At 39.8% G+C, this 65,547-nt stretch overlaps 3 protein-coding genes across 6 annotated transcripts; 1 reads left to right on the top strand and 2 right to left on the bottom strand.

Annotated features, from left to right (window-relative positions):
* Positions 1-23,765: 23,765 nt before the first annotated feature.
* On the bottom strand, positions 23,766-34,416 carry LOC146571195 (beta-1,3-galactosyl-O-glycosyl-glycoprotein beta-1,6-N-acetylglucosaminyltransferase 4-like). 3 transcript variants are annotated; one of them, XM_085280258.1, is made up of 3 exons: positions 34,315-34,416; positions 29,393-29,461; positions 23,766-27,515 (listed from the first exon to the last, which is right to left on the bottom strand). In XM_085280258.1, exons 1-3 carry the CDS (start codon positions 34,353-34,355, stop codon positions 26,222-26,224), a joined length of 1,404 nt encoding a protein of 467 aa, XP_085136384.1. In that variant the 5' UTR covers positions 34,356-34,416; the 3' UTR covers positions 23,766-26,221. The 3 variants fall into 3 exon arrangements, with proteins under 3 accessions (XP_085136384.1, XP_085136386.1, XP_085136385.1); XM_085280260.1 differs by lacking the exon at positions 34,315-34,416 and adding an exon at positions 29,198-29,279 and having other exon boundaries at positions 29,393-30,434; XM_085280259.1 differs by lacking the exon at positions 34,315-34,416 and adding an exon at positions 29,223-29,279 and having other exon boundaries at positions 29,393-30,433.
* A 157-nt stretch (positions 34,417-34,573) lies between these two features.
* LOC146571194 (3-hydroxy-3-methylglutaryl-coenzyme A reductase-like) lies at positions 34,574-43,719 on the top strand. The gene is made up of 20 exons (XM_085280255.1): positions 34,574-34,676; positions 35,065-35,271; positions 35,675-35,786; positions 36,126-36,213; positions 36,947-37,031; positions 37,147-37,252; positions 37,379-37,485; positions 37,612-37,731; positions 37,845-37,978; positions 38,054-38,343; positions 38,444-38,577; positions 38,686-38,880; positions 39,114-39,272; positions 40,343-40,500; positions 40,577-40,682; positions 40,763-40,933; positions 41,053-41,193; positions 41,344-41,502; positions 41,594-41,742; positions 42,736-43,719. Exons 2-20 carry the CDS (start codon positions 35,107-35,109, stop codon positions 42,770-42,772), a joined length of 2,616 nt encoding a protein of 871 aa, XP_085136381.1. The 5' UTR covers positions 34,574-34,676; positions 35,065-35,106; the 3' UTR covers positions 42,773-43,719.
* Positions 43,720-44,218: 499 nt separating this feature from the next.
* On the bottom strand, positions 44,219-64,437 carry LOC146571193 (ceramide transfer protein-like). Of its 2 annotated transcripts, none has more exons than XM_085280256.1 (18): positions 63,752-64,437; positions 62,082-62,216; positions 55,646-55,762; positions 55,436-55,501; positions 52,581-52,688; positions 52,258-52,396; positions 51,426-51,509; positions 50,776-50,933; positions 50,596-50,688; positions 50,424-50,510; positions 50,219-50,311; positions 49,077-49,172; positions 48,760-48,892; positions 48,149-48,219; positions 47,882-48,010; positions 47,644-47,773; positions 46,397-46,533; positions 44,219-46,284 (listed from the first exon to the last, which is right to left on the bottom strand). In XM_085280256.1, exons 1-17 carry the CDS (start codon positions 63,860-63,862, stop codon positions 46,406-46,408), a joined length of 1,878 nt encoding a protein of 625 aa, XP_085136382.1. In that variant the 5' UTR covers positions 63,863-64,437; the 3' UTR covers positions 44,219-46,284; positions 46,397-46,405. The 2 variants fall into 2 exon arrangements, with proteins under 2 accessions (XP_085136382.1, XP_085136383.1); XM_085280257.1 differs by having other exon boundaries at positions 52,258-52,393.
* Positions 64,438-65,547: the final 1,110 nt, after the last annotated feature.

Here is a 65,547-nt window from a genome sequence, read left to right as displayed (position 1 = left end):
GTGGGTTTGTGAGGGGTTGTTCACTGCTAGCTAGGGGTGCAACGATACTCGTATCGATATTGAACTGTTCGATACAGTGTTTTCGGTTCGGTACGCATATGCATCGAACAATACAAAATTTTAATTTATTTTATCAACTTTTCTTCTGACGATGCTGTCCGTGTTGAGAGCTCAGTGGATCTGCATTCGACTACTCCGCCTAGGCTGCACTGTCGAGCGCAGATCCACTAAGGGCAGCGCAAGCTAGCAAGACAGAAGCTAAGCACGTTGCAACATGGCAAATTGAACCTCCCCCACCCTCATTCAGATCTGGCCTTTGGAACTATTGTGGTCTTCATGTGAAGTATGACCCTGAAGGTAAGCACGTCATGGACTAAAGTAAAACAGTATGTTGGATGTGCCACGCAATGCTCAATTACATGGGTGGAAACTACTGCGTTAGCGTAGTTAGCTCGTTAACGTGTTGACGCCGTCCAGCCCCTCGCACGGGGCGATCCGCGGTAGCTCGTTAACGGAGATTTGCCGTGTTGTGGCGTTAATGTTATTTCAGATTAACGCTGACAGCACTAGTGGGAACACAACGAATATGACTGCACATTTACGCCGACATCATCCTAGTGCAAAGACAAGTGGACGCAGACAAAAACAACAAGCACGCATGCTACAAACTTTACCCGAGTCATTTAGACCGTTAGCACATGATTCTCCTTATGGGGACCTGATAAGTTTAATATGCTTGTGTCGAATTGGACAGTTACACCTCCACTGTCTTGGACTACATCTGTTTCTGTGTGGACAATGTAACAACTTGGAAACGATTCCGTGTGTTCCCTAATAATCCACCCTGGATGACACACGGAGTTCAACAACTTATTCGAACAAGGAACAACGCTTTCAAATCCGGGGACCAGGAGGCATACAGTGCTGCCAGGGCCAACCTGAGAAGAGGCATCAAGACTGCCAAGCAGCAGCACAGGAGGCGTATCGAGGCCAGGTTTGAGAACAACACAAACCCAAGGCAGGTCTGGGAGGGCATCAGGGCTATCACGGACTACAAAAGAAGAACACCATCACCCTCAGCCGACAGTTCTACTCTGGCTAAGGATCTAAATCTCTTTTATGCCCGTTTTGATAGGGAGAACACCGACCCTGTCCTGTCCCCTCTCCCCTCAACCGACCCTGCTCCGGTCCTGAGCACTCATGAGCTGAGGCGTGTGTTCCGGAGCATTAACACCAGGAAGGCGGCCGGGCCGGATGGAGTGCTGGGCCGGGTGCTAAAAGACTGTGCTGCGGACCTGGCGGACGTCTTCACCTCTATATATAACACCTCGTTGTCCTGTTCACTGGTACCATCCTGTTTCAAAGCAGCAACCATCGTTCCCATCCCAAAACAGTCAAATGTCACATGTCTGAACGATTTCAGACCTGTGGCACTCACCCCCATTCCCGCCAAATGCCTGGAGAGACTGGTCATTAAACACATCAGAGCTGCTTTTCCACCATCCCTGGACTCGCACCAGTTTGCATACAGGGAGAACCGGTCAACCGAGGATGCGATCGCCACAGTGCTGCACACATTACTGAAGCACTTGGAACACAGGAACACCTATGCACGGCTCCTCTTTGTAGACTACAGCTCGGCTTTTAATACCATCCGGCCATACAAACTCCGTCCCAAACTCCACCAACTGGGACTTAACTCCTCTCTGTGCAACTGGATTGTGGACTTCCTCACTAACCGTAGACAGAGTGTCAGAGTGGGTAAGAACACCTCTTCCACCCTTGTGGTCAACACCGGTGCCCCTCAGGGGTGTGTTCTGAGCCCTCTGCTATACACTCTCTTCACCCATGACTGTATTTCCTCCTGCGCGTCCAATCTCATTGTTAAGTTTGCAGATGACACTACAGTGCTCGGACTTATATCCAACAATGATGAGACAAACTATAGGACAGAGGTGCAACAACTAGAGTCATGGTGCCACGACAATAACTTGGTCTTAAACACCAAAAAGACCAAGGAGATCATTGTAGATTTCCGGAAGAGGGGTCATAACAACCATCTGCCTCTCTTCATTGGCAGTGAGGCGGTGGAGAGGGTGAGCAGTTTTAAATTCTTGGGGGTAACTGTGACCGAGGACCTGTCCTGGGGCAACCATATCACCTCAGTTGTACGGAAGGCCCAACAGCGCCTCTACTACCTGAGGAGACTGCGGAGCGCACACATTCCCAGATCTCTGATGTTGAACTTCTACAACTGTGCCATCAGCAGCGTTCTGACGTATGGATTTCTAGTGTGGTTCCCCAGCTGCACCAAGGCCGATCAGCAAGCACTCCAGCGGGTGGTGAAAGAAGCTGGCAGAATTATTGGAACAAGTCTGCCAGAGATCAGTAATATCTTCCCCACTCGCTGTCTGAGGAGGGGTGCACAGTATCCTGCGGGACCAACATCACCCTGTGCGCCACCTTTTCCATCTGCTGCCCTCAGGGAGAAGGTACAGGTCTATACAGGCCAGAACATCCAGAATGGCCAACAGCCTGTATCCACAGGCTGTGAGGCTCCTGAACTCTCTGCCCCCCTCTCACGGACAATAACCATATCCAACTTCTTAATAGCAATGAACTGGTCTGCATTGGTGCATCATATCTTTATTCTCTTCCCCCTCCTGCCCCCCCCCCCTCTTTCTTAAATAGATAACTATCATATCTGATATCATATCTCACAGTACAATAATATTGAATGGGTTGCATTGTTGTATTTTGTCATGTTTCTCAGGTCTTTGTCTGAATTTCTACGAACATTATTGCTAAGGATTGTCTTATTGCATTGGAGTCACACTGGGTTAAATATGTACACTTGGGTTTTAAGGGGTATTTATTATTTTCTTCTTTTTTTGGGGTTGTATGGAAGCCCCAAACGCAATTTCATTGTTCTTGACAATGACAATAAATAAATAAATACTAAATACTAAAATGCTGCTGAGAATATAGCCCAGAAGAAGCGTATAGTATAGCTTTTATTTTGGAAAGAGCCATTTCTCTGTAATAAACTCTTTTTTCCAAAGATGAGTGATTTCTCGATCAGATAGATTAATTTTTTTATTACTTTGTTGTTTCAGCAACATTAAATTTAAAAACTGTACTTTTGCGTTAAAATATATATTTATAATTTTAATAAATGGCAAATTAAAAAAGCATGAACATTTTGTGTATCGAAAAAATATCGAACCGTGACACCAAAGTATTGAACCGAACCGAACCGTGAATTTTGTGTATCGTTGCACCCCTACTGCTAGCAGCAGGGACTAAACCACATAACGACTTGTAGTATTGAAAAATAGTCAACATGTAAGTGCTAAAATGTATTACTCCTAATGTTTTTTTTTTTGTTTGTTTTTTTTGTTTTTTTTGCCTGTCCCGTTTGGCTCTTTTGCCATCAGAATTGTTGTCTAAAGGCAAAGAAAGATGCCCAACGGATTTACTTTACCAAATTGACCATCCCAGCCTTGCTGTAATGGTCCATTTGATTCACCTTTTATTGTTTATTTTATTTTCACTTACAGAATACGGGACAGACTTGACTGGGGGAAAGAAGGGGAGAAAGAAAGAGGGAAAGAGAAACAGCTGAGAAGAGGGACGGGGGAGAAGGGCAAAAGACAAAAACCAACAGAATGAGCAGTAAAAAAAAAAAAAAAATGCATATATCAATCACCTGGATCACCTGCTGAGAAAGAAAAAAGAAAACAAGCAGAAGAGAACAAGAGTAATAGAATAAACAACATCACAATGATATATGGGAATATGACAGTAAATACTAAATATTAAACATTATTGTGCAGCACATAAGATCAACAGAACACAGTGTGCTTTGAGGTAGGAGCCAAAAAGGGTGTAGTTTGTGGGTGTGATCACCCGTGTGTACACCTGTCAGCATGGACGCGCTTGTTTGTTTGTTTTTTTAAAAGGTTCCTTCATGTAATGATCTGCTAGAGGGTGTGGGGGGGGGGGGGGCGGGGGGGGGGGGGCACAGCCCCGTCCTCCAGGGCATGAAGCAGGTATGGAGGAGATCAAAACTCCAGACATCCAGAGGCGCCCAGAACACAAGAGACCAAGGAAGACCAACAGAGGGGCAGCCGCGCCACTGTCCCAGAAAGAGCTGAGGAGAGTCCCAGATGAGGGCTCACTCAGCAGCCGCGGAGCAGAAGCCAGGGGGGGTTGCAGTGACACGCCCGTGAGCTCCGCCGGCAGCCAGCCGCGCCTGAGTGACCGAGCCCCAGGCCGAGAGGCCAGGGGCACCCCACCTCCGAAGTGGCCCGAGCGAGCCCCAGGCTCCAGGCCCCGATAAGCGGCCGCCAAGGAGTGAGCCGGTGTGTACCTGGACGCCCACCCCCGGACACAAAGAACCACCAACGCACCGATGTCTGAGGGAGTCCACCACTGGCAGGGGAAGTGCTAATGATGACTTGCACCCTTACTCCAGCAGTGGAGTAAGGGTGCAAGTACCGATGAGGTCCTGCATTAAAATGATCAGCCTCTCCTTCTCTCTCTTTCGCTATGGTCGGCAGCAGATCACATGACATGGACTAGCAGCCAGCACATGACATGGACTAGCAGCCAGCATTGATGGGGGGCAGTCGGCTCGAGTCACTTTGCTGTGCAGAAGTGGATCAGTGAACTCACCACACACTAGGACAGTTTACTGTGTGCGCAACACATTTTTTGTTGCAATTTTCAAGTAGGGTCATGCTTTCAAACTAGCTCCAAGCTATCAAATGACCTTTTTTTAGTTTCAAAGAGACGTGAGGGTACCTCCCAAAGTTTGACCTGCACAGGCCCATCCACTCACTGTCCTCTTCAGGTCATGCTGTTACCACCTTTGCTGCAGAAGCACTAAAATGTATAATCCAGGAAGGGATGGGTGCTGTTCATTGTTTTTAAATTCCTTAACAAATGATGTGGCTTGTTGTGTGAATAACTGCACTAACAGTTTGTGCTGTGACAGTAACATTTTATTTTATTTTACAGTGGTCCCTCACTATAATGCGGTTCACCTTTCGCGGCCTTGCTGATTCCCAGATATTTTTTTTGTGCAATTTTGCAGGCTTTTTTTTCTTTTCTTTTTTCTTACAGCATTTTGTGTTCTGCGTCCTGATCGGCTGTAGACCATTGTCAATCAGTCTCCTCCGTGCCGTGTCTCCTGTACAGTACAGAATGCATTCAGCTTGTCAAATTTACATAAATCTTCGATCGCTAGCAGCGCAACTCTGAAGTGCTGGACCGTATGGTTGTAGGTTTTCTCCCCAACAAACACAACAATGTTGACGAAATGTTTTGCACCGTCAAAGCCGCCTGCGATAGCACCCAAAAGGCGGAGGAAGATGCTAACCATCGCACAAAAAGTTGGACTTCTGGACATGCTAAAGGAAGGTAGAAGTTACCATATTTTTCGGATAATAAGGCTAATTAAGCAAAACAAAACAGTCAGATAAGTCAAACTTTACTCAACTCATTCTTCTTGCTTCCTCTACTTCCATACTATTAATTCATTAATGTTGAATTCTTTCGCAACTTTTCTATTCCCGTGTTTTGGACCTGTAAACAGGGTTTGATCTTGAACTTTGAGAGTGTTTAAACAAGAGAGAAAAATGTGAAAATGTTCATGCCTGTCTGAGAAAAGTGTATAAAGTGTGTAGTGAGGGGCTTTACAGTCTTAAAACATCAATAATAATTGTAAAAAATGAAGTTGGCTACTTCGCAGATTTCACCTATTGCAGGTTATTTTTAGAACGTAACTCCCACGATAAACGAGGGACCGCTGTATAATGTTTGTGTGTTGATGCATCTTGCTAATCAATCTATTGGTCTCATCTAAATATGAACTCTTTTGGCAATAATAAACAAATAAATAAATAAATAACTACACAATGAAAGAAAGGGATGCTGGTAGCTGAAATCTTGAACTTGAGGATCCAAATTAGTAGTCCACAAACCAATGAATGACATCGCGTGTGTCATGTCCATCTTTTATATACAGTCTATAAACTGGAAAAACAAAGCAGTTAAAGACTACGGTGACTGTGGTGACAATACTCTGTGGATTTGCTATTGAGACCCTGCACATTGCAAATAGTGATTTGAGTTCCTGCTATTATAAAACAAATATTGGTTACTGTAGTGCAGTCATTTAACTTGCAATAACACACTTGAGTTAAATTGACTGACAAAAAACTAAAATGCACCATGAACAGCAAGATGAAGAAAGCATAAATCAAATTCTTTTCTCCATCCCCTTAAAACTGGCTCTGGAGTCAAGATTTGTCTAAAGCCCTCAGGCACAAACCCAACACCAGAAATCCCCTTCTTGTATGAAACTGACTTCAGACCAGTGCCCCTTGGCAGCCTTGTCCCTCTCCAGGTCCCTTGAACCCCCCCCCTCCCCCCACCCCCCAACCTCCTCATCCCCTTATCCCCCTCTTTATCCTCTCCTCTCTCTCTGTGGGGCCAGGTGGACAGACGGTGGCCAGGTCTGCAGTAATTTTCCCCCTGACTGGTTTTAATGTAAAGGGTAATGTGAGAGGAGACAGGCAGACACTGTGTGTGTGTGTGTGTGTGTGTGTGTGTGTGTGTGTGTGTGTGTGTGTGTGTGTGTGTGTGTGTGTGTGTGTGTGAGAGATTCTTATATATGTTATATATGTTAACACACTTTCTCACACACTTGCGCACACACAGAGGTGGATGTGGTCCTCAGCATCTACCAGTCCATTACCAAAAAGCTCTACATCCTCTTTATTTATTTCTTCCTTGCCCCCTTTGTTTACTCTCTGGAGTATTTTCCTCAATTCAGGTTTTTATCACTCCAACTTCTCCAGCAGAGCAAGATACACACTCTCTTTTAGACCCTCACACACACACATAGGAGAGAAAAATTCTGGCAATGTATTGGTAGTTGCCCAAAACAAGTCAGGTCTCTGTGTATATGCATACACCTGCAAACATGTATATGCACAAATAGAATAGCACAAATGGCACACATATGCACAGAAACTTGTACCAAGGCCTAAACACCTCTGGTAACCTTCACCTTCCTTTCACCCAGTAGCATCTGGTTATCATTCTCTCTCTCTCTCTCTCTCTCTCTCTCTCTCGCTCTCTCTCTCTCTCTCTCACACACACACACACACACACACACACACACACACACACACACACACACACACACACACACACACACACACACACACACTCTCTCTCTCTCTTTAAGGTGCACATTCACAATTGTGCAGCCTCTGGATCATGCACACACATATATGAGAATGCATACACACACACACACACACACACACGCAACAATCCCATTAACATCAGTACGTTTGTAATGGATGTGTTTGCAGTGCTGCTGTGGGAGAGAGGAGAGACCTGAAGTAGCTGTTATAAATCACTCGCTTGTTCCCCCCTCCCCCTATCACGTACAAACATGCACACACACACACACACACACACACACACACACACACACACACACACACACACACACACACAGAGAAGAGTCCTCTATGGCATCACTACATGGGGCTCCCATTCACTAACTCTGCAGCAAACACACTCTCACATACATATGTGCATAGCCGTTCCCCCCTTCTCCTTTCTATCCTTACCGCCCGGGGTGGGGAAATCCTATTACCCTATGAAGAGGAGGAACACATCATTAATTACATTCACATGCTTTTTTACACACACAAACATGTATGTATGCCAGATTTCCTTGCAGCACAGGCTTCGTCACTTAGATCACAGCTACTCGCGCTGCCACCAAACTCAAAAAATAAGCTGTATCATGCAGCTATATTTTGTAAATTTATCTGCCAACTGCTCTTGACAAGTGACATTAAAGCTGAGCCACTTTATCTGATGGTGTGTACGCACGCACGCACGCACGCACGCACGCACGCACGCACACACACACACACACACACACACACACACAAACACACACATTCAAACATAGGGCCCCTGCCTTCACAAGAGGAATATGTCATGACGTGGAAAACCAAAGTTACGATAGCTGAGAGAGATTTCAGGGAACATGGACAGGCAGATCAGGGACTGTCAGAGTGTCTTCCCCAGATTTATTCAGAGCCTCAGCAGCCTTTTCAAGGTTTGCAGGATAGATGGGTGCCATAAAGTGATACATGCTCACTATAACATGAGTAGAAGAGGAGGAAGCCATGCACAGCTAGGGTGTCAGGGCTGTACAAGCCAAACTAGAACTAGAACTTGACTTTAATCGGGTTTATCTTGAACAATAACTGTTAATATTTGAGTTTTGGTCTCTGCCATAAACCATAGCTACATTTAAAGAACAAATTAGAGCAAAGGATGGAGTCCTGAAAAGAATTTTTAAAAACATAATTACTTAAATTTGGCACAGAAGTTCACAAACACAATTTCACAGCATATATGTCATATGTGAAGATGATAGATGGATAGAGTCACTCACTTCCTGATACATAACGAAATAATACCATGGGATACTTATAACTGAGAAAAATCTCTTTAAAAATATAATACGAATATAAAGGTCTGGCCACCCTGTTAAAAAGGAAGTTAGGAATATGTGTTTGAAACATACTACATTCATAGGTGTAGTAAGATAACTCTATAAGATAAGATAAAATAACTCTTTATTGTCATTGCACAGTCATACATATACAGTACAGTACAATAGTTCAATGAAATTGGAAAACTGTCCCACGTCAGCACTACGTACAACACAACACGACACGGCACATCACAACACAACAAATAAAATTAAGAATAAGTGTATGTGTATTGCACATTGTTATTATTGCACCTTGTTATAAATATAAATATTATTATTGTTATGGTTGTCCCCCCCCACCACCAAAAAAAAAGTCCAGGAGGTAGCCAATCAGGTCAGTCTTTTACTCTTCAGCAATAACATGTCGGTTTTCACTTCTCATCATTGTTATCATTTTGTTCACATTTAACGTTTTGAGATTTTAAACTTGGAAACGGGCCCGTTTTTGTCTGAAATAAGAAAAAACGGAGAGCAAGGCCTACAGTATGTGCAGAGCCTCTTCCTCTATCACACAACCACAGCACCACCAAGTGGATCCAGACTGCCACTGCAAAGACGCAGATCACGGCTGACCCCATAGTTTTTGTGTTAGAGCAGGATAACTGAAGAAGATGCAGATTTGAATAGAAAAACACAGAGAAGCACAGGCACTGCCTGTATAATGACTTTGCAAGTCAAATATAACGGAAGCACTTCTTGTATCCAGCAGAGCCAAATAAAGTGGTAAGAATGCACGTATTTTGTCATCAAGGTCAGGAAATTTTTAGAAAAGAAAAAAAGAGATTAAAAAAAAAGAAGAAGCTTTTTAAAAAAAACAAAACAAACAAACTCTGTGATGAGCAGAGACCTTGGTGTTCTTTCTTTGTAGTTAAATTTTTGTACAAGCAGAACATTGCCTCATTTTTCTTTTCAGTCTTTTCTGCTCTTTGTGCATATCATAAACAGCTAAATTCAGCAGATCTTCTAAATTTAATTTAAAAGATAATTTATTTAGCCTCCAGCTCTATGTCACAAACTCTGCCATATTTTCACATAAATTTAGGTAAGGAGTAAAATGTAAAATGCTATTTAATTTCTATCATATACTCAATCAGTTGTAATAATTTCACAAAGAAAATTATTAAGTGACACATTACCATCACTGAATATAAGAGTTCAACATTCAGGGAAAGATACATATTTGCTTCGTAGCAGAACACAGACCCAAATCTCAGGTAAATTTGCAGCTTAGGCCAATAGATGTGAGATCCAACACAATGTGCACTTCATGGGATGTAAGATCTCCAAGCTCTCTAGTCAAAAATAGCACTAACAAACAACTCTGTTTTTTAGTGATAAATGTTATATGTCATGTTACATGTTACATGTTAGTGCTATACAATATTATTTACTATATACCATGATTTATTCTAGGTTTACTGAAAGGAGGTTTCATTGCACAGCCTAATGAAATCACTGCATATACACACTGACTGCCACCACACTGTTACTCCCTGTAAATTTTTCAATTTCTCAAAAGATACAAATCTTTTTTTTTTTTATAAATGCAATGTTTTAAAAAAGTTGATTATACTTTCTAAACTTTACATTTTTCCAAAATACAGTCAGTTCAGTTTAGTTTTTCATATCTCAGCTTAGAGACGGAAAGCAAAGAGAAAACTCTTACATAGGCAAATACACTCACTGGCCACTTCATTAGATACTGCCTTGGTTCAGGCCCTTAGTTAATCATCAAACAAGCTGTTTTACCTCCCTTCATTATGTAGTCATGGTTTATATGAGCAGACATTGCTGTAACAAAATGTAAACACTCTCTGGAAAATTTATTGGGTACAATTGTTCAGCTGGTTGTTAATAATTTAATCAGTTACATGGCCGCACCTCAGTGCATTTATGTTTACAGACGTGGTCAAGGTGACCAGCTGAAGTTTACACCTCCAGCAGAATCAGGCTCAGTGAGGGGTGACCATATGCCATGACCAGTTGGGGTGAAAGGAGGAAGACAGGATAAAAACACATTGTGGAAGAGAACCATAAATTAATAATGACTAATAATCAAATACAAAGAGGTGTATACACACATAGTGAGTGAAAAAAGATGAAAAATTGAACAACAGAAATAAAATAAAAAAATTTAAAAAGTGAAGTGGTCTGATTAGTCTTGATTTGTGTCTGAATTTAAAGTAAACAATATAAAAACATGGATCCATCCCACCTTGTATCAGTAGATGCTGGTTCATGCTGGTGTCGGTGGTGTAATGATGTAGGGGATGTTTTCATGGCACAGTATCAACTCTTTAAAATCAATATGAACAGTAGATAAATGCCACAGCCTACCTGAGTATTGCTGTTGGCCATGTCCATCCCTTTACAACCACCCATCTCCCATCTTTAGTGTATCAATCAGAAGCTAAAATCATCACAAACCCATTTCTTTAACATGACATTGAATTCATTGCACTCAAATGACCTCCACAGTCATCAGATCTCAATGCAAATGAGCATCTCTGGGATGTGGTGGAACAGGATCACAAATATGTGCAGCCAGCAAATCTGCAGCAACTGTGTGACTCTGTCATGTCAACATGGACCCAAATTTCTCAGGAGCATTACCAGTACCTTGTTGAATCTGTGCCATGAAGAAACTAAAAACTGCTCTAAAGTTAAAGTCTTTGACTTGAAAACTTTTACAAGGGTACATTCACATTTGAATTTACATTGTGTGTAAAGGTAATACAAGCACTCTAAGACAAAAAGCACGGCCTCAAGTAAATAGCAATGTCATGTTTTAAGGTAATGCTGGTCATTTAATCAGTATCTTTGCTTAAGAGACTGGAGTGGCTAAACAATGGGGACGATAAACATTAACACGCAGTACTTTAGTGTCGAAAGAGTGATTACTGAAACGGTTTACTGTGAACATTTATAAGGTTTTCTGTGTTCTGTATGAACATTATGCAACCTGGAACGTGTTCATTCGAAATGTTTCCTTATTATGGTATTTCTGTATTACATAGTTGTAACTGTAATGCTGTATATTATGTGAATAATAAAACATAAAATAAAATATTCCAAAAGATCTTTAATCTTGTTTACCAGAGCAAATTAGGATATACATAACAATTCTTAACTCCAATGTCTTGAACATATTAGGAAATTTAAGAAGCAATAATTAATCAGGCCTCTACGTGTAAATGAAGTGATATAACACATAAAAGAAAGATCAAAGCATACAGTGGGGCAAAAAAGTATTTAGTCAGCCACCGATTGTGCAAGTTCCCCCACCTAAAATGATGACAGAGGTCAGTAATTTGCACCAGAGGTACACTTCAACTGTGAGAGACAGAATGTGAAAAAAAAAAATCCATGAATCCACATGGTAGGATTTGTAAAGAATTTATTCGTAAATCAGGGTGGAAAATAAGTATTTGGTCAATAACAAAAATACAACTCAATACTTTGTAACATAACCTTTGTTGGCAATAACAGAGGTCAAACGTTTACTATAGGTCTTTACCAGGTTTGCACACACAGTAGCTGGTATTTTGGCCCATTCCTCCATGCAGATCTTCTCGAGAGCAGTGATGTTTTGGGGCTGTCGCCGAGCAACACGGACTTTCAACTCCCGCCACAGATTTTCTATGGGGTTGAGGTCTGGAGACTGGCTAGGCCACTCCAGGACTTTCAAATGCTTCTTACGGAGCCACTCCTTTGTTGCCCGGGCGGTGTGTTTTGGATCATTGTCATGTTGGAAGACCCAGCCTCGTTTCATCTTCAAAGTTCTCACTGATGGAAGGAGGTTTTGGCTCAAAATCTCACGATACATGGCCCCATTCATTCTGTCCTTAACACGGATCAGTCGTCCTGTCCCCTTGGCAGAAAAACAGCCCCATAGCATGATGTTTCCACCCCCATGCTTCACAGTAGGTATGGTGTTCTTGGGATGCAACTCAGTATTCTTCTTCCTCCAAACACGACGAGTTGAGTTTATACCAAAAAGTTCTACTTTGGTTTCATCTGACCACATGACATTCTCCCAATCCTCTGCTGTATCATCCATGTGCTCTCTGGCAAACTTCAGACGGGCCTGGACATGCACTGGCTTCAGCAGCGGAACACGTCTGGCACTGCGGGATTTGATTCCCTGCCGTTGTAGTGTGTTACTGATGGTGACCTTTGTTACTTTGGTCCCAGCTCTCTGCAGGTCATTCACCAGGTCCCCCCGTGTGGTTCTGGGATCTTTGCTCACCGTTCTCATGATCATTTTGACCCCACGGGATGAGATCTTGCGTGGAGCCCCAGATCGAGGGAGATTATCAGTGGTCTTGTATGTCTTCCATTTTCTGATGATTGCTCCCACAGTTGATTTTTTCACACCAAGCTGCTTGCCTATTGTAGATTCACTCTTCCCAGTCTGGTGCAGGTCTACAATACTTTTCCTGGTGTCCTTCGAAAGCTCTTTGGTCTTGGCCATGGCGGAGTTTGGAGTCTGACTGTTTGAGGCTGTGGACAGGTGTCTTTTATACAGATGATGAGTTCAAACAGGTGCCATTCATACAGGTAACAAGTGGGGGACAGAAAAGCTTCTTACAGAAGACATTACAGGTCTGTGAGAGCCAGAGATTTTCCTTGTTTGAGGTGACCAAATACTTATTTTCCACCCTAATTTACGAATAAATTCTTTACAAATCCTACCATGTGAATTCATGGATTTTTTTTTCCACATTCTGTCTCTCACAGTTGAAGTGTACCTCTGGTGCAAATTACTGACCTCTGTCATCATTTTAAGTGGGGGAACTTGCACAATCGGTGGCTGACTAAATACTTTTTTGCCCCACTGTACTTGCCCAAAGTGCTGACTTTAAGTAATTGAAGCAGTCAAATGAAATAGTCTTAATTGGTTTCTCTCTATATCAAGCTCATTTTTATTTAAATATTAAGTATTTGAATAAATATAGATTTGATTTTATATATTTTTGTTTCATTTTACTCAAAATTGCTTCATGTTCATGATGGTGAGAACTATTTGTTTAGTGCAAGCACAAGGCGAAATGTGTGAAAAGGGGAAATGGGAGGAGCTGGTGTTTGTTTCCTTTCCTATTTTTGATTCTGGCGAGCTCATAAAGTCTGCTACCTGGTTCTGCTTTCTCTTAGCTCATGCTGTTGGTCCATACAACTGTAGCTACTAATTGTTTCTTCATGGGAACCTGGTACATTAATTTTAAGATACCAGTCATTGTTGCTACACAACAGCTAACAAGTGATGCAAGAATAACCGGTATTTCAGAAATTTCAGAAAATCAGAAACATACAAAAGTATGTCAGGAGTGCTTCCCTGTGGAGGTTTAGTCCCCTTCACCTTAAAGTTGACATGTGATCACTGTGAGACACCATTTATTCAAATGTTGCTTCTGCTCTAACACACTTTCACTTTGCTACATCCTATTCTGACACCAATTGCTACAGCCTTTCAATTTTTGAACATTTTACTGTAAAATCTTTTCTCAAAGCCCAAATGTGACTCAAATATAATAAAATAAAAATACCAGATTCACTGATTCTCTAGAATCTAAAATGCTTTTGGAGTCCAACATTTCTGACCCTGAAAATCTTCAAGGACTCTTCGGAAAAACTTTTTTTCTTTATTTTGTTTTTACATTTTGGAATTTACTTTTTAATGCAGGAATCAAACGTAGAGCATATAAACTAAACTGATGAATTGGAGAAACAGCGCTCATATTCTATTTCATATCATTCACGCGCCACAATCCAAACTTCTAACAGTGAATCCCAAACCTATGAAACACCATTGGATTATTTAATGTCCTTGCAATTACAATAAGAACAAGCATGCATCTCTAGATGTCAGCAACATGACAAAGTAGACAGATGTGATCAGAAAGGAAAAAAGTGAAAAGAAATTATTGGAATATTTAGAACTACGTGACTGTTCGGTTTGTTCTCTACACATGTCTCACAGGAATACCATATCTTTTAATAGTGAGCAGCTAACATTACAAAACCATGTTTCAAAGTTTGTTAAAAGGGAGGAAAAACAAATTCAAAACTCTGTTTTTTTCCTTTCCCTTTAAGCAAGAATTGAAACTCTTGAGCTCTAGAGACTGATGTCTTGAATAACAGAAATAGAAAGCTTAACAGAAAAAGGAATCTCCTGGTGTGAGTAACAAGATCATTGGCATTTTGTTTGACTAAAATAATTAATTAACTACATTCTACGCAATCTACCACATTCTAAAACATAAGACATTATAAATTGCTCTTATAATGTCAATTAGTGCACTGACCACTGTTTAGATAACTGATCCTAGTGGGACTAGTCTGAGCCAGATGTGTTGAAATGAGTTTCCAAATATGCACAGTTTATTCTTTTGCTACTCCTGAACTAGCTTATCAAACATGTGGGTGGTGGGTCTATAAAGACACATTAAAGCCACTCTACACGTTTCTTTTTTAGGAGGTGAGATAACTAAAGCCTATCAACACAAACAGCAAAATCTCACAACTAAAGCCAAGATAAATAGTTTTAAAGTGCTATAATGAATATGTAAGGCACTATTTAAGGCCTCAAAGTTTAATCTAACAAACTACAACTGAAAAAAAGTCTGCTCTTTGCTGGAATAAATGATTCAAATACAAAGGCATGTCACATTAAGGGACCAGTGAAACCAAACTGAAACTCACTGTGAGTGTAATTTTGAGTCAAAACATGATTTAATATGAGCACTGGTCTACTGTAGAATTTGTTTTAAAAGTTAAAATAGATTCAAAGAACTCATGAAATGAAGTCGGTAGTGTGAGAGTGGGCTTCAATACGGTAATGTCTCTTGTGCTGTTCTGTCAATACCAAACTTTACCAATAAGTTATCTATGTTAACCAGAAACTTCAGGCTCCTCCCAATGTTCTTTTTTAGACCGTTTTCTTTAGCTCATTACGATGTCAGAAAGAGGAAGTATTCTTAATATAGTAATGCCTGGCACACAGTTATGGCTGTTAGCCCAGAAGCCCCACCTTCCTGCTGCATAAAGCTTCTACTTTGCTCACCAAGGCCCAGTAAGAGACAAAAACTGTTTCACAATCGTTCAAAACTTAAGTTCAAGAATAAATAAGTGGAGCTGGAAATGTGCAGAATAGGTACCCTTTCAACACTGGTGAGCCTTTTTTTTTTAAAAGTTTATTATCATTTTGTGCTTTTAGACCAGCAACGTCTAAGGCTAAAGTTAATACTTACAGATGTGTATAAGTAAAAACAGTGTGAAAATGATTTCAAATAAATTCATAGGGGGTTCAAAACCATAAAATGAACAACGAGAAATACCTTAAATACTCAGTGGATCAAATCTCCTCTAAATAATGAGGCAGTCTGCAACATCGGCTGCAGACTCACCCACCCCCACTGCTGCTGTTCCACCTCTGACACCTCAGACACTTCACACCTCCTCTATTCACCCTGCTCACTCCCCCCCACCCCCAACAACAGCATCCAATACACACTCAACACAAGGCTCCAGCCTGTCTCTCTCAACCACCCAGGTTAGGAGGGAACTGAGGAGGATTAATGGCAAGAAGGCAGCATCAGCTCGAGGGTCGTCAGGTCCTGCGCGGACCAACTGTGTGGGGTGATGGAGCACCTCTTCAACCTGAGCCTGAGGTTGGGAAGAGTCCCACAGCTCTGGAAAACCTCCTGTGTTGTACCAGTGCCAAAGACTTCACGCCCCAAGGACCTCAACAGCTACAGGCCGGTGGCTCTGACATCCCACCTGATGAAGACCCTGGAGCGGTTGGTCCTGGCTCAGCTTCGGCGCCTAATAAGCTCATCACTGGACCCACTTCAGTTTGCCTACCAGCCTGGCATTGGCGCGGATGATGCCGTCATTCACCTCCTACATCGTTCCCTCGCTCACCTGGAGACCGCTGGAAGCACTGTGAGAATCATGTTCTTTGATTTCTCCAGTGCCTTCAACACTATTCTTCCCTCGGTTCTAAAGGACAAGCTGGTGAACTCTGGAGTGGACCATCACCTCACTACCTGGATCCTGAACTACCTCACCGACCGACCACAGTATGTGAGGACTCAGGGCTGTGTGTCGGACAGGGTCGTCTGCAGTACGGGGGCCCCACAGGGAACGGTTCTGGCTCCGTTCCTCTTCACCATCTACACTGCAGACTTCTCCCACAATTCCACCCAGTGCTTCCTGCAGAAGTTCTCTGATGACTCTGCAATAGTCGGCCTCATCACTGATGGGGACGACAAGGAGTACAGAGGACTGACTCAAGACTTTGTGGACTGGTGCCAGCTGAACTACCTCCAGATCAACGCCAGTAAAACCAAGGAGCTGGTGGTAGACTTCCGCAGGCACAAGCATTCTCCACTGCAACCACTGAACATCCAGGGTATGGACATTGAGGCTGTGGACAGCTACAGGTACCTTGGTGTTCATCTGAACAACAGACTGGACTGGACTCATAACTCAGACGCCCTCTACAGGAAAGGGCAGAGCAGACTGTACCTGCTGCAGAGACTCAGGTCGTTTGGGGTGGAGGGCCCACTCCTGAAGACCTTCTATGACTCTGTGGTGGCTTCTGCTATCTTTTATGGTGTGGTCTGCTGGGGCGGCAGCATCTCTGCTGGGGACAGGAAGAGACTGAACAGGGTGATCCGAAGGGCCAGCTCTGTTCTAGGATGCCCTCTGGACCCAGTGGAGGTGGTGAGTGACAGGAGAATGGCGGCTAAGCTGTCATCCCTGTTGGACAACGTCTCCCACCCCATGCAGCAGACTTTGACAGCACTGAGCAGCTCCTTCAGTGGGAGACTGCGGCACCCACGGTGTGGGACGGAGAGATTTCGCAGGTCTTTCCTCCCCACTGCTGTCAGACTCCACAACAAAGACTTTAACTGAACAAACACACACATCCACACATGTGCAATAACACTAAGTGCAATAATCTTTTCTGGCATTGTTGTATTTTTACTCAGTTGTATATAGCATTCGTATTCTATTTTTATCTTATTGTATATTTTTATTCTATTTTATTCTACTGTATATAGTATATTATTTTATTCTATTCTGTACAGCTGTGTACTGTATTTATTCTTATTGTATTCTAATTTTTGCGTCATAACTTTTGCACTGTCCACTTCCTGCTGTGACAAAACAAATTTCCCACGTGTGGGACTAATAAAGGTTATCTTATCTTATCTTATCTTAATCCCCCACCTGTTCCCTGTGTAAGGTGATTCTCATGCTTCCTTTAGGGAAGTGCAGCTCTTAGAGCGATGCCTGTGACCAACCTAGCGTGTAGGCAGATGTCTTCTCTGGCTGTATGCCTGGTCAGGTCCTGTAGGCATTAAAGCAAGAAGCAGATGACAAAGGACACCTCAGTGAAGAGTCAACAACTCTGTCCTTAATGAGGACATAATAATGAAGTAATGCTTATATGTTTAGTCATCCTTGTGATGAAGAGTGGATAATAAATAAATAATAATAGTAATACATTTTCTTGGGCAAGGGAAGGAAACTAAAACAGCTTGTTTCAGACAAAGTATGACATGGCAGGCTGCACCAAAGACCAGTACGTGAAATAAACAAGGATTATTTTAACTGTTAATCGTGTAAAGCTACTCTAGTAAAATCCAGTAATATAAACACTGAGCTGGCAATTACGATGATAAGCTGAGGAATAAGTGATGCCAGTCAATGTTCATTTGCAAAAGCCTCATTGCTGTTTGATACTGGGCAGGTGTTGTACTGGGGGGGTTTACAAAGATTTAGTCAGTGAAAACAGCCTTCTGCATCTCATGTGAGTGAACCAAAAAAGTACATTTGCAGCCGTTATGACAAAAACAATAAGCTTAAATGTTCCGCACTACTGAGAAGTGCAGAGTAGAGATAATTCTCAGTGAGTTTGCCTCTTATTATGATACTTTTCACTTTAATGTGGTATTTTTGTCCTCCTCCACAATGATATAAAGATTTTTGCTGCAAAACAATCAAACTTTCAAAACAAAAATTAATTTACCTACGTTTTGAAAATAGTACTTTTTTTTCTGTGACAAATAACCTTTTAATTGCAATTAAAGTCAACTTACTGACCTCTTAAATAGCCCCTTAATGAACTCTACTAGAAACCTTCTGTCTAAAATAGGCTTGTAATGTACTCTGACATCTACTTTGCTTCACAAGGCTGCTCTACAAATGCTTTTACACAACCACACCTTGAGTAACTGCTTTTGTAGATCGCATGAGCAAATATTTTCCACTAATAGATTCGAGAGTTTCACTTAACGAAAGAGTTTTGCTCACCTCGTGAACTTTTAATGCAGCCTTGTGTAAACTGGAGTCAAAACCTCAAAGCAGAAACATATTTAACAAAAGGTTCATCAGAATACTTGATTAGGAAATTATGTATGTTATATGTTTACTTGTTTTATTAGTTTTATTATTATTAAGTTGAGAACATTACAACCCTATTTAAATAAGAAAAGAAAACTAAACAAAAAGAAAACCCCAAAAGGAATCCATTCAAGCATCAGTCCATCCATTCATCCATCCATGACCACATTAGGGTCACCAGTTAATGCACAGGGAGAGCATGTGTGCATGTGTCCACAATAAAAAATTGTAGCCTGGATGTGAACCCAGGACTTTCTTGTTTACAGTGATGGTGGGATGCAGCCAATGTCAAATTCAGATTTGATTATCTCCTCAATCCTATAATCACACCTTCTATGATGAGTCTGGTACTGATAGCACCGACTGCACTGACTGGATGTTGTAGGGTTGTCCTGACTGACCTGTCTCTGCAATGTTGCCTGGACATCTGGGCGGTGCCTTGGGTGTGGAGAAGGTGTACTGCAACCATAGGTGTATCACACTTCTCAGCCTGGGACAATCTACACTTCGGTACTAGTGATGTGAGTCCATCTGTTAGTTAAACCTTCACTTTAAGAGGAACAATGCAGTTTTTGACCTGGCCATGGAACAATGGGCCACGGCTTTATCCTCTCAAAGATGTTCAAGGGTGTAGGGGGGTTTGCCCAACCTGTAAAAAAGTCTACATATGTTTTGTGGACTTGGAGAAGTAGTTTTACCGGGTTCATGTGGGTATACTGTGGAGGTTAGACTTGTTTTCCAGTTAATGCTAGACTCCACCAGGGCTGCCCTTGGTCACTGACTCTGTTCATAGGTTTTGTGAACAGAATATCTAGATGTAGCCAGATGTAACCAGGTGGAGGGTCTCCACTTTAGTGGCTACAGGATTTTACCTTTGCTTTTTGCAGATTATGTTGTTCTGTTTGGTTCTTCAAGTGGTGTGTGCGTGTGCAATTAAGGTTCAAATCTAAAGGTTCAAATCTAAGATCTACCCTTCTCCTGGGATCAGACATTCCATAAATCAAGTTCACTTGCTCTCAAACCAACTTTAATGGTTGACCGACTAACTGAACTGACTGGCATGAATAACTTCATTTCCTGGAACACTATACAGCAAAGCCTTGTTCAACTCTTCTGTACTGGTGCTCCAGTCAGTGACCTAGAATGCCTAAAAGGACTGTTGGCCTATCCTAATCCTCAGGGCCCTGTTGTTTAAAAGGTGTAATGCAGATAAAAATCATCTGCTTTCGGTTTTTCCTTGGTTTTCAATGGCTCACATAATCCGGCTTACTTTTGTCCTCATTATTCAAAAAAAAAAAAAAAAAGGAAAAAAGAAAAAAAAGAAGTCTAAAATACTGAAACATTTTTTCAAATATTACAGAGAACAGTTAGAACAGTAATCACACAGTACTTTTAAGTGTGTTTATTTCAAGTGTTACAAAGAAGAGCTCTGGTGGTAACTTTCTGTGTAACATTCAGTCCACTGACTAAACAACTAATAAATATAAACAATATGGCATATGAAGGTGTTCTTTAAAAAATAAGTTACACAATTTCAAAGACTATGTTGTCACAGATGTCAGGCAGGACTCTAACACAAATCCAGGGGCAGGTCCAGGACACTCCTCTTCACACAGTCTGTGACTCAGTCACACTCACTCAGTGTCTAAGGGTCAGTACAGAGAATAGAAACGTTCATTAGGAAAACCAGGAAACATAATGAGATACGATATGATTCACAAAGCGAGTTGGCGCTACACTAACCAAGGTGAGTACAACAACCCAGCAAAAACCAGCACTCCAGTGTGGCCTTAAATAATGGCAGGAGCAATCATGAATGATGAGCAGCAGGTGAGTGATGATGAGCAGGTGTGGAGATCGAAGCGGGGACCAGGAACCGGACGCCAGCCTGACACCATGTAACATAATCATCATCATTATCTGTCTTTGACAAAGACTTCTTTAAGCCTTATTTGATACCTTCTGATGCAGTAGATGCTGGTTCTACTAGAGCTGATCCACTGTCCACAACAAGAACAAGTGTGTCCTCTTCATTAGAAAGAACTGGATCAGTTTTCTCTACATTTGTGGGCTCAGCATCCCTTACAGTACTTTGAATCCCATGCAAAGTTTGTCAGTTTGCACTTCCAATAATATTAAGGACCATATCTCTGTAGTCTGTGCTCTGGTAAGATTTGTCACCAGTTTGAGTGTTTTTGGCTTCAGCATGGTCCCTTCTTGACTTGGCCTTCTTCCATCTGAATTTAACTAACTCTGCTGTCCTCCTAACACCCCAGCCCATTGTGACTCAGTCCTACAAATACATCATAATGGTTCCTGACACCCACCAGCAGTGCCAATGCTGAATTTATAGGACCAACTTGATTAGTTGAACAAAACACTTAAGAGTAATTTTGAACAGCTGCATCTCCCTAGTCAGAGGGATTGCAGGAGGATTTTCTGGGTCCTCATAAGGCTCAGGTGCATCATAAACATTATCACAGAGGGGAACATTATGTCTTGTGACAATGCTGTGAAGCACATTACAGGCAAGTATTATTTGGCATTGTAGCCTGTGGCTCCACTAGCAAGTAGCTGAGCAAGCAAAGGGCCTTTTCCAGAGAAATAGGACATGAAAGATTTGCCCTTGTTCCCACATGTCCTAACATAGTGAACGAATCCATCTGTCCATTTATGCTCTTCCAGGGCAGCTTCCACCACAGAAAAACACAGACTTCCCTTTCCCCAATCACCTGCTTTAGTGTATCTGAGGGAACACCAAGGCGTTCTCATTCCAGCCTTAAGAAATATAATCTCTCCAAATTGTCTTGGGTCAGAGCCATTCATAAATGATTGAACTCTTCATCCTATCTCTAAGGGAGAGGCCAGACACTCTTCATAGAAACCTCTTGTTTTCTGAAAATAAATAAATACATTTCTGTTTTAAAACAGAAAGAGTGTTCTGTGTACTATTTTCAAATCATTGGAATCTCTTTTAACGTTTTTAACTTCATTGTTTTTGCATTTTGTAATGCTATTTCATCAAAATACCTCAGCGAATCTGAGAAGTAAAACTTCTTCTTCTTCGAGGCTGAACTGTGAGGCTTGTTAAGAAATGATTCACTGAGGCTTAAAAGTTATTTCCATTAGAAGACTTCACCCCCTTGAACAGGGGCCAAGGGGTTTCTTTGGCTGACTTAACAGTGTACCTAATAAGACCAAGATGCATCACCACTGCACAAACAAAACCTCTTTTATATTTTAGAATCTGAATTAAGCTGACCTCATCTGTCATACCATGTGTGCTCTTCATGATGTGCAAAATAAACATTAGTATAACTTTTATGCTCAAAACAGAGCAACGCAGCCCTGGTAGAAATCAGACACCTCTCAGACATGTGGTAAGTGAGGGGCTACAATTTCATGTGCTATTTGAGGGTTTTACTGTGACCTTTTCCTGAACACTACCACTGCCTCTGTGTGCAAAAGCCTTAGCAGCTTGAATTGAGTTAAGTTCTTCTGGGAATAAGGGATGAGTCAAAGAAACTACACTTTCTAACACATAACTCATGTTTAAAAAGCAAAGAGGGAAAAGAACTAATACTCTAAAGAAAAAAGTATGTGTAGAGAACAATGACTGCTTTGTTTAAAAAGAAATTAAGAAAAACTAAGAAAAAAAGAAAAAGTACTGAAAAGTAATTGTGGGTTAAAAGGAAATGATTTCAAAGGAACTGCAGACCAGGAACTGCAGACCAGAAACATTAACACTTTTCTTACAGGAAACTAAAATTGGCACTTCACTTGTCAGCATTCGGAGTCTGAGCCCATGTAATATAGTTACTGGGAAAGTTAAAATGAGCAGTGTGCAAGTCATACAAACCTTTAACCAGAAATATGGAGAAAATTGTGACATTTCTGGGAAATACTGTTTCTGAGTTTTTATGCACTACTAGGCTATGCACTAGGAATTAGTAGTAGAGGGCTGAAGTAGTTACATGAGATGTGCCAGGTTAAGTACATTATCTCAGCAAAGCACTATGGGGATCAAATCCTCAGATGTCAGTGGGAGTGAAATATTATTACAGCTTATACAAAGGGAAGATTGTGAAAACTGTACATTTTGTCAGAGACATTCTTTCAATAGACACTCTGCATACCTTAAGATGAGTCATATTATGCACGAACTTTCTGTTTGGTAAGTATCGTTTCTGCATAATGCTCAAACAGGTTACAAGTACTGGTTTACTGGTTTACAGCTTACACAGCAGCACTGACAGCCAATCAGCATCTATAAATTGTCATTTGAAATATGTTCATAACACAGTCTGACCACAAAAAAAGAAAAGAGTAAGTGACTGTTAGACCTTTATCTAGAGTGATTAGATTAGCACATTAGAACAAACAATAACAAAAAGCTTGTCCATTAGTCTTTTACGGACTCCTTTCATCTGTGTGTTTCTGGTTGGTTTGCATCGTATTAACTGCTGTTGCCAGTCTGCACAATTTTTTTGTAACTGGCATTCCTCAGCAGTATATAAGGATTTTCTCCCAGTTACCTGCTGTCAGAAACCTGTAAGATATCATGGGTTAATGCCGAAACAAGTCAGTTTCCACAGTAACATGAGGGTTGTTTTGGTGTTGTTGCTGATTGTGTCAGTGATAGATTTGCAGAAAAAAAACAAGCTTCTACTTGTCCTTACATGTGTAGTGTTCTCATACGGGTCATTTTATTCATATGCAAAACTGGAACATCCCATAAAGTCTATGATTTACTGTAATTGAATAAGCTTTCATGACTCCATCTGTGACATGCTCAATGTTCTGTAAATAAATGATGTCGTTAAAGATGAGCAAACATAGATTAGATGTCAGATTGTTTCAAAACATCAACACAAATCCAGCACAATTGCTTCAGACTTTCCATTGTTTCAGAAAGCCCTAGTTTGCCCATCTCAATTTGCAGGTAACTCAAGTCCAGCCAAGGCACTGAATCAACTCTGAGCACAAACAGGAGAACAAGGTCAGGTAACGAAGGCACTCATAAGTTGAGAACCTGATTACCACCACAAGGGTGAAGATGAGCTGGCAAGGAGTAAGGTTTCTGCTGACCCTTTTACTCCCATAAGTGATGTGATAATGGTAAGCAGGCTGGCTGAAAGTGGGTCAGCGCAATGCACCAGCGCCTGCCCAACTCCACCTAAGAATCGAAAGAACAAGAAAGAGAGACAGTGGATGCAAAAGAGAGCAGTCCTGCGAGAACCATGACAATCTGCTCTTCTCCTGTTTATGTTCTCAAGGATGAAATCTCGACAATAGGAGCCTCGTAGCTCAGTGCTAATTATAATTGTAAACAACCATGGTTGATTTATGTGAACCACATTTTTTTCAAGTTATTGTTTTGCTCAGAGTTGTGGTAGCTGCAATATGTTCCTATGTTTATCCACTGCTGACATTTGTAAACATGTAAATAGAGCTCAGATAACAATAGAGATCCTCTTGAGATAGCCTCTTTTTTTTTTTACTTTCTTGTGTGCATATCGATTCATGTTGCAGTAATGCTTTAAAATGAATAACCATTTAAGGTATTTCAGTACACAATCCCAATTGTAGCAGAACTTTTTTTTGCAGTGTTCATTTCCTGTCTATCGTAAAACTCAAAACATCTGTGTGAAAGCAGTAAAGAAAAAAGAAAAGTATAAACTGTAATTAAAAGAGGCCACCCTTTATTTAGAGTCTTTTGACTATTGTGGTTTTTGTTTTTGCTGTTTTTTGTTTTGTTTTGTTTTTTTTCCCCAACCAGGCATAACTTTTGGGGTGGATCTGAATGAGAAACCAAGCAACGATCCATGCTCAGTAGTACTAGCTATAAATAACAGAGTACGCCCATTCTGAATCATGTTGTCATTTTTCACTTTATTTGAGGACCATAATTTGTAAAATGAACACCTTGTTGTGTTCAACTCAATTCAAGCATCAAAGACTAGAAAATCACAAGGAACTATTTAAGGACATGTTTAAAGCAGGTCACTTGATAATACCATATCAGATGAACATCGGGCTTATTTCCCCATCAACAGGCACATACTGCATTTGTTTCCTCCATGACCTTTACTTTTATAACCTAACAAGTTCTGTTAATCTTTTATATACAGTCTAACACTGAGAGGCTGTTTATTTTTCCAATTTACGTTATAGTTTGATGCAAACCTGCATTACATATATAGTTGGAATCAACCCTTACTAAAGCAGCTTGTATCCATCAACCAGTTGGATTGTTGCAAACAAATTAGCTCTCGATTAATTTGTGAGGAATAGATGACATAGAATAGATGACCTCTCCTCTGTTTTACACAGTATTCTGTGTAAAAACCAATCCAGTGTGTTCCATTGCATTTCATGGAAAAAGGGGCTGTCCAGATAGCATGCTGTGTGTTGAGGAAATAATATTTTGTTATTATAGTTTGCAAGAGCACCATCAGAATGATCCGAAAACTGAATCTGTAGTAAAACTTTAACACATGTATCAGAGGAAAAGGAAATCCGTCAGAAACAGGCAAGAGCATGTTAGCTTTTAAAATGTAACCAGTCATTATTGTATAATTACCTCTCATTACAGTTTCATTCAACCAATTAACAAAAACAAATATTATCCCTGTTTTCCCCATTCACAATGAGAAGCAGACGACTGTTTCTGCTAAGACATGTTCCTCGTGGGTGTGTTTTTTGTAAACTGGACTTTTCTGTGAAGACAGAAATCTAAGAAATAAATCTCTTAAAAACTGAATACATAAAAAAATACATAAAATTTATAGAGCACTTTGAGTACTCCGGGAGAGTAGAAAAGCGCTATATAAGAATCAGTCCATTTACCATTTACCATAAAACCAACATTATCTTTGTAGATAAACAAGTGACTCAAGTGAGACAGAAACACCCTGAGAAAAGAACGGAGCTCGGCAGCTTTCCTTAAACAAACGACGTTGCAACATATTAGAGCTGTAAACACCATTTTCATATCTCAACGCTGCATTTTGTCTTTCCCACTTAAACTTTTGTTTCTAAAAGACCAGAAAACAGTGATTAGTCCCCTTCGCTATTACTTATAGCTCATTATAATTAATCAATTATGTTGATTTGTAACTTCAAAGATAATGATGTATAAGAAATAGCAGTCAAATTTGAAAAATCACTGAAAGAACATAATATTTGTTCCTGATCCATTTTAGCCATCGTTTAACCTTTACGACAAGTCAGTGATACTGATTGAAATAACTTCTGCTTTTCCTTCAGCTTCTCCTCAAGGCACTGAATGAGTACAGGGTCCACTTTGGGGTCAAACTTATTGGCAAACCAGTGGCCATAGTTCAGCAACCAACGCATTTCCGCAGCACCAAATATACAAACGCTGCGAACGTGTGTCCCTGTGCACGGTGGGTACAGCTGCTCCTCCAGGTACTGCCACTTCACCAGCCTGGTTTTGCTCATCAGGTCTGTGATATCAGGCTTGGATCTAGCCACCTCTCCAGGGACACCTGGCAGTCGCACAAGTGTTGCCCAGAAGTGTTCATCTGGGGAGTAGGTGTCCTCTGACCAGGACAAAAAATCTTTCACTACACCTGAGGCATTCATATGCTCAATGAACTTCCGGGAAAGCACAAAGTAGGCATTTCCAGAGAACACCTCAATATTGTGTGGTGGTGGGTTCTTTACATACTCTGTTTTCACTGGCAGTTTTTGATATTCAAAGCTGGCATCTTTCAGCTCATAGTGAAAGGTGAACCGTTGTTTCTTAGCTGGTGTGGGTCGGCTCGTCTCTAGCATGTTTCTGCCATTCAGTTGCTTTAGTTCTGACACTAGCTCCACGTTGGACTTGAGAGGGAAGTCTTGGCCACAGAGGTTGATGACATACTTCCACTTGACTTCTGAACCCAAAAGGTCAGACAGACAGTTGAGATCAGCCTTTAATCGGCTAATGCTTGCATAATATACTGATTCTTTCTTGCTGGTAATGAAGACATTGGGCAGACACTGGGCCAAACCCCCCATAGCTGATATGAACTGAGCAGAGGACTTTTGATCATAGTGGATACAGTAGATATTACTGGGTGAGTACAGTGCATTGATGAGTCTCTCTACCATCCAGGCAGATTTATGCACAACCAAAGAATAAGCAATAGGAAAGTCTTGCTCCTCTTCTGTGGCACACACATTATCATAACCCCTGTACTTTCTGAATAAAGTACAGTTAGAGGTAAGATAAGCTAGACTTTCATCTTTAATCTCCACAACGTCTTTCTTTTTGATCAGCAGAGATTTCCCCACCTCCACTGGGTCCATGTCATAAATAGCAGAGCAATCAATATTGTACTTGGGAATTATCTGCATGTCCGTACCAATATGTGAAGGTTCAGTGATGTAGCTGTGCTTGACACAGACCAATAGCAGGATGGATATAGTCAGCAATGACAGGAGGGAAGGAAGGAACTGCTTTCGTCTTAGTCGCAGCGATAAACATCGCATGGTCATTCTGTAGTGAGAGAAAACACAACATGAAGGAACATAAACCCAACTGATAATGTTATTCTTCAGAAATACCTAACCACCTTAAAAAAATGTTCAGTTTCTTTTAGAATAGGGTTACTCCATATTTGTTTATTTTGCAATAACTTTAGCACATCCAGTGAAGCCTTGCAAAGACAAACAGATTCAATAGAAGCTTCTACCCACAGTCTGTCAAACGTACCCTACCTACACCCTGATTGAAGGTTAACTGTGCTGCTAACACTCAAGGACACTCGCACTATATTTATAAACTGTATTTATTACAGTATAACATACATAAACACACACACGTACGTACGTACGTATGTACGTATGTACGTACGTATGTGTGTGTGTGTGTGTGTATACAACTTGTGCATATCCTTTTTGTGTACATTCTCTGTGCTCTCCATTCTGCCAATGGAGAGATGACAACTGTGTTTCATTGTTCTGGTAACAGTGACAATAAAAATCTTTTCTTATCTTATCTTGTGTTACCTTCATAGAAATGTGACAAGTGTCCAAAAGAAAGAAAGTGTCACTTCGTAACGCCAATTGCACAAGATTTGATACATGAGTTTGTGAGACTTCATCACTTTTTCCCTAACAAAACTGATTTTAATTTATTTTTAAGCAATAAATAGATGTGGCAAAAATTATACAAATGCATACATATATATGTAAATTTACATTCAATTGATTTTTTTTAATGGTGGGAAGGTTCAATAAATTCTCTGGTTTTAAAAAAATAAAATAAATATTCTATCAAGAATTATTTACTTAAGAATTTCTGAGGAAACACAGAATCAGATTTCACCAACTCCTAAGTACGCTTGTAATATAGTGTATTATCTTACTTTTTTTCATTGATTGTACTTATTTGTGTTTTTGTATTTCCTTCATATATCTGTACCTGAGCTGAGGTGACGCAAAAATTTCCCCGTTGTGGGATTAATAAAGTCTTATCTTATCTTATCTTAATACTTACAGTTTCTACAGTACAAAGGTAACATTTTGCATTTCTTTATTGTATATGCGGACGTTATTATTCACGAAATAAAACAGAAAACAGGGTCTTATTCAGATCTGACATATATGATTTTTTTTCTTTATATAATGAGAAGTATACAACACACAGAGAGACATCTAATTGCTATTAAAAATACCTTTACGTTTGGAAATTTAGTTTTACAGATTTCACATGGATATAGTTGCCTCATTGTCATTTGCTTTAAAAATTCATAGGCCTAGTTTTAAAAAACAAAACAAAAAAACCCCAACATCTCCCGATTCAAAACAGGAGATATTCGTCTGAAATTTATAAGTGTGCCCTTAAAAAGAGTGACCAAAACACAAAGGTGACGTGAATATACACTAGAAAAGAAGTTAAAATGAGTTATCCAATTCAGAGTGGACGATAATAAATAAATAAATAAATAAATAAGATCAAAACAGCTTATTCAAAACTTCTAAACGTGCGATCTGTTTATTGTTGTTTGAAGACTATCATTGCAAATACCTTCAATAAAAACAACGGAACACCACAGAATATATAGCTTATATGATCTCATCTCTTTAAGCAGACAGAAAGAGACAGAAGTGAAATTGGGAGGCAGTTGCCATCTATGATATAGCAAACGGGAGAGCTAATTTAGATGTGATGGATACCTTCCATACTGTGAAAAGCCCTCACCTTGCTCTTCACGCTGGTGCCGGTCTCCCCAAAAGACCTGGCAAGCAGTTTTTAAACCTGAAAGTTGTCAAAACGTGGGTTCAATGCAAATGTTCCGTCTTCGCTGCTTCGACAGTAAAACTTCGACTCACAAAAGTGAAGAATGAAAAAAAGGAAGAATGAAAACTTACCTGTCAGAAAAAAGAGTGGGCATTCGTCTTCCCTGCCCTTCCACTTTTCCCACACTGCTGTCGCGACATCTGTGGACAACGCAAACTTGAATGTCTGATTATACGTTGTTAATCAGCGGAAACCGTGTTCAGAAGAAGCGCGACAAGCTGTCATAACCGCGCTGAGCTGAGGACCACAGGACAGAGAAATAACCCGGAAAAGAGGGAGGGGTTCAGGAAACTAATTACAGCTCAAGTAAAAAAAAAAAAAAACCGAAAGAAAGAAACGAACTGAAAAGCAAGAAAAAGCAGAAAGACGTGTTTTGTGTGTAATCATTGGTTTGTCTCTGTAGTAGGTAAAAAAACAAAACTTTTTTTAAGAGGGGGGAAGGAGCAAATAAAAAATGGTTTCCCCTGCAAATGCGCTTTACTGAAACGACTGCTTCCTGAACAAACCTGGTTAAAATAGTTTGAATTAAAACCCCGTGTCTGGAGTCATCTGAACTCACTAAGGGAAGGGTGAGAAGGAAGAGAGCTGTACCAATCGTGGGAGCTCTCAAGACTTAAAACTTGGAGGTGGTGTGTGAGAAAACTCAACAGTGAGGTCATTTCTATGTTTTTGGGGGGTGGGGGGGTGGAGAAAGAATAAAAAAAAAATCAATCTACGACGGTCGTTCAGTGACTTGGCTTTGTTCTGAAATAACACAATCCTGATTATCTCTTTATGACAGAAAAGCAAACTAATTCTTCAAAAGAATTCTAAGATACTGGCTTAAACGCATTTAAACTATAATCAACCTATTAAAACACACGTGAAAATTCTATATGCTACCTACACGAGTGACTAATATGAGCCAGGTTGGAATGTAGATTGGTGATTTTGCTGGGTCATAAATGTCAACTCAAAGTCATGCAGATTGGTTATTATTATCAGTAATGCCATGAAAGTCATACTTAAATACACCATGCAAAACAAAAGTCCAGGCATTTGTTGAAAAAAAAAAAAAAAGCATAGCGTGCAGGTGTGCAGGCATATTGGTCTGAGGTGTGTCTTTTGTTTCTTCTCTCTTCAAGTTGGTTTTATGAAGCTAACCTAAAAAAACAAAAACACAAAGAAACTGAAAGAGACACCGGAAACCACTTTCGTTTTTTTGTTTTTTTTTAGTTTTACATGTGACACAACTAACAGAGAGCCATTAAACCCAGTCACATGCTTTATTATACTTTAGAAACAAATATTGAAAATGAAATGCAATGCAAATGCTGTTTTTAAACCAATGAATCTATTTATAAATGAAAGAAAAATTACTTTCAAAAATTAAAAGAAGAATTAAAACCCCCACCGGGATCTGCTCACGCTCTCACCCACTCTCTGTGTGTCTTCCGAGAATAAGCCTCGCTTCACTGAGCATGTGCGAGAGGAAAACAAATACTTTTTCCATTTATTACAGTCATCACCAAACAGTGGTTGCTTAACACTACCACGATATTTTCATATAAGAAAAGCTCATAAAAGTTCTCATAAGAGTTTGACACTGTTTGTTGGAAATATGAAATTTCCACATCCAACAAGATGAAAGGACAATCATTTTTTAACTATCTTACAGTCTTTTCTGCTCAGAAATGTTCTTTAAATACAATAAAGGTGAAAGGGAATTACGCCTAGCTGGTTTATATGATTATAATGTTGTGGCTGTGAATATGTTGTAAGATTACAGGGAGTGCAGAATTATTAGGTAAATGAGTATTTTGTCCACATCATCCTCTTCATGCATGTTGTCTTACTCCAAGCTGTATAGGCTCGAAAGCCTACTACCAATTAAGCATATTAGGTGATGTGCATCTCTGTAATGAGAAGGGGTGTGGTCTAATGACATCAACACCCTATATCAGGTGTGCATAATTATTAGGCAACGTCCTTTCCTTTGGCAAAATGGGTCAAAAGAAGGACTTGACAGGCTCAGAAAAGTCAAAAATAGTGAGATATCTTGCAGAGGGATGCAGCAGTCTCAAAATTGCAAAGCTTCTGAAGCGTGATCATCGAACAATCAAGCATTTCATTCAAAATAGTCAAAAGGGTCGCAAGAAGTGTGTGGAAAAACCAAGGCGCAAAATAACTGCCCATGAACTGAGAAAAGTCAAGCGTGCAGCCGCTGAGGATGGAGTCAAGCTCAACTCCCAGTCCTACTGCCAGTTTCTGGAAGACACCTTCTTCAAGCAGTGGTACAGGAAGAAGTCTGCATCCTTCAAGAAAAACATGATTTTCATGCAGGACAATGCTCCATCACACGCGTCCAAGTACTCCACAGCGTGGCTGGCAAGAAAGGGTATAAAAGAAGAAAAACTAATGACAGGGCCTCCTGGTTCACCTGATCTGAACCCCATTGAGAACCTGTGGTCCATCATCAAATGTGAGATTTACAAGGAGGGAAAACAGTACACCTCTCTGAACAGTGTCTGGGAGGCTGTGGTTGCTGCTGCACGCAATGTTGATGGTGAACAGATCAAAACACTGACAGAATCCATGGATGGCAGGCTTTTGAGTGTCCTTGCAAAGAAAGGTGGCTATATTGGTCGCTGATTTGTTTTTGTTTTGTTTTTGAATGTCAGAAATGTATATTTGTGAATGTGGAGATGTTATATTGGTGTCACTGGTAAAAATAAATAATTGAAATGGGTATATATTTGTTTTTTGTTAAGTTGCCTAATAATTATGCACAGTAATAGTCACCTGCACACACAGATATCCCCCTAAAATAGCTAAAACTAAAAACAAACTAAAAACTACTTCCAAAAACATTCAGCTTTGATATTAATGAGTTTTTTGGGTTCATTGAGAACATGGTTGTTGTTCAATAATAAAATTATTCCTCAAAAATACAACTTGCCTAATAATTCTGCACTCCCTGTATACTGGATGCAAATTAATAATGAGACCTTTGGATGGAAAATATTCCTGCTAGTGTTGTATATAAGAAGAAAAGTCAGATTAGGAGCCATAACAGGAGCTGGAGGGTTGGGCCAACAAAAAAAAAAGAAAAAAAGAAAAAGAAAAAAATGCTGTTAGACTGCTGTAAACCTATCCAAGAGCCACCTTCTGCACACTGTGAAAGGACACTCTGTCTCTGCCAAGTTCCCAGCCTGGCTCCAGGTTTTCATACATAAGCACAGCTTTATGTAGGAGTGACCACTATGTGAGCACAATATAAACACAAATATTTCAGGTCTTGAAGCTTGATTCAAGCAGCTAGATCAAGGGCCTTATTCACAAAATATCCTTGGACTAAAAGTCGATTATGACAGATTCAGTAAGTAGGTAAGTAATTACGTAAGGAGTAATTTGATCAAAAAATGTTGAGGCAGTCTTTGTAGGCAAATGAAGGCAATGAATGAGAAAAAAAAACTCGTATTAGACAACTCAGCATCTAGCTACAGCTCTGTGAAAAAGTATTTACCTCCTTCCTGATTCCATAGCTTTGTTTTTTCATAAATGTTCGCACTCAAACCAAATTTAATATTATACAGACATAATCCAAGTAAATACAAAATGCAGTTTTTAAAATTAAATGGAGCAGTGTGGTTATTAGCACTGTTGCCTCACAGCAAGAAGGTTCTGAGTTCAATTCCACCACCTGGTTGGGGCCTTTCTGTGTGGAGTTTGCATGTTCTCTCTGTGTAAGAGTGGGTTCTCTCTGGGCACTCCAGCTCCCACACATGTCCAAAGCCATGCAGTAGTGGGGTTAGGTTAATTGGTAATTCTAATTGGTAACTCATGAATGTGAGTGCGAATGGTTGTCTGTCTCTATGTGTTAGATGTGCAACAGACTGGTGATATGGTGGCTGGGATGGGTGATCCTGACAAAGATAAGTGGAAAAGAATGAATGGATGATATTTTTTTAAATTATGATTTCATTTATTAAGGCAGAAATGCTACCCAAATGTCCTCTCTTTGGATGTTATCAGATGTTATCTGTCCATTCAATGGATGCTTGGAAAGACAGAAGAACCCAGAAAAACATTTAAAGAACTGCAGGCTACTCTCACGTATGGTCAGTGTTCATGATTCAACAATAAGACAGACACTGATCAAAAATGGCATCCATGGGAAAGTTCCAAGGAAAGTACCACTGCTGACTAAAAATAACACAAAGATTAGTCTCGCATTTACAAAAAAATGTCTTGATGATCCCCAAGACTTTTGGGAAAATATTCTGTGGACGGATGAGAAAAAGTGGTTTTTGAAAGGATGAGAAGTTTTTGAAAGGTTTGAGTCCCGTTACATCTGGGGTAAAACTAACACAGCATTTCAGAAAAAGATCATCATATCAACAGTCAAACATGGTGGTGGTAGTGTGATGGTCTGGGCATCATTTGCTGCTTAAGGACCTGGGTGAATTGATGGAACCATGAATTCTGCTCTTTACCAGAAACTGCAAAAGGAGAATGTCCAGCCATCAGTTTCTACCTTAAAGCTGAAGCACACTTGGGTTATGCAGCAGGACAAAGATCCAAAATACCGCAGTAATAAATAAATAAATAAATAAATAGAATGAAGGTTTTAAAGTGACCTAAAGAAAGTCTGGACTCAAAAACGAATGGAAATCTTTGGTGTGACATTAAACAGGTTATTTAAGCTCCAAACCCTTTAATGTAGGTGAATTTAAACAATTATACAGACCAGTGGGCTAAGATTCTTCCACATTGCCATTGTCATTGTTATCACCCAGTTATTGGGTTTAGGAAGCTTTTTTTTTTTTTTTACATGGGGCCAGGTAAGTTTGAATAACCCTTTTCCCATAAATAAATGAAATCATAATTTAAAAACTGCATTTTTGGTTACTTAGATTATCTTTGTCTAATATTTATTTGATTACTAAGAAATCAGGAAGCGGACAAATACTTTTTTTTAAAAAAATCTCGCTGGGCAAAAGTAGGCCACTACCTTCGTCTTTGAATGAAAAAAAGCAGAGACGTGATCCACATGAACAGCGCTGATAAAAGCCACAGATGCAGACAACGACCACTGATTATTCTTGAGGGCTTGTTTGTGTTAAATAAAATAAGATACACTGTACTACTAAACTACTAAACGGTATAACGGCAACAGCCTCTATTAACTCAGCAGGAGCTTGGAGCCGGAAGCAGGGTTCATACGTCAGGACTTCACAAGCGGATTGACGTCAGTATTTCCGGATCGCCATATTAGTTTCATTACATCAGATCAGGCAATGTAGCAGGCTAAGCGATTTGTGGGAAGGGCACTGTCGCTATGGAAAGGACTCTCTGACCACGAAGAAACTCTTTGTATGTTTACAGGTTTCCGTATAATGCAGAGTAGTACTTAAAATGTAATGAGCCAGGGGGATTAAGTTATTTTGGTGACAGGCTGTAAAATTAGTCAGCGTAGCTAATGTTGACCGATGTTACGGTAACTAGCATTAGCTAAGCTGCGCTAATATAGCCTCAGTGTGTTAACATCTAGGTAATGCTAACCAGGAGTAATGATACCTTTGTGAATCCTATTGTTTAAATCCTTTTGACAGCACTGCGGCGACCGAGTGTGTATATTAAACTTGACGATCGTCTTTCACTATATTTCGCCATCATCACACAAGCTGCATTTTGATTTTAAAGTCGTACAGAAGTCAGACTTGCTAACTACCAGTGACTGGACAATGTTCTTGTAACGCAGGTGATTCTGGGATCTTGTGTAGTAGGAAGATATCCTGAGACCATGTTGGCACGTCTATTTAGACTTCATGGGTTGCTGGTGGCCTCGCACCCATGGGAGGTAATCGTGGGGACCCTGGCTTTGACAGTATGCTTCGTGTCTATGAACAGCCTGGCAACAAGCAACCAGATGTGCAAGTGGAACCAATGCCCCAAAGTTGAGGAGGAGGTGAGGCTGGTGTGGCACTCTCTAAGAAATGTTGTCGGAGTTTTGTAAAATGGTAAATGGCCTGTATTTGTATAGCGCTTTTACTTACTCCCTATGGACCCCAAAGAACTTTACACTACATTCAGTCATTCACCCATTCACACACATTCACACACATGTGCAAGCTACATTGTAGCCACAGCTGCCTTGGGGCGCACTGACAGAGGCGAGGCTGCTGGACACTGGGGCCACCGGGCCCTCTGACCACCACCAGTAGGCAACGGGTGAAGTGTCTTGCCCAACGACACAACGTCCGAGCCGGGGCTCGAACCAGCAACCTTCCAATTACAAGACCAACTGCCAACTCTTGAGCCACGATCGCCCCTGAGGGTCTACACTAATGTCTGTTTTTTTTTTCTTGCAGAAAATCCAGAGCAGTGATGCAGTTATTCTGACAGTCACTCGGTGCATGGCCATTATTTATATTTATTTCCAGTTCAAGAATCTCAGACAGCTTGGATCCAAATATATTCTAGGTCAGTATCATGAGATGTTTGTTGGGTTTTTTTCCCCCAGTTTTGGACAGTAGTAAACACTTCTTCTCACATCATACAGATTTGTTTTGGCTGTATAATCACCACTCATTAGTGGCCACAGTTTTTCTTTTACTACTTTCCAGCTTCAGCTGTTTGAATTGCCATAAAATGTTGTCAGTGGATTTAATATAGAACATGATTTTAATGTATTACATTTTTAACCCCAAACTACTTGGGTTGGTTTGTTTCTTTGCTTTTCATTTAGACTGAAAAACAAATGACTGGCTAGCAAATTTATCATAAAAATACACCAACATTCCATTTCTCCTCCGTCTCCAGGTATTGCTGGATTATTTACAGTATTTTCCAGCTTTGTCTTCAGTACAGTCGTCATCCATTTCTTTGGGAAGGAGCTGACAGGTCTGAAGTAAGTGTTTCCAATGGACTCACATATACGCTAGGAGAGTGGTTCTTAAAGTGGTCTGTGACATATTGAGAGTGTACATAGGCAGTGGATTATTTTAGCAATTAAGTATTCTATTAAATTATTATTCTGTTGATTAACATAGTTAATCCAGTAAGAAACACCTTTGTGTTATTAATGAGCAATAATAAATATAAGTAAGAAAATAAGTAAGGATAAGGATATACATGTTGTCCCTGTTCGAGGTTATGCAAAGAGTTTCAGTTAGACTGATGTTACATTACACTGTACTTCCTCCTCAGAAGAGGCTGATCTTACAGAGCTTTAACTTGCTGCCAGCTTACTTTGTTGTCAAAAGTTATTACTTTTTCTGTGTTGACTATAGGGGAGGCCTTCTTTCTGCAAATGATTGTTAGTGAGAGGGTTTTTTTAAAATCACTAATCCATGTTAAAACTAGTTGCGTAGCTAACACAGTTGGTAGTAGCAGGATAAGAGGCAGCTAATGTGCTAGTGAGATCAGGTAGACAAAATAGTTAACATTTACCAGCAGGGTGATGTACACATTGTTTCACAATTTTAGGGCAATACATTTGAAGCTCTGCAGCTCCTTTGCATTAGAGACAAGGATTTAATTCAGCTGTAAGATTAAGTTCACTGATCTGTAATTGTAAGATGACACTGAAGGAAAGTATTCCAGGTCACTCCCTGGCTGACACTTGTCTGCTCTCCCTGCAGTGAAGCGCTGCCCTTTTTCCTCCTGCTTATTGACCTGTCTAGAGCCTGTGCGTTGGCTAAATTTGCCCTCAGCTCAAACTCTCAGGTAATTTCGCACATATTTGGTCTTACCATATGTATGAAATGTGGCTTTATTCATATGGGGGACATAAGTGTAAAGCATCCTTAACTAACGAATTGGTCTTGTGTGTTGGGAATAGGAGGAGGTGAGGGAGAACATTTCTCACGGCATGGCCATCCTGGGCCCAACATTCACCCTGGATGCTGTGGTTGAGTGTCTGGTTATAGGAATCGGAACCATGTCTGGTAAGGATTACTGCTGTTTCTCCACCTATAAGCATCATCAGTGATGCTCTGTGTGTTAGAAATATTGTGGTTATGCTTGATCGAGTAGAAAAGCAGAAGTCAGCTGTGTTTCTTCCTTTTTTCTAGGTGTGCCTCAGTTGGAGATCATGTGTTGTTTTGGCTGCATGTCTGTTCTGGCCAATTACTTTGTCTTCATGACGTTCTTCCCTGCCTGTGTCTCTCTGGTGCTGGAGGTGAGATGTGCATGCAACAATTTGGAGAAATAAACACAGATAAGATAAGGAAACAAGTTGCTAGAGTTTAACTGTGATATTTTTTTTTTATTAATATTTTTTGTGGTCCTGCATATTTGTGTGTAGCTGTCAAGGGAGAGTCGTGAGGGGCGCCCCATCTGGCAGCTGAGCCACTTCTCCCGTGTGCTAGCTGAGGAAGAGGATAACAAGCCCAATCCTGTGACTCAAAGGGTTAAAATCATAATGGTGAGTTCCCATCATCTATGGTGGGGATGTTTATTTAGATTAGTCTTCAACATTGTGTATTATAAAGCATTTTTAGGTCTGAACGATGATGCCTGTGTGATGTTGTCTTTCAGTCTCTGGGATTGGCTTTGGTTCATGCTCACACTCGACTGACAGCTGAACATTCAGGTCAAAACCGCACAGTGGAAGGGCCTGTAGCAAAGAGACTGGACTCTCCTAGCACCATATTGCCTCTTAAGCTCACCAGGTAAACCATGGAATATTGCAATGTTTGTATTATTGATTCCTGCGTCCACTGATATATGACTTTTTCTCTCTCCAGTATCGACCTGGAACAGGTGATAACCCTCGGTCTTGCTCTGATTCTGGCCGTAAAGTATGTATTTTTTGAGCAAGCAGAGACAGAGTCCTCGCTTTCACTCAAGGGTACCATTATAAGCTCCACTCCCAGTCCGAAGCCCTGGGTGACAGAGGACTGCTGCATGAGGTCCCTCCCAGCCCTGAAACCCCAGAAGACATCTAATAGTGTTTTGGCAACCATCCCTACCTCTTTAGCAGCTGCTTCAGACGTGAAACTTTCCTCTGAAGCTGACATATCATTTAGAGAAGAGGGTGAGACTCGTAGCGGGTGCTTCTAGCTTTGATAACGCGTGTACCCAGTGATGAAGATGATCTAACTGCTGTGTTTTTTCATGTGATTCCTCTGCTGCAGATGTGATTCAGAATGCATTTTGTGGTACATCTTCTGGGGATTCTCTTGCTCAGACACAATGTGCTCCTCCAAGTGTTTGTACGTCGGAGCCCCGAAGTCTGGAGGAATGTATGGCCATCCTCTCAGATTCTCAGGTAAGTTGTCAGGTTATACTGGAAGCACAATACAAAGCTAGATATATGATGTTCTGTGTTCCTCAGATTCTTCAAAAATATCACTGTTTTGCCCACGATTCTTTCCAGAGAGGTGCCCATTTGCTGAGTGATGCAGAGGTGATGAATCTTGTAACCCTGCGCAAGATTATGAATTATAAACTTGAAGGTGTCCTTGAGACTCCAGAGAGGGGCGTGGCCATCAGGAGAGAACTGTTATCATCCAAACTTCCTGTTCCCACTGCCTTGGCTTCTCTACCTTACAAAGACTACAACTACTCACAGGTACTGACAGTCCTTTTAAAGTGTAGTCCTGTTTATTCTTGGGAAAAATGTTTATCTTCAGTTGTCAGTTTTAAATCATATATATATATATATATATATATATATATATATATATATATATATATATATATATATAATTTTTTTTTTTTTTTTTAAATCAAATGTTTTTATGTTCATTTTTTCCTTTACTCTGTTCTTAGTTGTGCTTAGTTTGTGTTGTCTTTGCCTTTTAGGTGATGGGTACTTGCTGTGAGAATGTCATTGGCTACATGCCAGTGCCAGTGGGAGTGGCTGGCCCTCTTCTGTTGGACAAGAAGGAGTTTTATGTTCCTTTGGCCACCACAGAAGGCTGCCTGGTAGCCAGCGCCAACCGAGGATGCAGGGCACTTTTTGTAAGTGTGTCTCGTGTGGAGCCCTGAGGGAAGAGTAACTATCTTTTCAGTAGATGCAAATAAATAAATCTACAGGGTTTGTAGATTCATGGAAAAACTGACAAGTCATAGAATTTGGCAATGGCAGTCAAGAAAGATTAATAATATAGAAGGTTATGTGGTTCAGTTAGCATGGACTTAAAAAACTCTATATGTAGTAAATAATATTTCAGTTTTTGGGCGGAGGAAACATCACTGACCAGAAAGTCATGTGTAAATTTGTGGCGTGCCAGGAATATAATGTCTGATGTCTGGCCACTTGTGAATAAGTCACAAGTCTTGATAAGCCAAAGTGCGAGGGCCTTTAATCTGCGTTCTGTCTAATGACCAGCAGGTGGCAGTGAATCTGATTGTCTAGTTGATCTGTGACCTCAGTAAAGACTTTCCTGAGGAGTTATTAGCTTCAGTTGCAGGTTTCCATTGCAGTCAAAAAAAAAAGAGATTAAAGCAGTTTATAGGTTGTGGTGTGGCTCTCTTCTGACTGAGTCATTTCAAAACATCAAGGCAGCAATTGTGAAAGCACTCAGCATAAAACTAGATTTTTGATATCAGTGTGGCTATCGTCCATCCTCTATAAATGGTCTCAGCTGATAAGGTGAGTAATTAATTGCTAGGCTTGGGAGTTCAGTTGATGTTGTTTTTACTTAGCGAATCCGTGCATGTGAGTCATTGTGGCAAAACCCTGGAGAGGTGTTGTGCACTTTGCCCTTAATTATTGGGTCTGTGTGATGTCACTACAATGCTCAAGAAAGATGGTTATTTTAAAAACTAACCTAAATCTAAAAACATAAAGTGTGGTTTGGGTAAAAAACCCCAAACAATTTATGAACCAAAACTAAAATGGTATGGCTCATTGGCAGGTAGTGAAACTGATTTGGACTTTTATCACCCTCCTATATGCAGCCAGTTTTAGAGGATGTAAGGTCATAAAAAAGGTCATCCTCACGGCGATGGAAAATTATTGTATCTAACTCTGGCTGCTGTTATTTCTGTGTGTGCTCCCTGCTGACAGTGTTTTCTTTCCTGTCCAGCTGAGTGGGGGTTGCATCAGCCGGATTCTAGCTGACAGCATGACCAGGGGTCCTCTGGTCAGGCTGCCCTCAGCGTGCCGGGCTGCAGAGGTCAAAGTCTGGCTTGAGACCTCGGACGGATTTAGCATGATTAAAGAGGCGTTTGATGAGACCAGCAGGTCAGTGGAAGAGCTATGACTGATTGATGACTGTGTTTTTGGTACACAGATGATAACTAGTGAGTACTCTTTGTAGGTTTGCTCGTCTGGAGAAATTGTTGGTGGGCATAGCTGGCAGAAACCTATACATTCGCTTCCAGTCTCAAACAGGCGATGCCATGGGTATGAACATGCTCTCGAAGGTATGAGAAGTCTTCTGTAATTCGGTCTTGTTATTTAAATGTTGACTTCAGTGCTGAGTGCTTTCTGTCTTTTTCTTCAGGGCACTGAGCATGCTCTGCATGTACTCCAGCAGCAGCATCCAGACGTAGAGGTGCTTTCGCTCAGTGGCAACTTTTGCACAGACAAGAAGCCTGCCGCAATCAACTGGATTCTGGGCCGAGGCAAGTCTGCTGTATGCGAGGCCACCATTCCTGCTAAAGTTGTGAGAGAGGTAAAAACAATTCAAAGCTGGATCCTGACAGAAATCTAATGACAGCGGCCACAGTTTCTTCCCCTCCAGTTTTTCTGTTTTTCTGCAGTTTGTAAAATCACCCTTTAATGTTTCCCCAGGTGCTGAAGAGCAGCACAGCTGCTCTGGTGGACCTGAACATAAACAAGAACTTGGTGGGGTCAGCCATGGCTGGCAGTATAGGTGGCTTCAATGCTCATGCTGCCAACATTGTCGCTGCTATCTACATTGCCTGTGGACAAGTAATAGAACCTTAAATTAACACAAAAAAATAAAATAAATACATTTAAAAAAAGGTTTAAATAGTGAAACATTATGTCTGTGGCATGGTATATGATCCAACAAAAAGACATATTATTAAAGAACAAGTATTTGTTTGTGTTGCGGTTAAGGACCCAGCTCAGACAGTGGGAAGCTCTAACTGCATTACTCAGATGGAGGCTGTCGGTCCAGGTGGGGAGGACCTGTACATCAGTTGCACTATGCCTTCTATAGAGCTCGGCACTGTGGGAGGAGGCACCAACCTGTCGCCACAGCAGGCCTGTCTGCAGGTAGTCTCAACTACATGTAACATAGCTGCCATTTGTTGATGCGTTTTTAGGATATTTTTTCCCCTCTAACACCAAACCTCTGTACCTGCAGATGCTTGGTGTTAGCAATCCCAACCAGCCAGGTGACAATGCCCGTCAGCTGGCCCGTGTAGTCTGTGCCACTGTTCTGGCAGGAGAGCTCTCCCTGATGGCTGCTCTCGCTGCTGGACACCTAGTCAAGAGCCACATGACCCACAACAGGTGAGATGTCTCATTCTTTTGGGTTTTTTACAGCAATGCCTGGTCAGATTTGAGAATTTGTGCCGTTTTATTTTCATGTCGTGTGTTTTTTAGGAAAATGAGTTGACATGTCTGTTCTAAGAAGCAAGCGTACCATAACCAGCATCTCCTTTCATTATATGGCTTTACTTACCCTGACTGACAGAGAGCAAAGCATTCACACGAAGGTGGTTAACCACAATCCAATTAGTCAAACCAGAGTTTCCCAATACAGCTGTGTGAATGTTATTGTGAAAGGTGTGTTGCTGTCAGCATCTGACCAATCAAAAACGTGGACAGGCTGCCCGTGTAAAGTCAACGGACTCGTCACTGTCAGAGCTTCATAGTGAAGACTGAGTGATCACAATTGTGTATTCGGCTAAATGAATACGTTGTGTAGTTTTTACAATTAGCCCTCCAGGATAAGTTATCAAAGAAATTCAGTTTACTTATTAGAAGGATATATTTTTGCCTCAAAAGGATTACAAAGGCCTCACAAATGTGTGCTCCAATCCACAAAGAAATACGAAGCAATTTGACCACAAGTAAAACTTTTTTTTTTTTTTTTTAACAAATGCATCCAAACCTGGAAAAAAGGTGATTGTTTACTACACACACTTAAATTTAACATCACAAATCAGGCAATTTTTTTTTTCAAAAACCTTTTTGTGCATTTAAATGTCTAAAACTACATGTAACATCCCTCTCACTTACAAAACCTTACAAAATCACCTGATATACACAGATCACATGACATGCCACATGAGGTTTTGTCATATCTTTAAAGTCTCTTGTTTTCAAATGTAAAATCCAGAGTCTCTACATTTTGTTCCTAAAAAATGTTTTGAAGTCTGGTTTTTCCAAAGTGCATCCAAAATAGCCCATACTTATGTATCACCGTTTAAGTTTTCCTTTGTTGATATCTGTTAGTGTTTTATTGTGTCCACTTTGAAATTCTCTTTTTTTGTCTCTTAGATCGAAAACAAACCTGTGTTCAGAGAATACGGCGTGACACTAACATCGATGGGCCGTCGTGATGCGGTTCTAAAAGCGAACCTGTGGACATCCAGATATCAGAGTGTTAATGAACAGAGCCAACATGTGCTTGCTTTGTTTTATTACCTCACTGGTTTGTGTGAGCTGAGGCCTTAAGTTTTGGTTGTTAATTTGTGCCATTTTTCTGCATCTGAACTTTGTAATATTGTTTGAGAACCTGTTAATTCTGCTACTGATCTTTGAGAGAAGTGCAAGAGACTGATGGTGTTTAGACAAGTAAAATCCATCGTGCTGCACAAGTTACAAGAGTCGTGTGCCTCTGATGGGTCGCAAAGGATGGAAGGGATGTCCGAATGGCCTTTACATGAGCTGAATGAAATGAGATCCTCATGCAGTCATCATCATCGTTTTTATTTTTATTTTTTGGGACAAATGGATCTTTGCATTTATCAAAAGCTTGCTTGAGAGAGTGTAGTGGGCAGCTTGTGCTCAGGTTCTGAAAGTCAACTTTATGTGCAAATGTGTTTTTACCAGTGTTGTAGGCACCACTACGTAGATATGCTCATCCCTCCCTGAGTGAAGGTGCTACTGTATACTGTGTATACTGTAGATTGCCCGTGGGTGTTGGAATTCTCGCTTCAATGAATGAAGCTGTTGCCAGCAGAAGGATGTGTTTTCAGATTCTGATCAACTACTTCTACAAGTTTTTGAGGAAAATTGGAAGCCATAATAATTAAACCTTTACGGTACACTGTCATCTGTGGAACTGAAGGACTGGGTATAAATTATCACTGACTGCAGGTCCTGCTCATTTTCAGAAAGCAGTGACACTCAGAAGTGCCCTTACATACAGTATGTTTTAGAAATTGAGCCTTGCGCTGCACACTTTAGAATAACCAATTATGATAAAAGTAAACTTAACTGTCTTATTTAAAAAAATAAATGACAAGTTTTTGTTGACAATACCGTGTTTGTCTTTCTTTAACATTAACAAGACTGGAATCAACACTTGGGGCCTTTTCCAGTTAGCAGATGAACAAACTGAGTCAAATACAGGCTTAAGAGAGAGACGAGGCACTTAAAGAAGCCTGACATGAAATCTATTCTTACACAGTAAAGAAGACTGCATTAGACTTCCAGGAGAAAAGAAAAAGCTTTTTAAAAACCTAATATGGGGGTAAAGCTAAGTTATTTTAATAACTGGTGATTCTATTCATTTCAAATGAATAAACTATGTGCAAAGTAATTTTATGTTCAAATGGGCAGTTTGTTTTTTTAAATGCAGTGGATGCCCTTCATCATACAACCCCGAAGGGATTTAGTGTCTCCTCCAAGAATCAAATCAGGACTCTTTCACTTGTTAGGCAAATGTGTAACCCACTACATTATGGAGCCAACAGAATTATGTTATACACATACAAAATACAAAAAATGGCAACAAATGACCCCAAACAATACAAACTGGAGGATAAACTTATTTATTCCACTTTAAAAACAGGGCAGAGCCATGTTATCACAGTACATTTATAAGTTGATCCCACAGCATAAGTATAAACAGATTTACAAAAAAAAAAAAAAAAAATCAAATTACATTCGGATTTGACAAACCTGTATTACAAATGCCTGTTTTAGGTGAATGAGCTTCAGCATGGTGTTGTTACTCTTAGCTGCGTGGCTGAGCATCATTTTATATCGCCAACATTTTTCAGCAAAGAGCTTGAAAAAAATTAAATGCTTTTGAGTGAAGCCTGAAACAGCTACAAATCTGCCAATGACACCACCCCAGAAAAACAAAGAAAAAAAAAAACACTATGCTCTCAACAGGTGAAAATGCAACTTAAAAAAAAAAAAAAAGTACCCTGGCAACAATACTGATATCTTAAATTTGAAGCTTGTAGGGAAAAGAAATCTTTATCCATCCTGTGTGCTTGACAAAAAGAACTTGGCTTTTAACATTTACATTTTTACATTTACTTAAATGTTTAGCAGTGTATTGCATGAAAACTGTTCCTAGAAAAAAACAAAAAACAAAACAGGGATGCACTTCTTGTGAACCAAAAACAATATGGCCAACAGCAATGGTTGGTGCCAGCAGTTTGTCTTTTTGGTTATTTATTCCCCTTCTGCCCAGGGAAACAAACAATTATAAAAAGAACCGACCCATTTTAAAGTCATGGATCTCTTCATCACACCGCGTTATATAACGGGAAAATATCGGCAAATGACGTCACTATATCAGCCAACAAGGCCAATATCAGGAGGTACCGATATTTTGGTGCGTCACTAATAAGAAAAACTTTACTTAAGCTAAGCAGAGTCTTACTTAACTCTATAGACTTAACAGTCCTGTACATGTACAATCGACATCTTCAGACAGAAAATACATGATACAAAGACATTTTAACCGATTAATTTTGTAACAAATCCCAGAAATACTGACAGAAAAGTTGATGGCTTCTAGTAAAATTAATCCAAATTTGATTCAGAAATCTTCAGAATACTTGTGAAAACATCCTGCCAGCCTTCTGTAACATATCACATGGTTCATTCAAGCTTTAATTAAACATTAACAAGGGGAGCATAGCCATGAGGCACTTCACTAGTGATTTCAAAGGGTGCACTAAGAGCACCCTCTTTATCCAAGTCTGGATCTACAGTTTGCTGGAAAACTAAGGCATTTGGGCTCAAGTAAAAAAAAAAAAAAAAAAGCTTTGCAGATCTTCAGCAAAAATGCTAATGTCACTAATTACAATTCATGAAACACTTGAAATATGTTCAAAGACACTCCAACATATTAACAGTGATGTAACTATAAAGCCATACAGGTAACGTACATGATGTCCTGTCCCTCCTTCAGAACCAAAAAGAGGCGTCTTCATCAGAGAGCACAAGTCAGATCAAGTTTTAATGTCATAGGGGTCATGTGTGAATGACAGCCCTCTGGACCTCTGTAACCTTTAGAAAAGATTACAGTTGGCTCAAATCATTCATGTTGTTTTACTAGGAAATGTGAGCAGCTTAAAGGAAAGCTGTAAATGTACGAGTTAGGTATTTGAAAAAATAAACATCAAACCAGAGCTGAATATTTAATTTCAATTATCTAACATTTCTGTTTATTTTTACAACCTTACAGAACATAGATTTATATCATTTGTTCTCTCTAAACAGAGACAACCTGATAGCGTTAAAGATAGCATTAAGTGCTGCTGCAGGGACAAGAACTAACTGCCTCACAGCTGGCCGGGTATCTCTCAAGAGAGACATTTGGAAATCCTTTCTGGGTTACAATCGTTTAAGTCTGAATGACTGCAGGCCATCATTTTCTAAATGAAGTCCCATTTCAGAGATTATATTATTTGAGGTCAACATATTTTTATTTGAATTCAGAAATCAGGAAGGGTGGGAGCCCTTTAACCCCTTTTTGAGGGGAACTTTAATAAATTCTGTTGAGGACAACAGAGCAGCTGACAATTTGCTTACAGTGTGTGCTTAAAGCTTCAGGTGAAGTTCTGGCCTTGCGTTTCAACACTGAAAAAAATGGAGATGCTTTGTGTTGATTTGTTGCATTTGTATTCAACAAGTATTCAGTGGTAAAAAACACACACACAAAACATTGGAACACTTGTGTGTGATGTCTTGCCTGTGTGCTTCAGAATAAGATGGGTTTGCCAGCAGTTTTTTCCTGGACGTAAGAGGTGAAGCGTTTGAGGAACTTGGGGTACTCCCTCTTAGCCACGGCCCTGAGCACAGAGGCAGGAGCCCAGCCTCCTGGATTCACTGCACACAGACGACATAAAGATTATTTCCAGCTTCAAGCATACAGTAAAGAAAGAGCACTGAATCATGGTTAACCCCATTTTCATACATTAAACATTGATATAACCTACCATAATTAGTAAACATATGTAGGTAGCTTTCAATTTAAAGTCACTACGTTTGCATGGCTCTTTGTTTGGGCCCGCTGGCAGAAAGTCTACTTAATGCTAAAGAGGGAAAAACCTGAGCCCCAGCAGTAAGATGTTGGCATAAAAATCTGGCACATGAGATGTTAAAAAATGAAAAAGGCAGATTGTTGCTCCTCCCTTAGCCACAACTCTGTTCCTGTTAAAAAAAGGAGTTCTTCCTTTCTGCTATTGCCAAGTGCTCAGCCATGTCCAGAGGCTGTAAAGTAAATGAACAAACTAACAATTTTAAATAGAGCCCGACCTATATGGGATTTTTAATGCAAATACTATATATTTTTTTCTTTCAAACAAACCAAACATAAAGCGATTTCCCTCACTTTTACTATGTGCACTTACTGGACTTATTATTTTACTGTACAAGTCATGGATAACTTGTTTACACCACGCCCTTCTCTACTCAGATCTGATGATTGTTGTGTTTTGTAGCATTCTAAGCATGTATTGCCAAAAAGGGAAGACACTTTGAAGAGTGATTCTTTCATCTCTTTACTTTTTAAATTTCCATTTATTGGCTGTTTTAAATGAAGGTACCAATCACTTATTTTGGTTAAACTCAAATTCTAACTCAAATGGTGATTTTAAATGTTTGGATGAAAATGCAAAATTCATGGACACCAGATTCATAAAAATGAGACTGTTCATGCCTTTATAAGTGAGCAAACTTAAAGATTTAGCAGGGGATCAAATAATTAAACTGTATCTAATGAAGTTAAAGTTTCTGGAGATAACACCACTGAAAAGGACTGAACAATCTCTCGCGGCAGCGATGCGCAACCACAAACCAGTCTCCCCCTAATGATTGAATTGTGTTAAAAAATAATAACCAAAAAGACAGAAAGACAACAACAACAGTAACCCACTAAACAACCTAAACAGCACCCTGACTGCTAACATCAGCTGTGGCTAAAACAGTGACACACACCATTGGCGACATAGGTGATTTTGCAAAGGATGTTGTCCCTGCTGATCTCTTTATCTCCGTCTGGTGGACTGACGAGTGTCTGGCAGATCATGGCAATGTTGATTTTGGCACGCACACACCTGCTGGTTGGCTGTGGAAAGCGATAGGATAGAGAATGAACAAATGTGTCAGCATTACACATTTATTTTTTTAAAAAGAAGAAGCTCTGTGTCAGATTTCAGGAGGCTTGACTGCTCACCAGTGCATTTTCATGATCCACAGAGAAATTACAGACCAGCCAGGTGTCTGGATCATTCTCATTGCTGGCCATAATTTTCCTCATGGCAGAAAGGTATAACACATCCCTCTGAGAGGCAGGCCACACCCGCTGCAACACAAATTCTTTCTTGTTGTTTCAGATGTGATAAGAATGATTCATGCTCTAATCAATGGTGAGGTATTTAAGTAGCTTAAAACAGTGTACTTCACTGCATACAGTGTTTGATACTCAGCTTGTAGCTCTCACCTTGTGTGTTTGATATACAATAACTGCATTTTCCGACAGCGTCTCCACAACATTAAAGTTTTCAATGGTAGCTAAAGGAAGCAAAAAAGAAAATAAAATAAAATAGCAGTATTACATCAAACCCATTAAATATAACATTTATAAGAGGGTTTATTATACTCGTTTCCACCTCCACAGTCTACTGGACTAGTGTTGCACAATTCAGTTTAAAATAAGGATTATTTATCTCATACTGAGCTCTGGCGCAGCCCTCAAGTTCAGCCTCAATCTCAAACAAATCATTTTCTCTCCCCCTTCCCTTTCAACCAGCTTTCTTTTGATTGGCTGCTTCTTGTAAACTGGGATCCTCTTTTCCTTGTAATATGGCGGTGTTTGTCACTGCTGATAGTGTAATGCTTCTGATACACCCACCAAATAAGAAAACACAGACCACTTAAGCACACATATCTCATATCCACTCTCTTTGTAATCACAGATCAAAGAGTATATAAAAAAATAAATAAATATGAAAGTGAACATTTAGAGTTCACTTTCATATTTACAACACACCACTACAACAGCAACAATTGTCTGAAATTAGACTTGAATTGATTTTAAGTTCACAGACTTACTCTCCCAGTCACTGCGGTAGGCAGTGTCCCAAAAGTAGTGGCACACCTCATGACCAGTCACCCCCTTTACTGAATGAGTGGCCTTCAGCGGATCCAGTACAATCCCATTTTCTTCTACCTCTCTCCTGTATACCTGGATACATAAGGCACATTTATGTGTAATCACTTTTTCTTATATAACGAGGCTTAAACACATGTCATCCAATAAACTGGTTTAGATAAATGTTACGTTAAGAACAAATTCAGTTTACAATAACCTTTTCAAAATAAGTTAACGCGCATGCGAGCACCATTTTACATTCAGATCTTCCTCATACCTTCATTTCACCTTCTTCAACGACCAGCTGCCAGTTGGCGTCTCCACCAACATCCTGCAAGGAGTAGGTCATGTGACTCTGCACCATCTCCTCCACCTACAACACAAAGCCAGGAGCGAAAAGAAAAGATGATACTGATCAGTTTGAAAAGATTGAGAGTAAATATATGGCTAATAAAAACCGAATGTGGACAAAAACTTAAAACCATGTCTTAAAAGACAAAATATTAACTTCCTACTTTTAGAACATTTATCAACATTGGAAATAATTCATTATCATTAATATGAATAGAAACTGATTACAGCTGTACAGTGCCTTCCTTCAGTCTGCAAAAACATCGACTGACTTGGGTATTGTTCAGGAAGGAGTAGCTTTTTTTTAACAATATGTGAGGGGCTACCACAACAAGTTCACCAATTAATATTAAAGGTCACTCTCAGATTCTGCCCACCATGATTTTCTTCCAATAGGAAGGGACCCAACCTCTAGAAATGCTATGTAACATTCACTAAATGTGCTCTGGTTCTCAAAAAGGTTCCAGAACAGCACCCTGTTAGTGGAAATGAAGAAAAGTGTCCTGAAACCACAAAACTGCCTTATTGATGATCGATGTTTGTAACAGGAAAACCCACACAGCCCATTTACCAGTTTCCATCCGTTCTTAAGAGGATGATTAGTTGATTTGCCTGCTGCACTAAAGAGCACAGGCTTGTTTTTCCTTTGTGTCATTTCTCTAGTAGTAATGCTGGATTGCCTACATCTACAAATCAGGCACACCTTAGCAAAATGAAGGAAATTAAATTGAAAAGTCAAACGAGAAATGTGAACAAAAATTAATCGAACCTCTAAATGCTAAAGATGATAGGATCTGGAACATTAAAGTTTTTTTTAAATTCACAGAATTTCTTTCACAAAACATTAAGAGCCCATTTGCGCTTTCTCTGCGTACTACCAAGTCTTACATTGGACACAAATAAAAATCAGAGCTAGCATTTCATGCTGCTAGTAAATCCTCAGTAAATGCAAATGCCTGTTCAAGAAGTGGGCATCTATATTTACTGAGGATTCGACAATCTATCATGGCAAACAATGAGTCCACAGATGATGACAAGTAATAACATCTGAGTGAAGGGTTTAACAACCTTGTTGGAGAATCTGTGTGTGCCGGAGCTTGAATAGGCATCTCCAAGAGAAACGGCGTCAGATCTCTGTATTCTTGTCTTCTCAGTTTGAGACTAAACACAAACAGAAACAGGTGTTTTTAAATCACAGACCTGACAGTGTTTAAGTGTATAATTAGTGTATCTAAATAGTTGATGGTAAACTGTACTCTGATATTTAGATTACCTGTTCTTCTATTTTGTCCTGTCTGTCAAGAGCAGCTTCCACTGCATCAAAAAATTCATCCTCATTGATGAGGCTGTTTGGACCTTCCTGCCAGTAGAATGAGAACATTAACTGAAAGGCTCTCCTATAAGCCATTATTAATATTGTACTGCGAATGAAATTTACACATTACCTCATAATCTGGACCTCCAAAGTGAGACTTTTTCTTCAACTCATTGAGGGCTGATTTGTAGCTTTCCTCTATTCTTCTTCTCTTTTCCATCTCCTACACACAGAAAATAAGCCTAAATTTGAAGAAGCAAGAATTGTAGATGAAACTCATCTGGACACTGTTGAGCCAGAGATTACAAACCTTATCCAGTCTCTTTTGCCAGCTGTCCTCTCTCTTCACCATCAGGTCGATGCAGTGGGACAGAGTGGCTAAGATTCCAGCTGTTGTAGCCTTGAATGTAATGGCCTCTCCCTTAAAATCTATGCCATTGATTCCTTTGGGATTCAAGGACTGGAGCGCTGCAAATCAGAGGAGCAGAGGAAGTACAGTAAATGCTATGAAAAATAAACATAATTTTTAAGGCTTTATCGCTTTGCCCCTTAAAAAGTTGAGTGTAAATGTAACTATTTTGCAAGCTTTAGACTTCCTAAAGCCTCTTCTTACTAGAGGTTTCACAATACATGGGCTCAATTAAAGCAGAGATGACCATACTAAAGCTTTCCTTTCTCAGTGACATCATACAGATCTGAAAGTAGAAACTTACAACTCACAACCTGCAGCATGCTGGCTATTGGTCTCTGGCTGCTATTACCCTTTCTCAGAGCTTTCTTATATGCAAGTTAACAGCTTTTGGTACAAGTTATTTTTTAATATTTTAACAAATAACTTTGATAGCTCTAAATGACATGTGATATCACAACCTGATATTAGGTATTTTTTCAGTGATCTAGACAGAAATACATTTAAAAACAAGTTCACAGGCTCTCTGAAAGAGTGCCCGCAATACTCACATTTTTCTTTGCTGCCATTATTGTTGTGCAGAAACTCTCCATCTGTGCGGGTGTTGGGAAAGTCATCCTCATCATCTTCCACAACTGGGGAAAAAACATAAGAAAGGTTCAGGGAAACACAAGAAAACCAAACAGATTTGTGTTGCTACAGGCAAGTCTTTTCTTTCAGGACCCTGTGAGGGCTACAGAACAGGAAAGCACCTAGTGGCCCATTTGCAACTTAAGCTGCAGCACAGATAAAATCAGACTGACAGATCGCTGCTGTGCTGCACAACATGACAATGGTCCGGTTTCATCTTCAGAATGAAAACAGGGTGAGAGAGGCAAAGAGGCGCAGAGAGGGAGGTGAGGAGAACAAAAGCAGAGCTTTATTCACTGCGGTCAACGACAGTGCCCAGTGCAGGCTGCCGTGAACAAATGTTCAGCCAGCCAAGACAGTATGAGGGGTGGGTGAGTCACACCACATAAACACATTCCTTACCAGACCCAGCCCAAGTTTCTCCTAAGCAAATATTTATCATCAGTTCTAGGTAAAATATGAATGCTAAAGTTTGGGTAAAATGAAGGGAATACATTCAAGGGAAAAAAAAAAACTGAAATCCTCATTTTTGAGAAGCTGAAAACGAAAATGTTTGTTTTGGGTTTTTTTTGCCTGAAATGATCAACTATTTAAATCCAGCTACATAAAAAGAAAGTTGATTTAAAAAGTTTAAAACGCTCTGACCAAGTGGATTTTTTTTTCTCTTTCAAATGTTAAAAAGACAAAATATATATCCAAACTGGATCACCAAAACAATGGTTTTGTAGGTGTGTGGGTGGCTGTGGTTCTTACTTTTATCCCTCTGCAGTTCATCCTTTGACACAGCATCTGCACAGCTATCAAAGTATTTCTGGAGTGTGTCCACCTGCCTGCACAAGATATCTCTGAACGTCTCCATCTCGGCCAGCTTCTCTCTCAGGCTGTGACCCTTCTGAAGAAACAACAGATTTAGCTATAAACCTTAGTTTACATTATCAACATGCAACCAGACAAAAATGATCAGCCTGTGCATCTACAACTAACCAAACATCACAAATAGAGCCCTCATGTGTACAGATCCAAGACTGTACCCACTGACTTCCTCAGCTCGAGTAAACAGTACCAGGAAAACTCACCTTGAAGGAAGATGTGGAGGTGGCAGAGTAGCCACTGGTGGCTGAGGTGAGAGACAGCATGGAGCCATGTCTCCGCAGACTGGACTCAGAGCCATAACCAGAATCAGCCTGCAAAAATAAATACAGCAAACTGTAAACAATTTAGTTTGTTACAACACCTTTGAAAATGGATTGTAATTATTTAATAGGAGAGCTGTAAAGCAAAGCAACTATATTCCAGGAGGACAAAAAAAAAAAAAAAAAAGGCCGAAAACAAACAAACAAATACATCAGACACATACAGAAAACAACAGTTAATTATAAAAGACTAAAAAAAATCTGTAAAAATAAATAAATAAACTATATTGTACTAATGTGGTGTTTTCAGTGGGAGAAACGTTTCATGACTCATCTGTTTCTGTTTAGTCTCAAGTCATCCAAGTGACTTCTTCAACAACATGTTTCTCCCACTGAAAATACTACGTCCAGATGAACAGAATCAACTTTTTAGGATATGAGCATAAAGCTTGGGAATTATGTGTAAATACACTGATCAGTTTGACACTTAAGCCATGTTTAATATGAGCATATTGCAACACTAATAGGTCCCCTTTAAGCAAAATCAGAGACACTAACCAAGTTCTTTATAAAAACAAATATGTATCTTTTTAGCTTTTTCCTTATAAAGCATTCAGATGTAGTCACCATTAGTCCTACTATTCTATGACAACAATTTTAATAAAAATTAAAATTAAAATTGTTGTCAATTTTTTAATAAAAATTGTTGTCATCCTTTGAAAAACAACATACAGTAAGTAAACACTGAAATTCTTTTCACATTACATTCAAGCAGGTACAACAATTTTTCAGACACCGTGACAACAGCAGCACGTGACAAGGTTTTAGTGACCATGACAGCACAACTGAAATATCAGCTGGTTTCCTGTAAGCCAGGCTGGTTCAATTTGCCTCTCACATAATAGACTGGCCCTCAAAATAGACAGTAATGACAACACAGAGAAAAGGTTCAGCTGCACTGACGAGAAACAAGAGCTGCAGTACCTGTCCCTTTAAAAGATAGTTTCAAGTTGAGCCAGCAGAGGGCATGAAACGTAAACGCACATGACAGGCACAAGAGCTTGGGGTTACTGTCGGTCAGTGACCAGAAGTAGCTCTGCCTGTGTTCAGATGGATTTCTGTCACTGCTGCTTGCCCTTTAGCCAACATTCTGCTGCCCCACTGACTTAACCAGTACAAATGGCCCTTGCTAAATGTTTATATAAAGACATTTTAACCTGTTTGATGACAAAAAAGTAACTATCCAAGCAAGTAGAGGGTTTCTATCCATGGCAGGATAAAAATCTGAAAATACAAATTAACACAGTATAAAGTATCAGATGTTGGATGCCTTGTCAATAAGACCCACACACATGCACAGGTCATTAGGTTGCATGCTGCAGGGTAAATAATAGGTGTACAAATATTTAGTGTGCCTGGTGATTACAGCCCCACTGAATACATATAAACATGCTCTTTGGAAAAAAGAAGATGCAACATCTGGTCCTCATAGAAAGCCTTCTGCCTGAGCAGAAACAGACTTTATCATTTTCTAATAATGAATAAGTATAATAAAATAATTGTATAAGGCAGACACAATATATTAGATTACAGTACGTTAGGCCATATATCTGAACATACAGAACTTAAAACAAACATAGTTTATCTAAACACTGACAGTATCCTAGGAACAAGAGTTGCTTCATTTTAGGATGTGTCACTTTTTCAAAGTGTAAGATGACTGATCCCTGAGCTTGTAGTGTGTTGTGTCTCCCTGGAGACGCTGGTTGCTAAGTGCTGTGAGTAATGTAGTTTAGACAGGGAAGCGGGGCCTTCTAAGAAGAAGGGTTTTAGGCAATGACTCATTGTGGGTGGGAAGGCCGGGTATGCTTGTATATGCTGAAGATTCATTCTTTGTTATTCTTTGTCCGAGTCACTGGTGCTTAGATGATCGAAGACGGGGAGGAGGGTAAAGAGCGGGGATTTCCTAAAATCAAGTACCATGTGTGAGCAGCATGTGTGTAAGCAGAGAGGCAGAAGGCGTGGTAAAGGAATATTGCATTTGAAATGAGTGTAGCAGGGCCCCTTTAAATAGTCACACACAAAATCTCTATTTAAAAATTAGTTTGTGTGATTTCTTGCCTTTTTTAAACACAGGCATAAATGCTAAATCACACATGCCACAAAGAATTATCTTTGTGGCAAAAAATGCAAAACATATTCACACATGTGACATACATTGAGTAATATGGATGTACATGCATAAACATAAGAGTGTCCTCAAAGCCACTACTGTCTTTTATCCATGGAATAAATATGCTGGCTACCACTGTTGCTCTCCATGCACTAAAACATGTAAATGACAAACTTCTACTCTAAAAGTGTATAAATTCACTCTGCCACTGATGCCAAAGCAAAAAAAAAAAAAAAAAAATACAGATTGCATAGTCATGGGTTATCTGAGATATCTGGGTAATGTCAACAAAAATGATTTAAACAAATCTTAGTTGTGCTCTTCAAACAGCTTCCTCAGCAAGTTACCTATGTGTTCAGTGTCTGTGTTTGAAAAAGGATCATGCTAAGCCTCAGCTAACTCCAGTGTTAGAATAACTGAGCTATGTATACCTACTTTGTTAAAAAGCCCTTACGCACCAGTAGAGAACCGTCTAGGATTAAAGTGCCCACACAGAGTACACAATTATGGATAAAAATAAATAAATATGAATTTGTGCAAACAGAAACACGTGCTGTAACACTACTGTGCTACAGACAAATGCACAAGAGCTCCTACACTCCTTTGGTCTTGCCAACAAACGCACCAGTGGTGGAGGGATGATTATTCTTCCCTGGACTCCTCCCTTCTCTCTCCTCCCTTCTCTGATACTCTAAGAAATACATACAAGCACACACACAAGCAAACAATAAACACACACTTACAAATCTCTGAATGAGATGACATCTCTAAATATGACAAGAATTTGATCTCTTTTGATAACACCAGTTCATGGTCTGCTGTATTAAAGACTTACCCTGTGCAGTTCAATCGATTCAATCCACTGGTGTCTGTGCTCGGGGTCCTGAGCTCTGAGGTACCACACACTGTCGTTTACACTCATATCCAGCCGGCACTCATCAAATTCATGAGGCTGAAAAAAAAAAATATACACACAGAAAAAGAATATAGGACAAAAACTAGGTTAATCAGTGTGTGAGATTCTGGTAAATGAGGCCAGTTATGGGAACCAAGCTGACTTGATATCTGTAGTGATATAGCCATAAAATTCAGAATTTGCTTTCATGTTCTTTTCAATCCAACAGGAAAACCAGCTGACTTTCCTGTTTAGGAGAGCACAGCAAGGCATATGTGAGGGGTGGTCACCCATGAAAGTAGCTATTAAAAAGACAGTCCAAAAGCAAACTGCTGTCCCTTGTATGTTACATGGTGGGCAGCAATCTGTTCCTGCTTTTCCTTTAATAATAGCCTGTCTTTAGTTTAGACCAATCTATATATCACAAAGTGATGGAAGACAAAGAAGAGTGCATGACAGGCACAGAAGTCTCAATTTTAAAATGGTGTATTACAGGTGGAGCAGTGGCAGATAACTTGTAAAGCATTTTTGCACAATGGAGCACACTCCTAATAGCTCTCCAGTATACTGTCAGAACTGCAAATCCACTGTGTTGGTGTTGCATGCAACCAGACTTTGTGTGACAGTAATGGAAGAGGTAATGATGGCATTTACGTATGTAGCATCAGACCTTGTGAAAAGACACTTCTGCAGTTAAGTCCCAAAGCTAAACTGCTTTCAACGTCTAATTGCAAAGGGTAGTATGAGTAAAAGCCTGGCTTTTTCAAGAGTCACAGATAGAGGTTAGAGGGCACAGAGAAATGAAAATTCTTAATGAACAGAAATGCAGTTTAATAGAAGGAAAGAAAAAAAAAAATCTCTACTTTCGTATGCTCGCCACAATAAATAAACACATCTGTAACCTGTATTTATTGTGTTTGCAATAAATATAACAAATTTAGTCCTTTATAATGGAGGGCTATAAGGGGATCCAACACTGCAAAGACTTCATTGCCATGATTTTTTTTCCAGGGAGAAAAAGTGACTGAAGTTAACAGTTTTAGTGTTTAATTAATGCAATTATCGATTTCCTGGGTTACTGAATCAATATCAACTTGTGAGGGCAAACATTGTAATTTTACTTAATTGATTATTCCAATCTATGAACCTCCATTTAATCTATAACACATTAACACTACTATAAAGTATTTTTTTTAATTCTGTGAACCAAGCTACATAGAGCTACATACATTTACGAGCAATTATGAGCTCACTGTCTAATACAAGGATGAGCAATTTATTTATTTTTTTGAAATAGTTCATACTAAGGTAAAGTAAGCAAAGGGCAACACACTGGGACATATGAGTTGAAACATGTCGTCACAATGAAGAGATTACTTAAATAAAACGATTACATGGTGCATCAACTTCTAAAGTAGTTTATATCGGACTGATTGTCAAATATGTACCACTGCACACGTCATGAATGAAACTTAGTGTGCATACACTTATGTTATAAATGTGAACTCAAGGCAGACAGTTTCATTTGTTTCCAAAGAGCAGTCAAATATTTTCCAGTGAAAAAAAAAAAATCAAACTTCTTTTGTCTTGATAGACTCAACCCTAATACAGCTCTGCATCAACACGTTCCTAGAATATTAATGTCCCGGGACAATCTAAGACTGGCAGTCTGGCATGTTGTGCGATACTGAAACATACAGTCCAAGGGACAGATGAACTGGATAGAATTCCTTTATTGTCCCTCTTCACAGTAAAACAAGATTTAATGTCCAACTCTTCCATATAATAACCTCTCCGTTAAAAATAACCAAAGACGGATTGATTTGTTGAAATCACCATTAACATGATTTTTGGTCTGTGGATTTCATTTTTATTTGATTTTATCACATAGCACCCCAGTCTAAGACAGTCTACTGGCCATACTTTGCTCTTGTGTGATCTAATACGCTTCGAGATGGCTTGAGCTTAACTGCAGAATGCTTGAGTCCATTGGCAGAGTAAGAAATGGCCCACTACAGGGAATTTAAGTAGATTTCATTGGAAGAGTGTGGTTTGACTATATTGCCTGGCATCTGGGCAGCACTGGGGCCAAGAGCAGATGCTCAATGTCAATACCACAGCATCTGAGTGAATACTGAATGCCCTCCTAATCAAACGCTCATTTAGGAGTTACCAGCAGCACTTACATAAAACCAACAGCTGTCACAGAGACACATGTGAAGAGGAAACAAATGCAAGGAAGGAAGTAAGCATGTGGCATCCTTGACCCTGTATCAGTTAAAAGAAACAAAGGACTGGATTCAAACCTACAGAAATCACAAGTAGCTGTTGTCTTTGCATTTTTCATATATCTAAATGAGGGAGATTAACCTCCATATAAGCAATGACCACTCTTTTTGAGAAAAATCACTTGTTAAAAGCTCCCCCACTACTACAAATATTGCTTATCTACTACAACTATACTATACTAAAACTATGGAAACACACGTGAGAGAGCTGGTTGCAGTCATGCACAAAACTTGGAAGTGTATAAATCTGGATTCTGGTGACATCTGGTTGCTGGATGTTGGCCTACTAACAGATAATCATGGCAAATAGGAACCTGCACCAAGTCTGAGAAGTTACTTGGATCCAAGGGGAAAAAAATCCATTTCTGACATGCTCTTTCACAAGATGACATGGCATGCTGACAACAAACACAGCCACATGAGAAAGGCAAGCAGACGAAAAAAAACAATTAAATAAAAGTGCATGGATTGTTTATTCTGTGTCAGTTTATTTGTGCAGTTTGATGAATTAACTATCAAAGTGAATATGAAGGCCTAGTGAATACATGTTGTCCAGAGTCCATTACCTTATTAGTCCCCTGTGACCATGGACAGAACAAACAGGCATTAAACAAAGGGATGGATATTTTAGATGTGACTGCAGTAAAGCTCTGAAGGTCCCCTGACAAATCGATACTTTTTTTTTTTACATCTTCAAAGGCCAATATCTAATAAAGGTTGGATCAAACATGCAGTTCTCTTTGCCTCATAATGTTACTTTCACTATTTAACCTAGATATTTAGAAATCTATCTGGGAAAAATAGCAGATTGTGACCATTAGTGATGCCTTTAAGAGGGAGTGTTAGTGAGTGATTATTTCAGCGATTCTTTTGATTCTTTTTATTCAGGGTATTGTGCCGTTCTCCTTGCCTGTGTTTGCTGCCAAAGGCCTCTGGCAGCATCCCCCACAATCCCTGCCTTTATGTGAATTGCTACTGTACTTTATAATTCACGCACCTATCTCTAGCTATAGATATCCATCCATCCATCTATGTGTGTGTGTGTGTGTGTGTGAATTAGTATCAGAGACTATTATACAAGTGGCTGTGTCTATGAATCTTATTTGTTTGGTAGTTTTCCACCCAGCACGGTAGATAAATAACTACATTTTATGAACTTATTTACAGCTAAAATATTTATGGTTTGGTCATGAAAATGATGAGGCAAAACAGCCCCACCCTGTCTCTATTCTCTTATAAATATAAACTTCCTACAAAGCACCAAAAAGCGTCCCCTTCTGTCCTCTCCCATCTAACCTCTTTTTAGCTTGTGTACGTGTCTGCAGTCACAATCTCCCGAACTGCATGAATAGGAGTACAAGAAAAGAAGTCACAACAATTCAGTAGAAGAAAAAAAAAGGAGGAGGGAGTGAAACCACAGTAAACCCTGAAACACCCTACTAAACTTTGAAAGAGCTAAATGTAATCTAAACAATATATTAATTCTCCACCTAAATGAACTTCAGACATATAACAACACAATATAACAATATAATATGTTCTTATTCCTTCAACACTGAACTAAGACCAAGTGCCAGGAACATTTTTCTGCATCTGTCTGGGACCAAAACAGGATTCACTTACAGTCATAGTAGAGGAAGCATTGACTCACCAAGTGGTCAAAGGGAAAAGGAAAGCTAAATCAGCAAGAGTCAATGATGCCATGAACATTTTCTTAGTTACTTACACAATAAGGCACATGTTTCTTCACTGTGAAGGAAGTCACACACTATCAGGAAGAGACACACTTGCTGGCTAAAGGCACCTTGCAAAGCTTCACTGGCATTGGTCTATTTAACTTCTTCTTTTTCTCCAACTCTTTCAAGTGGTTCATTGTGACATAAATACCATTGCAGAAAGACCCAGGATATCACCATCCATTTTTGCATTTACCTCATACAGACGAAAACATCTACTGCTCACCAGTTCCAGTGAGAGAGTCTAAGTAGGCCAGTGTGCTTATTAACTGACCATGGAGCTAAAAATGGCAATGGTCATGTCAGCCTTTGTAGATACACTTATCCTACAATCACATTATAACCACAACTTGGAACAACATGACAAAACAGTTCAGGACCAAGTCAACAAACAGAAAACAGACCGACTCAGAAATAAATCTTGAGCTAATAAAAGTTAGCAGGTGATTAAAGGATAATAGAAGAAGTTCCTTATCAATTCCACATTTTCCACACAATACTTTAATATCAGAGATTTAACTGTAAGCCTTTATCAGTTTCACTGCTTGAGAATTTCTCATAGTCAAAGCATTTATAACAAACTATAATTTATACACCACCAAAGAATCAATGCCAACACTACGAATGAGCTGATGAGTTATTGGAGGAGTCTTGTTTGGTTTACCCAAAACTTAATATTGATACTATGGAAACTGACCCCAAGAGAGAAATAGTCTCAAACACATGCGCACACGCACACACACGAAATGATGCATTAAGCAAAATCTCTTAACTGTCATTACCCTGAATAAAATCTATTAGGAGTGCAACATAGACTTCCGTTACTTCCCTCTGGAATAAAGATATAATATGTATGCAGTTTGCATAACTGATGACACTGAACCATTAAACAGAAGCAGCTACACTGTCTCCTAGTTTTCCCCTCCTTTTTCCCCTTCACAATAATATTAGCATTTATTCTGAATAGTAAATCTCTTCCAGCTAACATTAGGTCGTTAACTTGTGGGTTGGACCATATTTGAACACTACACCATCTGAGAAACTATGATATACAACAAGATTTGTGACTAGTACTGATCTATTCTAATTCTGTTTTACTAGTATTAAGCACAGGTGTATAGATAAGTTTGTCCTGTAAAGAGGCTTATGCACTTCTCAAATGGCTGAAGTCATGACAGAGCATCTTTAGGGTTGTTATCAGCAGCTGGGAACATTATCTCAAAGATAAGAGCAAGCCTCACTCCAGAGCACGTCCACGGCATTCATGAATTCATGAACTGAATCATCTGGAAACTTTGGAAACTTGTTATTTTGGGCTGGAAAATAAAATCTTTTATTTGATTTGAAGCTTTATTTAAGCTTATTGACAGAAGCCATTTTTTTACTTTTCTATTTGCACATTATTATTTTTTAAATACTACTAGCACTGTAATTTGTATTACTTAATGTTATTTATTTCATTTTTGTTCTGATGTTCTATTGAGTAATTTTAAAAATACGTTTGATTATTTTCAAATTGGTACATTAGTCAACTACCAAAATAATCTTTAGTTGCAGCCATAGTATGCAGACATGACATTCATGTATGTTTTGTTATGTGGAACATTTTTAACCTTCAGTTTGTTTCTATTCCAATGTAAAATTTTGATTTTGAGCCCATAACAGAAATGACAAAAGGAAGAAGTCAGAAAACTGTAAACATTTGACCGGTGAGTATGGTGTGATTGTAAATATGGCTAACTGATTCAATGCAATGAAGCATGTTACTCAATAGATGACATACACTAAGTAAGTAACACGCCTGTCACTACACTGCAATAACTGTCTGTGAATGGACATCACCTGCTATTTTTCCAAAAATATGGGGTGTTTTCACTGGAGTGAGAAGCTAATTCCCTAGAGAGTGCTGAGCAAAAGTTAATTTTTAGATGTGCTGGGAATGGTTAAAGCTGAACAAACAGATCTAATAGCAAAGCGCTGCCTAGAAACGATAACTTATTCATTTCCCCTGTTACTGTTTGGAAAGAGCCTGTCAGAAAGAGCTGACCTCGGGATCCCAGTGAGAATAGATGAAAGGTGAAAGAGTGGGAACATAAATTTCTCTGACAGGATTATATGAAAGATCTGATGAGCATGGTGATCTCTGCTTCTAACAGCTTGGAGTTGTATTTTTTGGTCTATCCTAATTACAGTTGCACAAGAATGAGAGTCACATGATGTAGTTCTTAGTGAAGTGTTAGAAGAGCAGCCATTCTTGCAAGATGTTTTGTAAGAACCACATTTGCACAAGTTTCACAACTTTAGCTGGTCAGTAATCAGTCGCCTCTGGTAAATTACAAGTGCAGTACTCACAGTAATAACAGCTTTGCTAAGACAGAGGGAACCCCGGCAGCCATACTCTGTCTCATCCTGAGACTTGTAGTAGCTCAGTGTGTTGTTTTTCAGCACAACCCAACGGTCCTGCCAGCCGTGGATGTAGTTTGTCCACTGAAAATAAAAATTAGCAGCGTCAATACTTTTCTATACTGGGGGACAAGAAAGTTCAAACACATGTGCAATTTAGTAATAAAATTAAATTTTTAACACCTCGGTTCCCAGTTGCCCAAGGCTCATTATGGCTGATCTATGTGAGGTTGAATTTCAGCCTTACTGAAGAGCTACTGTAGCACAAACTGCTGAAAACTTCATGGCTACTTTTCAGCCAAGTGCCCAAGCTGACCACTTTCAACCACAAAACACCCAGAACTGGACCCTAGAGCAATTGAACAAGGTGACTTGCCCTAATAGATTGTGTTTTCTTTTACTTCATGAGGACAGCCAGGTGAGCTGTTTACCTGGGGAAGAGACTGCTACCTACCGAATGCACTTAGGAAAAAGGCCTGCAGGCTTAAGAAGCATAATGCTCTCCTTGGAGACCTCAGGTCCATTAATAAGGATGTTACTTTTACAGCTACCACGTGCATTAACACTGTTGCGGACTACCTGCACAAACTGTAAAAACTGTTCAAGGATAACATTCAAATACCAAGCATCTAAGTCCAATTGTGCATGTGTGGGATGGACTGATCTGTGGATCATAACCCAAGATGGGACTGAGCTGTTCTGGCTCCATGAGGAGTGATCTAGCCAAAATGCTAGATACGGATGCTGGCAGTTGTACTGCTGTTTGGTACCATCTGAACAAGATAGTTTCTGTGGTATTAGACTGCACTAAAACAGCAAGCATTTTCACAGTAGGGGACTGAATAAATCAAAACAAACTTAAATTTTCCATGAAAAACATTCTGACACATAGAATTTAATCTAAGGTTTAGACTCATTAAACCTCAAGACCTATGACGTATGTATAGCTTAGTTCGATTTAACAGGTGAGCTCATCTGGTTACAGATCTGCTTAATCGCACAATATGCTTGGTTAGCAGGTCAGCGTGCGATCTGTTCAGAGACAGCCTGTGTACAGTGAGATTACCACATTAGCTTGTCAGCAGCTTAACAAATTAAAACCTTGCTCAATTTGCCCAAAAAAGGGTGACACACATGAGCAAAACCATATGGCAAAATAGGTTACAGAGATTAGACTTTGTCTACCAGAAGACTTAACAGTCCCTTTACTAAAGAAAATCAGGACAGTTGAACAACAATACTAGTCTAGTTATACTAAGCAAACGTTTTGTTGAATTGCTTTACAGTACAGGCTTTAAATAAATGTTACATCTAGTAGCTTGAGGGCTACAAGACCTGTGCATTACACAAGCTGGTCATCTGGTTTCACTGGGGGCTTTCCTTTTACTTCAGAGGGATTACTGGTCTGATATAGCTATAACGTTGATGGAAATGTTGTTGGGCGGATTCACTGGATAACCTTTTCCTAAAGGAGACATACCACGATTTGTCACCACATTACCCAGATTTTTTCCTGATACGTATACGGACACAGCTGTGCCACTTAGACCCACGGGACATGACAGCGAGACTGAGCGAGGAAAATAAATACATAAAAAAGGCTTTCAAACGTGACTTACCTTACTAAGGTATCCGCTGAACTCGGCGATGCCAATGGGATGTCCAGGCTCTTCTCGAGGCTCTATATCTTCCTCAGAACCGGAGGAGTTCCAACTCTGATTATCTGACATTTTCGTAACCTATCTCACTAACACCGGGGACACAAACCTGGCATATGACGTTAGGTTTGGAATGACAATATAGTAGCCCAGTTTCTTGGACCCGAAAAAACAAACAAATAAACAAAACAAAACCAAAAAAGAAAGAAAAAAACGAGCAACAGTTTATAGAACCATGTTGCGCTCTTATCGACTGACTAATATCTTAGGACACACAAAATCAACAGCTAGCTCCCAGCTAGTAAACGTTAGTTAGCAAAGGAGGTTTCAACACATTTTCTGACAGAGATCAACGTTAGCTGAGTCCGGTACCTTAGCTGTCAACACCGCTCTACCGCCCTTTTCTTCAGCGTTCACTGAGTCCCAGAAATAAGAGACTTGGATGAAAAGCAGATAAACGTGTTCAAAATAGCTTCAGTATTTACGACTAATCCGCAGTAGAGTTTCAGAAAAACGCCGTGACCCTTACAGCGCTTTTTTTCCTAGGTAGGTTTTTGACAGCTATCCAGCTCAACGCCATGTTCAACTGACGTCTGGGGCTTCCCCTTGGTTCGTGCTAGAGCGCCTGTTCTCAATTGTGTGGTGCGCAGGGGCGCTGGCTGAAGCACGTCATCAAATCCCCTCCTAAAGTGGAAACAGGCCCCGCCCACCTTTTATAGTAGCTTACTGTAAATACATTTAGAAGGGCTAAAAAATACACTCCGGAGTTCGAGAAAAGAAAATAGCTTAAGGTGTGCTGAGGAGAAAATAGTTTTTAATAAGTTTAACAAGGTTGAGGCTTTAATCACAGATATTTTTAATATATTGTATAGTTAGCCTTTATTATCTTGTAAATCAGATGCAAATACATTATACTTTTCCTCAATTGATTAGTCTTCCTTAACAAGATAATTAGTTAATACAGCCCAATGAAGAAAATACAATTTAACATACAAAACAAAATAGTCTGGATAAAATATTTAATGTCATAACAGAGAGAATGAGGAGCTTCTTCCCCCAGGCTATTCGGGCCCTGAGCCAGGTGTAGGACTCTCCCACACACATCACATCACTATATAACTGGACTCTCACACACATCACATCACCACACACACCTGGTTTTTCTTCATGCACACTTCCTATAATTTATAATCTCTTTCTGCTATTTTCACATTTTTTTTACTGTAAATTTCTAAGTTAAATCTGTAAATTTTGTATAACCTGTAAATTGTAAATACTGTAAAACCACTGTCATTTAATGGTCGGGCATTGCACTGCACAGCTACAAGCATTTCACCTCATGTCATACTGTGTATGGTTGTGTGTGTGACAAATAAAATTTGAATTTGAATTTGAACACTCTAATTCTAGTTGCTTATTCCACATTGAATAACACATTCATTCATAAGAAATCCCTTCCCCCTGTCTCCTGTTCTTGTTTAATATAAGCCTGTACAGACCTGTACTTATGGCAACCCTGAGTCATATGATAATCCTTAGGCAATATATCTATCTCAGACTATCAGGCCTTGTCATGTGAAATTCAAACAGCAGTTTTGTCAGTTACAGAAAGGAAAGGAAAGGAAAGGAAAGGAAAGGAAAGGAAAGGAAAGGAAAGGAAAGGAAAGGAAAGGAAAGGAAAGGAAGGGGAAGGAAAGAGGAGAGGAGAGGAGAAAAGAACCATGTCATGGGTGTTTTTTTTTTTTTGAGTTGGATGC

This window comes from Mchenga conophoros, linkage group LG7 (genome assembly GCF_057382185.1).
Source record: "Mchenga conophoros isolate Kocher_MC1m ecotype Shallow Benthic linkage group LG7, M_conophoros_male_GT1.1, whole genome shotgun sequence".
NCBI classification, from domain to species: domain Eukaryota; kingdom Metazoa; phylum Chordata; class Actinopteri; order Cichliformes; family Cichlidae; genus Mchenga; species Mchenga conophoros.
This window is presented reverse-complemented; position numbering and strand designations above follow the sequence as displayed.

Coding starts and splice junctions, on each gene's coding strand:
- LOC146571193 (XM_085280256.1), bottom strand. CDS start 63,862: ATGTCAGATAATCAGAGTTGGAACTCCTCCGGTTCTGAGGAAGATATA. Junction 50,511..50,595: donor TTGGAGGTCCAGATTATGAG/GTAATGTGTAAA, acceptor TTCTACTGGCAG/GAAGGTCCAAACAGCCTCAT. Junction 48,220..48,759: donor CTACCGCAGTGACTGGGAGA/GTAAGTCTGTGA, acceptor TGCTTCCTTTAG/CTACCATTGAAAACTTTAAT.
- LOC146571194 (XM_085280255.1), top strand. CDS start 35,107: ATGTTGGCACGTCTATTTAGACTTCATGGGTTGCTGGTGGCCTCGCAC. Junction 37,032..37,146: donor CCCTCAGCTCAAACTCTCAG/GTAATTTCGCAC, acceptor TGTTGGGAATAG/GAGGAGGTGAGGGAGAACAT. Junction 41,194..41,343: donor TCTACATTGCCTGTGGACAA/GTAATAGAACCT, acceptor GTTGCGGTTAAG/GACCCAGCTCAGACAGTGGG.
- LOC146571195 (XM_085280258.1), bottom strand. CDS start 34,355: ATGTGGATCACGTCTCTGCTTTTTTTCATTCAAAGACGAAG. Junction 29,462..34,314: donor TTTTTCATTCAAAGACGAAG/GTAGTGGCCTAC, acceptor CGTTGTCCACAG/ATGTCGCGACAGCAGTGTGG. Junction 27,516..29,392: donor CCCACTCTTTTTTCTGACAG/GTAAGTTTTCAT, acceptor CTCTCACTACAG/AATGACCATGCGATGTTTAT.